We start from the raw sequence: 72,089 nt of genomic DNA, 5'->3' as shown, positions 1-72,089 counted from the left end.
GCCACACAACATGCCACTTTCCCTGTAAACTTACCAACGACGAAGACAAAGTAAGATGTGCAGCAATGAAGAAAGGAAATTGTACAGTTTGTCATCAAAAGTGTGTCTGGCATATGCACAGGAACGACACATTTAGGATAGAAGAAAAGACAGTGACGGTGACAAAAACGTACGAAGGCATCAAAGCAAAATACAAATTTGATGTAAAAGACGATGTATCAGCTGATGCGATGCTACTGGCCATCAAGCGAGTTTTTGTGTCTTTGCTAGAAGAGTTGATCTCTCTGATCTTAACGACTGTTAAATCCAGTAACAGCCTACAAGGAATTCAACAAAAGGTAGAGGAGTTCATCAAGCTTATAATTGACTCTGAAGAACAAGAAAAGACAGCTGGGTACAAAAAGCGGCTGAAGATACTCCGTACTATACAGTACAACACAACACTGTCCGTTGCCGACCCAGACGCTTGGCTGAAAGAAATGGGATTCAAAGACTGGTAGTGAAATATTTTCTGAGGAAAGAATAACTTTCTTGTGAAGAAATGCGTGGTCGTACAGTTACAATTACACTACATTAGTTGTTTTTTTGTTTTAGTTTCCAAGTGTTTTGATAACAATATTGGGTTTTTTTTATGAAAAAGCAGCAACAAAGCCCATCCTGTCTATACAGGTCACTCAACATAATAGGGGATAATGGCCGTACAGGCAGGTTGTCGTTATATATAGTTTTACATCTGAATTTTGTATCACAACGGAAACCGGAACCAGAGACCCTGATAACCAAAACAACACATAAAATAGATATTTTCTGTAGATAAAACTGATGATATATCTTGAAAAAAATTAGTGGTTTCATATATTTAGAGATTTGAGAGATGATCCTAGGCCGAACATTGTTTCTATATATCCTTCGTTACTGTAATTCTATATATGATCTGACCGATAATGTGATAAGTTCGTGAATCTGTTTTATATTTTCCATTTGGATGTTATCCAATGACACGTGTTTGAGTGCCTCTACCTGTGTGTTTTAGCTCCTGAAATCTACCCTTCAGTTTCCCTTGATTTTTCCGACATGATGACTGAACGCTACAGACGAAGTGAAAGATATGGGGTCACCTGCCCGACCTAGTGGATTTTAACTGGGTACTCCGATTTCCTCCCACAGTAAGACCCCTCGCGCGCTTCCGTCCGGGACCAACAAGAGTGATTGATATCAACTGAAAAATTGTTTGAAATTATTGTACAATTTATAAAGTTTGTCTTGATAAGGTTCTATGTCTTTTTGTTTTGTCTGTGGGTTGAAGAAAATTTCTGTAAAATCAACAGTTTTGTTGGGGTTAAGTTTTGTTGATATGGTGTATACTCTTAATTCTCGGATTCATATTTCGGAAAGGGTGTTATATAAACACAATAAGTAAATGTTGGAATAAGTTGTTTCGCAATTGTTGTAAAATTAATGTAAAATTTATTTTTTTATTTTGTAAACATGTTTGTAATTCATATTAATCAGAGGATAAAATCCAGCTAAGCTTAGATTTCTACCATCTCTTGTCATGACGGTCGACTAAGCTATCTATACTTCTTAACGTTATTTTGACCTGCGTAATAAGGGTTTGAAAATGTATTTGAAAAAAAAAACAAAAACAAAAAAACGTATATTATAAAAAATTGATATCTGAATATTTCTTGAATAGATTTTTGAATATGTATTAAAAAGATATTTATCATAAAAAAACTTTCGAATTTTCTTTCTTTGACCGTTAATTTATGTTTATCCGTTTCCATATCTGTTAGAACTACATGTAGTTTGCTGAGTAAAAAATCAGTGAACATTTTTATCAGGCTTATGTTTTGTGATACTAGAACTCTTCTCGTTGTCTTGTTATCTTAATAACTACTCGAGGCACGCCGTCATCTACAGGATACAATGACGTCATCCATTGTAAAATAATCTAAGCTCCTTTATACCGGAAGTAATTAACTTATATTTTAAATTGTCTTAACCTCTAGTGATATACATGTCTAAGTGTCAATATGTTAAAGTTCAGCTCTGGTTTAAATATTATACTTGGAGAGCTAGTCCGCAGCCCCCTCCCCACCTTCAAACCGAACATGCCGGCCAAACGAATACGAATATCACGGTATCTGCCCATTGACGTTGACCAAATGACGGCTGCAAGGCACCAGGAATCCAGGAAGCCACCATACAGGTGACAAAGCCCTAGATCATCTTTAATAATAAAGTAGTATAAATATGGTAAGTGGGTCTTCCACTGTTTTCAAGAGCACGTTAATTCAATACGCCAGACAAAATCACTCAAATGCTTCAACTGAGGCAAATTCAGAAATTTTCCACGGGTATTGTCCATTTTCCAAACCAATGATAAAATTCTGTAATCACAAAAACAAAAAAGGTACATTTCATCAAAGCAGGGAATGTTTGGCAAAGTTCTTATAGTAACATTTCGGATGCAGAATTAATTAAAAAAAACCCACAAAAACAAAACAAAAAAGACAAATTCATGTACCAACCATTCAAATCAATCAAATGACATATAAAAACATCACAGAGTTCTAGCTCATAGATGATAATGTTCAGTTTGAAAATGAAGAATTGAGATTAGAAGTAGCCAAAAAGTTAAAAAAAATGACCTCGAAACAACTTTCTCAGATAAAACTCAAATACATCAATCAACAAACAAATGGTTTAAAGTCTGGAATATAACATTCAAGTTATTCCATACCACCTCAAAACCATCAACAACACTACCAAACATCACGTGCCATAGACCATCAACAACACTACCAAACCTTACGTGTCTTTGACCATCAATAACACTACCAAACCTCACGTGTCATAGGCCATCAACAACACTACCAAACCTCACGTGCCATAGACCATCAACAACATTACCAAACATCACGTGCCATAGACCATCAACAACACTACCAAACCTTACGTGTCTTTGACCATCAATAACACTACCAAACCTTACGTGTCTTTGACCATCAATAACACTACCAAACCTCACGTGTCATAGACCATCAACAACACTACCAAACCTTACGTGTCTTTGACCATCAATAACACTACCAAACCTCACGTGTCATAGGCCATCAACAACACTACCAAACCTCACGTGCCATAGACCATCAACAACATTACCAAACATCACGTGCCATAGACCATCAACAACACTACCAAACCTTACGTGTCTTTGACCATCAATAACACTACCAAACCTTACGTGTCTTTGACCATCAATAACACTACCAAACCTCACGTGTCATAGACCATCAACAACACTACCAAACCTTACGTGTCTTTGACCATCAATAACACTACCAAACCTCACGTGTCATAGGCCATCAACAACACTACCAAACCTCACGTGCCATAGACCATCAACAACATTACCAAACATCACGTGCCATAGACCATCAACAACACTACCAAACCTTACGTGTCTTTGACCATCAATAACACTACCAAACCTCACGTGTCATAGGCCATCAACAACACTACCAAACCTCACGTGCCATAGACCATCAACAACATTACCAAACATCACGTGCCATAGACCAACAACACTACCAAACCTTACGTGTCTTTGACCATCAATAACACTACCAAACCTCACGTGTCATAGGCCATCAACAACACTACCAAACCTCACGTGCCATAGACCATCAACAACATTACCAAACATCACGTGCCATAGACCAACAACACTACCAAACCTCACGTGTCATAGACCATCAACAACACTACCAAAGTTTTCGTGCCATAGACCATCAACGACACTACCAAACCTCACGTGCCATAGATCATCAACGACACTTCCAAACCTCTCGTGCCGTAGACCATCAACAACACTACCAAACCTCACGTGCCATAGACCATCAACAACACTACCTAACCTCACGTGTCATAGACCATCGACAACACTACCAAAGTTCTCGTGCCATAGACCATCAACAACACTACCAAACATCACGTGCTATAGACCATCAACAACATTACCAAACATCACGTGCCATAGACCATCAACAACACTACCAAACCTCACGTGTCATAGACCATCAACAACACTACCAAAGTTCTTGTGCCATAGACCATCAACGACACTACCAAACCTCACGTGCCATAGATCATCAACGACACTACCAAACCTCTCGTGCCGTAGACCATCAACAGCACTACCAAACCTCACGTGCCATAGACCATCAACAACACTACCAAACCTCACGTGTCATAGACCATCATCAACACTACCAAACATCACGTGCCATAGACCATCAACAACATTACCAAACCTCACGTGCCATAGACCAACAACACTACCAAACCTCTCGTGCCATAGACCATCAACAACACTACCAAACCTCTTGTGCCATAGATCATCAACGACACTACCAAACCTCACGTGCCGTAGACCATCAACAGCACTACCAAACCTCACGTGCCATAGACCATCAACAACACTACCAAACCCCACGTGCCATAGATCATCAACGACACTACCAAACATCACGTGTCATAGACCATCAACAATACTACCAAACCTCTCGTGCCGTAGACCATCAACGACACAACCAAACCTCTCGTGTCGTAGACCATCAACAACACTACCAAACCTCACGTGCCATAGACCATCAACAACACTACCAAACCTCACGTGTCATAGACCATCAACAACACTACCAAAGTTCTCGTGCCATAGACCATCAACGACACTACCAATAGACACTACCAAACCTCTCGTGCCGTAGACCATCAACAACACTACCAAAGTTCTTTTGCCATAGACCATCAACGACACTACCAAACCTCACGTGCCATAGATCATCAACGACACTACCAAACCTCTCGTGCCGTAGACCATCAACAACACTACCAAACCTCACGTGTCATAGACCATCAACAACACTACCAAAGTTCTCGTGCCATAGACCATCAACAACACTACCAAGCATCACGTGCCATAGACCATCAACAACATTACCAAACCTCTCGTGCCATAGACCAACAATACTACCAAACCTCTCGTGCCATAGACCATCAACAACACTACCAAACCTCTTGTGCCATAGACCATCAACAATACTACCAAACCTCTCGTGTCATAGGCCATCAACAACACTACCAAACCTCACGTGCCGTAGACCATCAACGACACTACCAAACCTCTCGTGCCGTAGACCATCAACAACACTACCAAACCTCACGTGCCATAGACCATCAACAACACTACCAAACCTCACGTGTCATAGACCATCAACAACACTACCAAAGTTCTCGTGCCGTAGACCATCAACAACACTACCAAACCTCTCGTGCCGTAGACCATCAACATTTTTTCCAAACTTCTCGTGCAATACACCAGCAAAAACACTACCAAATTGATCGTGCCATAGAATCAACATTTGGAGACATTCGATTATTAGATATAAACAGTTTGCGCACCTAGGATTGAGCAGTTATTGCAGTGAAGTCTCTACATGTTGGTGCTATTTCAGTAGATCTCCTCACTGACATCCCTTAACATATTGCATCACCAAATTTACACAGTAGTATCTCGTCATTACGTTCCGCACACGATGAACCTTTCTCAGTATCGGTCAAAGTTGAAAGGTCAAAGAAGTCCAGACTGGACCGCTATGGAATGAAAATCTTCTGTACAAGATATATGTGTTTTATGAAACTCTCATTGGATTTAGTCGATATTTACACCGTAGTTTTACATCATTAAGATTTACATTTTAAAACATGTGGTCAAGGTTAAAAGGTCAAATTTCACGTTTGACTGCTGCTTAGAGAGAGAGAGAGATATTCTATTAGAAGTTGACGTTACATCAAAATGAAACCTTTCGCTTTTTGTTAATTTTTTGTTTTTTACTTTTGCTTTATTAAAAAAAAGAAATACAATTTATTCACAATAACGAATTTTATTTCATTTTAACAGCCATTAAAATAACACAACTAATACAATACTGAACTTATACACTTACAACACAACACAGAGTTTCAACACCTGAGCAATGTCAATTGATTATATATCATTAATTAAAAATCTCTGTAACACATTCACTGTATCGCGGATCTGATTTTAATTAATACGGAATCTATTCTTCTTTTCTTGGCTTTATCGCTGTGTGAACGGTCGTTTTGAGGCGGGGTATCCTTGTAATAGCTGTTGGTTTTCTCACTGAACAACATAGGACCATCCATAGTAATTAGGATATAATGTCTTGTCCACGGATACAAGCACAAACGCACAAACTGGTCCATTCTTGAGAACCACAAACTTCCGCGGAGAGTTTATGTCAACCACGCACCACGGATCTTCAGCCGTGGTTATATAAGCCGTCGTTCTACCAACTGAGCTATAGACATTGCCGACATAAAGACCTGAATAACTGTCTCATTAACATTAATCAACATGTTATGTTCAGAACTGAACATATATAGTATTTAATTAATTAACAACACAAAAATGAAATAATTAATGGTTATAAACAAGCACCTAAATAAAAAAAAATAAACTTAATATTGCACTATAGATCAATACCATAAGATAGGTTGTACAAAGCACTGCACCAATTAAATGTCTTCATATTCCAAATCTTTACATGAAAATGAAACTTCGCTAATATTATCATATAATTATCGCGATAGTATATGCTGCATTTTCTCTATTTTTTTTAACAGTTCACAGTGTGAATATTTCCAAGTTATTGACATAGCGGCCGGTCACATTTGATGGCATTTCAATATATTCACAAGTGCATATATCAGCACACACTGAGCGAAAAAGTCTAAACAACGAAAATTAGTGTCAGAAGAGTGTACATTGAAAACATTATATTTACAATACAGGTGTTGAAATGAAATAAAAAAATATTTTCGTTTTGTATGAAAAACGTTTGATTTTCTTTCGGTTTTAGAATTCGGTTTCACATCCTTCCGGTTTTAGATGGTTTCACATCTTTCCTTACAAATATCAATACCTCTACAATATTATTACATATGGAAAAAAGAATCGGTGATTCAAACAATTGCGAAATTGTCCCAGCGGATAGAAAACAATATAATCAATTATTCCATCCATGAATAGAGCTTAATTCTAGTTACGTTGAGAACTTCCGTTTCCGGTCATATGGTCGACCGGATATGACGCATCATAATGGATCCGTTTATGCGTGCTAAGAGTACTAGCGAGAGAAAAGCCCTTCCCGCAGACATCACATCGATGTGGTCGCTCTCCTGTGAGACACAAAATAAAATCGACTTAGTGATAAAGACAAAGAAAATAATGGGATAAGTGAGCATGTTACATATTCATGACGTCACATTTATTTTCAGTCACGAAAAAACAATAATATTATTGTAATAATTTGATATTTCAAATTTAAATGAGACAACTATGATTTCGCTAAATGGATCGGTAATTTTTCGTTACTTGACTATGCAATAACTAGAATATTACATTTTTCAAGTAAACTTTCTCGTTTTTTAAGTTTCTTATTTAGAGATTCTATTTATCAAATTCATTATAGATATCTATATATATATGCACATTTTAACATTATGTTTATGAATACGTTTGTTGCTCTGTCTTTTTATATATATTCTTCATATTATATCTTTATCCTGATTCTGTATTCTTATTAAATCTACCGGAACCGGAAGTTAAAAACTTACCAGTATGGGTGTAACAGTGGATTTTCATGTCGATCTTTTGATGGAATCCTTTACCGCAATAAGGACAGACAAATGGTTTGTAATTGGTATGAGTGCGCATGTGCGTATGCAAATTGGATGCTCTGTTAAATGCCTTGTTGCACTGTGGACACACGTAAGGTTTGACAGTAGTGTGGGTGAGGCGATGACGTGTTAGGTTTCCAGGTTGACGGAAAGCCCGGCTGCATATCTCACACTTGAAAGGCTTGTCACCAGTATGAATTCTCTGTAAATGAAAGAATTAAACTATATAAATAATAAAGGTTAATGAATCAGAAACCATGCGTATTTAATTAATGATAGAAAAAATCCGACAATTGTATAGCCTTTCAGACAATAATTGAAACCTTCCGTCAAAAAAAACAAAAAACAAAAACGAAAACAAAAATTACTGCAAACCTTTTCTTTTTTATCTTTTTGTAAAACGTATCTCTCAATATTTTTTGTTTTTGTTCCTTTGTTTACTCGTTAGACTCTAAACGCGTCAGAACGTCATATCCGGGTGGGCGTATGTTTTTGCTGTTACAGGCGGTCTCGAGTTAAGGAAAAGAACTACTACATATCACCTTAATTCTGGTCGGTTTATAAATATTTTCACTCTGTCACCAGTGTTTGTCAGTAGCGACACTATCATACTGTCGATTGTAGAGATCAAAACAAGGGTTTTCTGTCACTAATACATGTACAAGATCATACTGTATTTAAGTACGTCTCAAAAATAATCAGTATATGTTACCAATAGATACGTGATATTTAACACAATTTCATTTTATATATTTTTATTTTATTTTTCAATCTCTTTGAATGTTTCTATTTGTTTGATCGATTTTCTATTTTGATTTTACTTTGAAGCAGACAGTTCTGTAATGAGTCAGGAATTGAGATATATTTGTATAACGGATACATGAAAAACGGCACCAATTTTACGTCCTATTGTGAAGTGTAGCCATTTAAAAACACCTTTCAGGCTACACATCGATCGAGAGTTTCCTACGCAGTAAATCATTGTCGGATACGCGGGGTACACAAAGGTACCGGAAGTCAGTTCGCTGGAAATAAAAAGGGCACAGAGAGGAAAGAAAAATAGGACGACAATGTTTCTGATACCGATATGCCCGCAAGTTTAGTTATGTAAGTAGCAAAGAAGATATAATTAAACATTGCATACGTGGATGACAATGTTGTTTACCCTAGGATTTTCAATTATTGGTCAGGCAGATGTGTTTGACACGCGACAGGCGCTTGACCACATTGATTCGCCTTTTGGCATTTCAATTTTCAAGTGCCGAGCAATTACTTTTGTCAACAGTGAGAGAGGGGCTAATTGAAAGAGAAAGTTACAAATGGACATGCATCTATGTAGCGGTGCTACACTGGAACCTGATTAAATGTTGTTCTATTAGAAATGTCAACAAAATGTTATTCTATACGCCTAAACTGTTAGAGGTGATCAAATGTTTTCATCCGTCTGTGTCAATACTATGGACTTGTGTTTCGGATAGGACTGAAAAAGCTAGACGGAAGCCACTTTTACAGTTGTCGATTCTGCCTGTGTTTGTTTATTGACTAAAGATGAATAGGGTACTGTATCGAGTGACGGATGTTCTCTAGATAAATTTATAATGTAAACAAATTCTCGCGGCCATTGATATTCCCTCTGTCAAAACGTTCGTGTCCCAAAGGGATGAGAGAGGCACCCAGTTGTTAAACAATCACTACAGATAGAATTGTAACAATTAAATTCAAACGAAATATTAGTTTTTGCTGAGCTACATTATATCATATAAAAAGATATTCATTTAATACCGGGAAAATAAGAACAAACGATTACGTAAATTTTGATATGTTTGAACTATTTCAAAACGATTAAGGTCGGAATTTTCATCATAAAATTTATTGACTTTTTCTGAATCAACAAAAACTAGACATATTACATTATGTTCAGATAACCTGAAATATTTTAGTTGACAATTTAAATTTTCGGTTTTAAATATCTGATAGCACATATGTGCTTATTTTGAGTTCAATAAATGTATTAATAATACATCTTTGTAGGTATTCGACACCATTCCTGTGTCTAAGGAAAAGTTTTTTTTCTAATAAGAATTTCTTTTGATTCTTATTTTAACACCTTCTACAAATATCTAACAAATCTTTCTTGATCCTACCAGTCCCACGTAGGGTTATCTCCCTTGCTGACACCTCTCCATTAGAATTACCCTCCGTTTTGACACCTCTGTATGAAATCTCTTTCTATTCATTCTATTGTTCCGGTCGCGTGCCTTCGTAAACTTTTACAAAGAGGGTCGATTTCGCACGCGATGTGTCGTAGGGGGAGGTATTATTGATTTTTAAAGAGACTTGAAGGTGTCGGTGCACCTGTCAGCCTTGGTCTACAGGTGGGCACGACGGGACACGTAGAAAATCCCATTTGGGTGAAATAATTATCAAAACAGGTAAATATATAAAGTCTACACAGAACCCAGAGCTGACTAATTAAGGTATTATCCTAATCCTTTTAATGTCTGATGTGTGATAAGTAAAAAGTATATATTTGATATCGTAAATTGTGAAATTCTTCTCGTAAGCAATTACAGTATTCTCTGTAAATAAAGGTATTATATAATCGTAACGTTATTATTTCTTTTTAATTTTCAGATATTTTTATGTCTCTGATGAAAAATGGTTTCCTGTCAGATTCTGTTGTGAAACATTTCTTCAATGTAATTTCAAAATTTTCTTTTGTAGAAGTGTTATTTCGTAACAATATTCAGCTAGCAATGAACACGAACATTGGAATGAATGATAATAATTGGAATAATTATCTCATGATCGGAACAAGTGTAGATTTAATAATCATTTCTATAAACAGATCTCGTGAGTGTTAAGAAACTTTTCTTCCATCAGCATCAAAAACTTTTTCCAGGGGCATTAACAAAAAGAAAAAAATATATATTAATAATGCGAAATCGATTAATTTATGTGACAGCTTAGATTTACCAATAGATTTTGTGGATATACATTTTAGTAAATACTGAGTGGAAGTGGAGGTTCGGGAAAATTACCAAAGTATTCTTACACTAACCAAAGTTTAGCTCGTTAGTGGGAAATTAGCATTTTGTCTTGGAGTCCAAGCTGTCGAGCGGATTTAGTGATTTCCACTATAGGAATTTTCTGTATCTTGACTAATCATTAGCCCACTTTAAAGATTGTTGTTTGAACGATGGCAAGAAAATTAGACAAAATGGTAAAAGACCAAGAGATATTTCAGACTTCTACGGAGGAACAATATTTCTACCATTTTATACTGTCTTCACGTGCAGTAAACACAAAAAGACGAATCTTTAAATGCGTGCGAATATTCTCGCTACCGATTGTTGTTTACAAATACATGATACTTACTTTATGAGTGACTAAAGTGTTGCTCCTGGAGAAAGCCTTCCCGCAGACGTCACATTTGTATTTCTTCACTGGAGCTGGTTTGTCAGGATTCCCTCGCTTACCGCCCAATCCAGTCATTTGAAGGAACGCTGGATGGAACAGCCCAGATGATGGTGGAATGCTACCTAGGAACGGAAGCATTGGTGCAGACGGTCCAAGAGATCCCGGATATGACGTAATTCTGTTAAGTCCCGGAAGTGTCGTCGATCCCGGAAATGGGTGTCCATGTTGTGATGAATGGGACTGGTTTTCTAAGTTCATTCTAGGATGAACAGAAGACAAAGGAGTTTTCGGATCTTGCATTTGAGTATTTCTAAATGGAACATCGGCCGGACTCTGTTCTTTATTGTCAACTGTTGAGACCATTTGTTCTGTTTTGACATTTATCAGGGTTTGTTCTGAACTTTCTTCATCACCGGAAGTGCAATCGTTCATGTTCCGGTCAATGTTAAGGTCAGTATTGCGTTCAGTGACTTTACTGTCAATAGCCTTTCTGTTCAATAACTCATTTTCTCTCTGAAACATCTTCGTCAAATTCATAAAATAATTGGTGAATGGAATCCGCGGATCGACATGGAAAAATGTCTGTTTCTCTGGCGATGTTGAAGCACTTTCTTCTGAGTCGGAATTGTCCATATTTCTTAATGAAGACATATCCGGTTTTTGGTAAAGTCCTACAGATGCTGGGTTCAGGTTCCTTTGTGAAATGGATTCCGACATCCAAGGGGAAAGAAAAAAACCAGGAAAATAACCCATCGATGGTGGAACGCACATCGGCGGAATAGATCCGAAAGACATGGGATAGGACGGTGTCAGTTTCTCGATTTTGTTAAAGGCGGAACTTTCAGAAGGGTTAAGAACTTTAGGTTTCACCGGATACACAGTTCTAGGAACTTCCATTTCTGCATCGGACATTGACAAATTTCTCGGGAATTCTTGCGGTTCCGAACCAACAGACGAAACCGGGCTCAATGATCCGTCCTCCATTCCGGAATCTAAAAAGTAGAAATAATTAGTAATTGACAGAAACATGTGTGATATGTATTTTCCTTTTTCCGGAAAATAAGTTTCCATTTAAGGCATTAGAAGTCTTTTAATACAAAAGTGTCGAGGTACATTAGATAAAGCAAGGGATTAATGAAATAAAGGGTTATTCCTAAGGTGTTGCTCACTTTAGTCTGTTCTTATAGCAGTGCAAGAAGGTACTTGTAATGTAGGGAGGGAATTAATATCTTACAGCTAGATGTAGATTCATAAAATCCCTTGTAATTGTTTAAGATTACTTTGATAAGAATTAACAACACAAATAAATAGTATAAAGATAGGGAAGCTACTGGCGGGAATATAAAAACAGTTATACGAATTAACGAAAGTTATCTCTAGATAACATCAAGTTATAGTTTTTATTGAAAATATGTATAAACTCGAAACACAAGCTGAATGAATATTACAGGAGATGTCTAGAGGATGGCTCTAAGGTGCAAGATTGCTTGATTAATTTTTCATAATTTCATACATGAACTGAATTTTCCGGCTTGCAAACGAGCTGTTTATTCGGAGCACTGCATTAGTTTAGTTACTTTTATCTAAAATGATTGTAATGAATTTTGATAATTTTGAATTACTTTTGTGTTACAACATGTGTATACAACTCGAATTGTGCAGTTTCTCATTTCTCGGTGTTTTCTTAAACTCATATGTAAAAAAAAAAAAAAAAAAGAAAAAAAAATCAGTGTGGATTCTAACCAAATATTGTTATTAATGAAACGAAAACTGTATAAAAAGAATATGAAACAGCGTGCATTTTTTACTGCCCCCGTTTAATGAGGAAAAAATTGGAAATGTTTCTACATGATAAAATATCTAGATAATTTACTAATATTAAGTTATTTATCATTTTCATATCGACATATCATAAACTTGAATAGCTGTGAGACTCAAGTAATGCGGTTTCTGCATCAAGGATGTTGAAATTATCGGATAATTAAAGTCATTGAAATGCGACATTGTGACGCACCTGTTGGTGACTATTAATTATCACTAAGCCATCACGGTATACCTCAGTATCTTTACTTTTATCAACATTATTCAGATATCGCACGAATTTCCCTGAAAATATTTCACATATACTCTATCAAATATTTATTATAAGTAATTACAATACCAACTAGCATTATTGGTGAAAAAAATGAAATGACAAAAAAAAAAAAAAAAAAAACTCGTCGATGCGAAGATTTTTAATCCCTAGTTTTTTATTCCCTATCATACTGTAAGCCAATTATTTAAAACTATTCAAGAGGACAAATTTTACTATAGTGATAACGAAAACAATTGATTCATTTGATATGTTTTGATGGCTACTGTACACTGCTTATATTATGAATGAAGTGGATAAAGTTAATACTAACTTATTACAGATGAATTGATGTCGAAACATTGTTTTCTCTCCTTATAAAATATTTACAATTATATTCTTATAACACCTATGGGGAATTTTGCCGGTACATAAAAATACTAAAAAAGGGAAACAAAAAATAACGGCTTTAATTATCGATTTCAAGATCCAATGGACGATTTTTCGTTTTTGTTTTGTTTTGTATTTTGTTTTTTTTAACTGGGTTTTAAATTATTTATCTGGAATTTTTTTAAGTAAAACATAATACTGTGCTGTTTTAAACTGTTACTAGTTGTCAACTAAGGAATTTAATCAACAAAAATGAATATAATGACAAACAAATAAAAAGACAAATAAACATTAGATAGATGGTATAGTCAAAAAGACCTTCCACTTACCTGTCGAATATCCTTCGGAATTCAGAAAATTGGTTTTCACTGTCGGCATGTCCAGTAGAGGGCGCTAGTGAAAAACAGAGAAGTATGATCCGTTTATAACTAGTACAAATAAATCTAATTAACATCCATACCTGTACAGGTGATCGTTTTATCAAAGCAACCCTAAATAGTACACGATTCCCAACTCCCAATAACGATCGCTGATTGGTCAACTTGTTCTAAGGCCACGCCTTCTTTTGAATATCGATATAATTAAACATTGCAGTCAGCCAATCAGACCATGTTACAAACTGCAAGGTATAGCCAGGGACCTGTGATAGTTTTCTTTATGGATGTGTTATAAAAAGATCATGTGATTGAAAATAAATTCATTTCACTTTTTTCCCTACCTTATATGGATGTTCACTGTTTATATTTTATGTTAGTGTTCAATGAAAATTTTTTACAATTATGAGATTTTTACAAAAAGAAATAAATAGCTCATAGAAAATGATTTTAAATGTTTAACATACAAAATTTAATCGTTTTTGTACGAGGCGCAACAATGTAACAATATTGATGTAAGATTCCTTTGATGAAAAGATGTATATAATTTTAATTCAAACTTATTGACATGGAGTTGTAGTCATAGGCATAGTCACATAGTGAACTTCACCACCTAGGGTACATCAAATGTGATTATTTCGAGGGAACAACACAAAAAACATGAAATATAACTTGCCTTATAGGACGGTATTATAAGAATTCTATGTAGGTAAATTAGAACGTTTTGATGTGATAGTAAGACAGTCAAATTCAGAATTTGTTTTATTTCATAACAATAAGGAAAACAGCATGAACTCCATAACAAAATCAGAAAAGTGATATGACATATTATTTGTAAATGTAAAAACAGAATACATTTAAAAAGTTCTGCAATAACAACAATTTCTATAAATATTATACAATATGTATATAAAAAACGGACATGATAAATAAAGATAAGAAAAAAAATCTCTCGATAATCATACACGCATCAGTATGTTTCAAGTTTCATTTGAGGCGGGTTGTTCTATAACAGCTAGTGACAACCTCACTGAACCACATACAGGAGGCCCATTACATGTTGTCCGAATCAAGTGGGGTTGGATGCCTAGTGACAACCTCACTGAACCACATACAGGAGGCCCATTACATGTTGTCCGAATCAAGTGGGGTTGGATGCCTAGTGACAACCTCACTGAACCACATACAGGAGGCCCATTACATGTTGTCCGAATCAAGTGGGGTTGGATGCCTTGTTCAATGATACTACTACGACAGTACAGGACGGTTCGTGATCTCGACGTCATGAGAAACATGAATTGCCTTGAGTATGGGCGGAACCACAAATCTCGGGTCTTCACACGAACTTACGAAGCACAATTCTTATAATAAACACAGGGGAAGCAAGACTTTGGAACAACCATACAAACTCTATCTATATACATGTTTGTTTCTACTTATTTCCTATCATAAGAGCTAAATTTTTTATTCTATTTAATTTAATATTTCCCCTCTGTTTCAAAGATAAATAATAATAATAATAATAATAGATGACAATGTGCCGTGGTATTTAAAATATTATCTACATATATGTATTCTTCATATAATGTTTTATTATCTTTTAATTTACAAGGAAATACAAGCGCTATTAGAGATAATTTTTTAGATACCTCAGTCTGTGATATTTTATATATAGGCTTTTGTTTCGCCTCAGGCTCGGCGAAATCAATTGTGTGTGTCGCGTGCCGGAGAGAAATTTACACCAACTTGTAAACATATTTTTCTCCCTTTCTACGGGGATAAGTGACCACTGAGTGGCTATTGATTGGAGACGACTGACCACTGTCCGGAGAATGTGTGACCAGACCAACCAACACAATACCTTTGACTACACAATCAATGTCCAATGATAAGGTCATAAATGGAGAATTAACACTTAAACCAAAGACCGGTCAAGTTCAACGAGCTCCAAGATGTTTGCCTAATTTGTTCAGACGGACTTTTACAAATTTACAAATGTAAACAGCTTTGTGACCTCATACTTCATTAAAGTACTGACTTTCTTTGTCATGTTTTTGGTAAGTGCATAACGACTTTTGAATTTTGAAATTCCACGTGTTCTTTATGTTAGTGATTTTAACTTTAAGTGTGTTTTTATCGAGATTTATCTCATGTAGAATTTGTCATCTTCACCTCACAAAAAGTCATTTGTAGATTTGATTAAAATAAACGCTCTGATCTTTCACCTAAAATTACGATTGATCTAAAGTCATACATGTGGGAGACAAACTAGCTGGACATTTTGAAAGAACATATTAAAAATGGTGCCAAATAATTTCTTCTAACGTAAATGTTTATTTGATTTTAAAATTTCTTTTCGGCGAGCGATACGTTACACGACGAAGCAATTTAATGACCATCGCGTACTTTCTTAAAAAAAAAAAAAAAAACAAAACAGAAAAATGGAGAAAACAAAATACGTCGATTTGTATAAACAAATCGTAACAATTGGTGGGTGCTTTAAATTTAAAATTTAAAAAAAATTCACCTACAGTTCAAAGAACATACATGTACTCAAAGATACACAGAGAGAAAGAAAAAAAATTAAGGATAAAGTTTTAAAGTATTTGTCTTGAAATTTGATAGATCCATGTGTGTTAATATATATGAAGTATCTGAGAGAAATATGAAAAAAAAGAAAGAACGAAAGAAAGAAAGAAAGAAAAAACATAAAACGGACAAGAATTTAGTATACCTCCAATATTGTATATCCACTGTCTGGATATCTGTCCATTTTCGTCGTCCGAACGAAGAACTCTCGTCTGTCCATCTTCTATACAACCTCCAGAGTCTCTCTCAAAATACAGAATGCCGTTCGTCACATTTGACTTTTTAAAAAACCTGACTTTTTAATCCGATATAATCAGCCGTTCTTTAAATTTTCTTAAGGGGACCCAGTTGGGAGCATTCATCTAAAATTAAACGAGAATATATTTTATGAGTTAGGTATATATTTAATTTCAGATGTCGGATGTGAATTCAAATGTTAAATGTTAAAACCGAACCTAATTAAAGGAATATAAATTAACATAGTGATTAAGTGAAGTACCTTTTCGGAAACCCTCTACATTGGCCTCTGATAATGTGTATTCCATTTTCCTGGTAGCTTTTTTCTCACATGCACAATGCATTATGGCTTTCGGGACGATTATTGTTTATAAGTCGGTGTAGTTCACAAGCCTTGTGGACATCAAAGACGCCCGCTCTATATACTCTTTTACTTTTGTTTACCTCTTTTGTTTCCAGAGATTTTCGGTCCATTTAAAAAAAAATGCGTCACGGGTTCGTGTGTGAGAGAAAATATATAAGTCTCAATAAACACATGTGTAGATTCAGAGTTGTAGTATGTAGACTTAATCCGGAGGTAAGATGTGTGAGAAAATACTAATGATAAAATGATAATCATGAAATAAACCCCGTATGTATTCTTAATGTCTCATACAGTTTATATATCATTTAGATATGTGTATCGTATCTTGCTTTAAAATACGCGATACAGAAATTTAATACATAAAAACAAAATGATGATCCTTTTACATATTCTTTCTAAGCTTCAAACGGATTTGATTTTTTCCTTTTATAATTTTAGATGTTACATTTATTTGTCGGTGTGTTTATGTGTGAAGAAGGTTCCGTTTTATTTTATCTACTTCTCAATAACAACCAAGATACCAACATGCCAATAGAATTCGCTGAAACTAGGGCAACGTAGAAACAAAAGGAATATCTACACTGGTACTCCCTTGAAAGTACAAGGAGAATAAGATCAGGTGTTCCGGAAGAGTAAGCGTCTTTTGCCTCATCGAAAATACACGGCATGTAAAGGTTTGTCAATCTAAGTACGTAATGCCACGTTCTCAAATGAGAACGAGGACAATAGCATGTACGGTGATACTGTGATGCCTTGTCTTTTGACACGAAGAGAAATATTTAATTGACTGGAAATTGTGGGTGTCAGTGAAAGTAATTGACATTCTATCTATGGTGCAGTATCCGAGATTCTATTGGTATAAACATCTAGGTTCTCTTACAAGATTCATATCTCACACATATATATATATTATCAGAAGCTTCGCATGTTTTTGTATAGTTCTCCTGGTCTATCAGACGTCAAACATTTTAATAAATGATAATTAAAAACACAAATCGCCTTCACCCCAAATAAGTAAACGTTACCAATTTTATGCAAACAAACAAACAGACAGACAAAACGTTTATTGACGGTTTCACTAAGATAGATACTGTGTAGGTAGTAATAAACTGTAAGTATATTATTACAATGCGGTTTCTACAATTAGAAATAACAAACGGATCGGCTACATTACTGAATAACACTCAAGGATCTACCACCTAAACTTCCCTCGTTACGTCGACCTAAAACCACACGGATAACGGATTTACGTGATTTTGGCGCTACATCAAAGACTTACGGCGTTCTCTGATCCGTATCGGAGAGGGACCAGAAAGACGATAATCCACAGGCACGACTTTAAATCGACTGTTTAACTGGATAAAGATTACAGTTAGACTTCTCCACGAGATTACAGTAATACATTGGCAGTATTTAACACTGTTAGGTTTAATCCCATTGATTTCTCAATATTTCTTTGTTCTATCAAAATAGAAATCTATTGTTTAATCGTGGGAAATTAAAATGCTAGGGAGCAGCTAATAAGTTGAAACACCCCAAGGGTAAGTATATGAATAGGAATAATACTAAAGCATTTTATAATGAGAAAATATAAATGATATTTTTAAGACTTTTTTGCGGAAAAAAAGCTGGCCAATCATAGATCCAGCAGTTTTCACAAGAAACAAACCATATCAAGACCATTATTTTAGCATATGATCAATATTTATAGACTTTATACGTTATATTTTGTCCTGTACCACACTCAGCCTTCCCATGGCTATCTGATCCGATGTGTTGGTAGTTTAACATGAATTAAAAAACAATTGACCGGATGTTGATATATACAGGAAACAGAAAATAAACAATATACATTGTACATGTATATACCACATTTCATAACAACCAATCAGATAAATTTTAAATATTACACGTAAAATTATTTTATCTTCCCCAAGATCAAGGCTAAATAAACGTCGTTGTGGTTTAGGGGCCTAAGGTCAAGGCTAAACATCGCTGTGTTTCATTGGCCAAAGGTTAAGGCTAAACATCGTGTTTCAGAGGCCTTAGGTCAAGGCTAAACATCGTTGTGTTTCAGAGGCCTTAGGTCAAGGCTAAACATCGTTGTGTTTCAGGGGCCTAAGGTCAAGGCTAAACATCGTTGTGTTTCAGAGGCCTAAGGTCAAGGCTAAACATCGTTGTGCTTCAGAGGCCTCAGGTCAAGGCTAAACATCGTTGTGTTTCAGAGGCCTAAGGTCAAGGCTAAACATCGTTGTGCTTCAGAGGCCTAAGGTCAAGGCTAAACATCGTTGTGTTTCAGAGGCCTAAGGTCAAGGCTAAACATCGTTGTGCTTCAGAGGCCTAAAGTCAAGGCTAAACATCGTTGTGCTTCAGAGGCCTAAGGTCAAGGCTAAACATCGTTGTGTTTCAGAGGCCTAAGGTTAAGGCTAAACATCGTTGTGCTTCAGAGGCCTAAGGTCAAGGCTAAACATCGTCGTGTTTCAGGGGCCTTAGGTCAAGGCTAAACATCGTTGTGCTTCAGAGGCCTAAGGTCAAGGCTAAACATCGTTGTGTTTCAGGGGCCTTAGGTCAAGGCTAAACATCGTTGTGCTCCAGAGGCCTTAGGTCAAGGCTAAACATCGTTGTGCTTCAGAGGCCTAAGGTCAAGGCTAAACATCGCTGTGTTTCAGAGGCCTAAGGTCAAGGCTAAGTTCACCTGGCTATAAAGAAAATCATCAACTGATTTAATCGAAACTGAAACTAATTTCACCTCACTGTAGGTGTCTTACAGACATTTCCTAGTCTAATGAATTTTTCGTCAATAAATCTATCACTGAAGCAAAAGAAAAAAAGGATTCAACGCTTGGAAAATGAAGCTAAGTTTTATTAAAAAAAACAGCATATTGGAGAAAATTGAAGACAAGCGGAAAGACAAATTGTTTTCTTATTAGAAGAGGCTTGGTTGCATTACGTATTAACATCTATATTACATGTGTACTATGTGTACTTGATTACAGAAAAAAAATCATAATTATTTCAGAAAAATTATGGAAAGAAATTAAGGCCCTTAATATCACTGACGAGTCCTGGAAGGACGAAGGAGTTGTATAATAATATGAAGAATATTTGTTGAAAGGACTGCTGCTGCGACGACGACGACGAGATCTCATGGGTACCCTGTAAATAAGATGAATGATAATGTACATAGGTACATGTAAATGGTTATCAATTAAGAATCAAAACCTGTACGACTGTAAATATTTTGTTATGTTTTTATTTTATAATGAAAATTTGAAAAAATACACTTGTATTTGAAAACTCTTTTTTAAAAAAAAACACGATTTTCTTGATTTTTCATTTGTTTATTTCATTAACTCACGATAGGATTCACAAAATCTGCCTGTTATCCAGTGAGTTCATCCATGTACTTATTTTATACGTATGTCACAAGTGAATATATACCATAGAGCGGTTTTCATTGGCTGTGCCAGTCAGAAATGGATTATGATATCTAGTATCGACAAGGTACAGAGAAACGCCGCGAGTACATCTGTCATAATCTTTGTTATGTGATAAAAAGTTTATTATTTCTTTTGTAATTTCACGAGACTCGCAAAAATATATAAAAAAAAAACTTTGAAGACACATACAAATCTCATATTAAATGAACAATCGATCAAGATCCTTTATACAAGGTTTCAAGTTTAAGTTAACATTGCTCTTTGTAACTTTTCGAAGAAAATTCTAGTAAAATAAGTAAAATACTTCCATTGAGAGTCTTTAGTACATAACATACATAATATTGCTGATTTGCCAAATTAGTACTTGATTTAACAAATCAAGTATGCATAATATCAACATGTTAACATTTTATCAACATGTTAACATAATATCAACATGTTAACATAATATCAACATGTTAACATTTTGAAGTTAACAAATCAATCTTGACATCAAGTTTTCGCGAAACACCAATTTTTTTCAATAGTACATTCCTGTCGAGTGACATTTCTTTAGACCACTCTGGATTTAGTCGCCTCCTAGGTTGAAAAATTTAGGTCCCTAGCCTGGAAGGACGAAACAGCTGTATAATGCAGTTCTATTCAGAATTTGGTTCAGTTGCAGTGAAATTCATTCATGTGTCTTGTACAACCTTCAGAATTGCAAACAATAGACACTGCTGATCAAACATTAGTCCCCGGCGTTTCTGGTACCCATCGAATAATGGCACCATTTTCTAGGATTACCAGATAAATGAAAATTACGAGATTTTGTTCAGTTTTTGGGCTAATGCATCTTACCGTCTACAGTTGTGATACTTCCTGCGATCAGTTTGGATATCCTTCAGGCGCCTCCTAGGTTTCAAACTTTAGGCCCTTTTCATTACTGCAAGTCTCAGGACAAAACAGAACTGTATCATGTAGTTAATCATTTAGTTCAAATTTGTATCGAAAGGTGCTGTTCTTCTGTGGGTCTTTTGGAAAATATTCTTAAAAACCTTAAAAACTTTTTTATATGGATATATTTCATTGAAATGCAGAACGATTCCTAATTTTCTAAGTATGCATAGCTACAGTAGTGGTAGGAATTGGTCTTGTAAAATTTCTTGTTATTTTTTTTACCAAGTTGTCAAGGTATATATTAATTAATTTTGTCCAATCAATGACTTGTTCGTTTGATGATCAATCAGGACTATACAGAATTACTCGAGTAAAGTACTAGCAATCTATTCCGTTTGTATTAGGGATGAGAATCATGTGTGTTTATCTTGTAATTAGCGTTTGTTTGATTTATCTTCTGATGACTACATTGTCTACCGAACAATACCGCCGGGACCCCTCGTCAGTTTACCCTCTCTCTGCGGTTTTCTGTAGTATCTCTGCTTTTCGATTTTACATCGTCCAGTTTTCCCTACAGATCATTTACGGTGGCTATTGTCAGCACAATAAAACTGAACATTACAATAACAGGTAATCATCATACATGTCTACAAAGGCGTGCATCGAACGCACCGCGAGTTGTAATTAACCTTACTATTCCAGTTGTGTTCCATCGTTGTCCAAATTAATAACAATGTTTCATTTTGGAACAAAAGGCGTGATTCGTTTTTCTTAAAAGTATCCCCCTGTTTGTATCATCAATATTTCATTGATGTCTGACCACGAACGCCAGGACAATTCTCACCTGCCTTGTTCGGATTTCACACCTGTATATCCAGGTACTTAATGCAATTAGACCACACACCTGAACGTCCTCCGAGGCGCTACTACTCAGGATTACGGCACCAGTTTGACATCAGCGCACTTATCTAAGGAGCGCATCCAGACCGACTTCTACCAAACTTCGCCTTGATTTTACATACTCAGAAACTAATGTCAAACATTATCAATTTTGTTGACACTGTCCACTTTTCACGTTAAATGGTCAGGACCCACCTCGATATATCACACAACCAAGCATTCGTATTGTACAAAGGTAATTAGAAGATTCAGTTTAGTCTTTTAAGATTTTTATCATAGAAAAAACCGTTAAGTGGAGTTATGTTGCTATTAAAGAAGAAGAACAAGAAGGAGAGGAGGAGGAGGAGAGGAGAAGCGAGAGGAGAGGAGGTCAGAAGGATGAGGAGGAAGAAGAAGTTTAAGTTGAGTTATACTTATCCTGACAGAAAGGCACGTCTTCAATGAGAACCAGATTTAAAAAAGCGAAACCATCAGGCTTGAAATCTGGAAGCAGGAATTTTACTATCTAGAAATGTAAAACTCACCTTGAATTTGGGAAATTGAAATGATCACGATTATGATAGACCTTAATGGAAATTGTCCCATGTTGGATACACATTCTTCAGTGTATTTTTACAGACCTCCGGCGTAAATTATTCCTGATTTTAATAACATCTCAAAGTAAGGCTGTTGGAGGACTCAGTAAATAAAGTCTCCCAAATTGTCGTGTATACAACAAAAATCACTGATTTGTGTAGCTGTAAAGTTCCACAAACTATTCAAATTTGTGACGGTAACCAGAAAATCAATCAAAAATACTTAAAATGCAAACAATTCCAGGTTGTCGTGATCGCTCTCTCCACAAACTACTCAAAAATCACATGTTTATTGCACAATGTCAACATCGCATTTTATTTCTCTTTTCGATCAGGACAAATAACATTTCAATGGTTTCGTCTGCTCCCTTTTTCGCTTTGGTGAACGTCTTTCTTGTTCTTGTTTTGATTTTTTTTGTTGTTTTTTGTTTATGTTAGTTTTTTGTTTGTTTTTTTTGTTTTTGTGTTTTTTGTTTTCTTTTTCTGCTTTTTTTGTTTTTTGTTTTGTTGAAATATTATCATTATTGATAACAGTCCTAAGGAGCAACATTAATTGAATGAAAATTGTTTACACCAGTTCAGGCCGCACATCTATTTTTGCATACCAAGTTAGCGTACACCAAAATAAGATAAGCAGTCATGGATATGCAAGGAGATATAATTCGATACCAGTTGATGCGAAAGTATCGTTACCCTTTTATCTTGATATATTTTTCTGTTTATTATACTGATTACAACTGCCAGACTGGATGATAAATAATAAATGACGCAGTTATCCTTGTTGATTTTCCAAAAAATTGTTCAGTAGATAGAATTAAAATATTGCAAAGTACATGTGTCATGACCTGGTACAACAGACGTTCTAAATCAGAAACAGAATATCGTCATGTCCAAATCAAATATAGACTGTTCATTTGACTTCGAAGTGGGCAGTCACAACGATATTTTTATGTTCAACCCAAATTAAGAATCTGTTACATACCAACTATGTTGGATTGTCTGTATCGCAACACAACCTAGACTCATGTGTTTGAGAATCTGTATACACTCTCCCTGAACAAGTCGTATTTGTACAAATATATTTGATTACTTCAGCCGTGAATAATTTAAAAGAAAACGGCAAGGAGGAGAATGAGATATATGTGAAGTGTGGCTACCATCAATATTTTATCACAATAGCACGCACCGTCACAACTACAACACAAAACGAAAGCGGGTCGACGGTTCCGGAAGAACAATGCTAGTCAGCAGTATATGATAGATAATGTAATAACGCGTTTGTATTACCAGAGATTGTCATATATAAAACAGAGCAGTATGTTATTATATCATTTCCAGGCTTAACATATCGTTGATATTGGACACGTTTATTTAATTAACTCTGATAAACATAACATATTTATGATATATCATATGTAACCCGGGTAAATACTAGCCACCATGTACCGCTCGGCAAGGCAGAGATTCTCTTTAGCTCGATCGGTTGAGCGTCAGACTTGTAAGTCAGGGGTCCTGGTTTCGAATCCAAGCAGAGGCATTGAAATAATGATCTCTGTTCTACTAACCGCCTTGTAGGGACTCGGGAATAATACTTAGTGTTACTATCACAAACATCACTGTAACCCCTGGAAACTAAGATAAGTGATTTCCTTAAGGTTACATATATACAATTAAACTATACAATGATTTTATATTAGGTACATATAAGGAAACATATCTCTGTTAGTAAAAACACAGGCTTTTGTCTACTTCCCATTGTAGATAGATAAGTTTCGAACTTTGGTCCTTTCCTTGTATACTCGCCTCTTGCCGCGTAAGGCAATTTAGATGTCATTTTTTTTCAGATATAAGAAGGATTAAATCCTTCTGATGATAACATGACACAGAAATATGTGAAATTCTTAAGTTCGAGGCAGCTGATAATGAAAGGCCTCAGAAATACGTATTGTCCTGATTAAACGGAGGCCCCAAAAAGCACCTTAACGACAATAGAAGGGAACAGTCGAAATGAAAACTAGTGCCATATCAACGTTATACAAGTGGAAACCATTTAAAAAGCAATACGCACCCCAAAACTGGGGAATTCACAAGTACACCTCAAAAGAGTCACTTCACACAGAAAGTGATAATACCCTTCATAAACACACACCTTCAACATAGCAGACCCTTAGGGAACTTACAGCTCCCATAGGAGAAAAGTAGAACAGCAGATGGACTGTGGTCAGTTTTAGCCATATGCCATCACTTATAGGTCATTGTCTGGCCGAAGTGTGTGAGGTCATCTTTTTATGTGATTTTATTGTTCGTGGACCGGTAATATCAGTGTCAATGGTGTTTATCGGAGATGTTAGTCTTGAAAATAATGATAATCAGAGTAATTAACACATGTAAATGAAAAAATGATACAGAGAGAGAGAGAGTGGGAGAGAGAGAGAGAGAGACTGAGAGAGACAGAGAAGGAGAGGCATTGACAAAAACAATTATTCTGTTTCCCAAACAACATTGAATTAAAAATGAGATATTCATTGAAGTTTATGGGATTTTTTCACTACTTTTAAAAATCATATTCAACCAAATTTAATTTGAATATTTCTATTGTTACAATTTGTCGTACCAAACAAGTTTTACAGAAAATATCTTATCGTTTTTTCATCTTGAATAATATGTTTTTGCACTGTTACGGAATATGGATACGCTGAGTATATTATCGTGTTATACAATAGAAATATCCGTTCAGCCTTTCACCGCCTAATCTGTTAGTAATCGAAGTTCAATCGCGGCACAGCGAGGAGAAATATACAAATATTCCGTAATCATATTGATCCGTGTAATGATCTAGTATATCCCTCTTAATCTTGTCGTGGAATGTCTAGGGATTTTTTTTTGGCATGTGAAATTTGAACGGTTCGTGTCTTCTACAGTATGGGAATACAACACCAAACAAAAGGTATTTACGTATATTCCAAGTCCAACGAGATTAATATTTAATAAATCTTGTAAAGCGCCATTGTTGGGTAAAATCTTTTCCCTTGTGAATATAATTCGGATTGTATTGATAGACATAAGCTAATTGTAAAGGTATTGTTGTTTTAAGTGGATAGTTTAAATGCCTTTCACGTGCGTCGGGCTGCCGATCCAACATGTATTTGTACAGCCTTAGCAAAAGTTTATCGGGGTATCATTAAAAATGTATAAAGTATATAAAAACTTTTCAATATTATCTTAAAATTGATGAAATAAACTATATGGATAACGAACTTTCATTTTACATTAGAGACTTTCAACATTAATAATTAATTAATTAAATTGAATATATAACGTTTATCCGAATTCATTTTAAACAAGTTCGTTTTTAAAATGTCTTCAACGCTTTATTTTTGTTTCTTTATTGTTTATTTTTAATTATTTATTTATTTATTTTTCATATCGTAAAATATTTCATGATTATTTAAGTACTGTATCTAAGGGAATATTTGATTCGCACACAGTACAGGAATTTATTCAATGACGTCAAACTTTTCTTAATATTTTTCCTAAAATTAAAAACTCTATCGACATCGTAATTCATGTCTTTCTCACCAACATGGGCAATAAAAACAGACATGGCTGTTGACGATATATAATATCAGTAACCACGATAAAAGAAATTACATGTTATAATTGTTACTCATTGTTCCTAAAATAACCGGGACACTTAAATATTACTTCTCCTTAGAGTGATTTCTAAATACAAGTAAACCAGTTACATGGTTCTTGAACACTACAAAAGGATCCGTGATAGTAACCTGTGGCTGTCAAAAACATGATTGCCGCCTGTAAACCATGTTCTGATCAGTCCCAACATAGGCTATTTCACGCGATAAACCTACATATGAGAGAAAGGTACATAAAAAAATCTCCAGATATAGAGATGATACACTAAGACCACCAAAATGTATCATTTGTAACTTGTGTGATAAGAGATTTTATGAAACTCGTTTCGCAGTTTTAATTTTTCTGGTCCAGCGTAAAAAAAGACAACTTCTAATACCTATTTAATACAATCTCGCATGAAATGAAAAATCCTCTCATATTGAAGACGTACTTCTGAAGTCGAAACTAAGATTTGATGGCGGAACATGCCTGATTAGAACCCGCTCGTTTAAACAGCAGAGAAGTATCTTGTTCCCGGACATAACTGTATTGACTGTTAGTCCGGAGTGTACCGTTTCGTTGTCGAGTGTTTTCCGGACATATGTGTCGTAGCAGGTTATCTCTTTGACCGAGGTACCCTAGCGGTCGGAGGCGAAGAAACAACGAATGTCAGAACATTTGGTGTCCATTGATGGAAATGTGAAAAAGGTTGAAGTTGGTTCCTAGTTCCGTAACAAACACAACTAGAGTTTGAATATGAGTTCCGTAATAGACAATTCCCTTTACAAAAGCTATGGTAGTCTTGATTTAATTCTGAACAGTTGTGGGTTCGATTCCTGTACCGAATTAAATGGTATCACGCGTATTGGACTTTTCGTTTTGCCAACATATACGTTTTTCTTTATCGTCACTAGGATCTGGTTTCCAACTCCGTTTTTGATTAAACTGGAACAACACGTAGAATCTAGTTTTCTTGAACGGAATTAGGAACTAGAAACACACTTCAGGCTCCTGAAATGTGACAAAAAGAATTAATTTTCTATTAAAAAAACCAGTTGAAATTGTTGAAGAGCAACAGAGAATTCAACCTGAAAGGGATTGCATTTTTTGAAATATGTTTAATGTCTCGTTTGTGATTTAGACACGAAACCACAAGTTCATTGCAATATATCGGGATTAAGTCGCTAAACTACATATTCTCTGTCGACTAATGTGATTCAGTCCCGAGACCAGAAGTTCTGTCCGCTTTCTCTATTAAGACGCTAGACTACACATTCTCTGCTATTGTGATTTATTAAGACGCTAGACTACACATTCTCTGTGTGCTATTGTGGTTTATTAAGACGCTAGACTACACATTCTCTGTGTGCTATTGTGGTTTATTAAGACGCTAGACTACACATTCTCTGCTATTGTGATTTATTAAGACGCTAGACTACACATTCTCTGTCTGCTATTGTGATTTATTAAGACGCTAGACTACACATTCTCTGTCTGCTATTGTGATTTATTAAGACGCTAGACTACACATTCTCTGTCTGCTATTGTGATTTATTAAGACGCTAGACTACACATTCTCTGTCTGCTATTGTGGTTTATTAAGACGCTAGACTACACATTCTCTGCTATTGTGATTTATTAAGACACTAGACTACACATTCTCTGTCTGCTATTGTGGTTTATTAAGACGCTAGACTTCACATTCTCTGTCTGCTATTGTGATTTATTAAGACGCTAGACTACACATTCTCTGTCTGCTATTGTGATTTATTAAGACACTAGACTACACATTCTCTGTCTGCTATTGTGATTTATTAAGACACTAGACTACACATTCTCTGTCTGCTATTGTGATTTATTAAGACGCTAGACTACACATTCTCTGTCTGCTATTGTGATTTATTAAGACACTAGACTTCACATTCTCTGTCTGCTATTGTGGTTTATTAAGACGCTAGACTACACATTCTCTGCTATTGTGATTTATTAAGACACTAGACTACACATTCTCTGTCTGCTATTGTGGTTTATTAAGACACTAGACTTCACATTCTCTGTCTTCTATTGTGATTTATTAAGACACTAGACTACACATTCTCTGCTATTGTGATTTATTAAGACACTAGACTACACATTCTCTGTCTGCTATTGTGATTTATTAAGACGCTAGACTACACATTCTCTGCTATTGTGATTTATTAAGACGCTAGACTTCACATTCTCTGTTTGCTATTGTGATTTATTAAGACGCTAGACTACACATTCTCTGTCTGCTATTGTGATTTATTAAGACACTAGACTACACATTCTCTGTCTGCTATTGTGATTTATTAAGACACTAGACTACACATTCTCTGTCTGCTATTGTGGTTTATTAAGACGCTAGACTACACATTCTCTGTCTGCTATTGTGATTTATTAAGACACTAGACTTCACATTCTCTGTCTGCTATTGTGGTTTATTAAGACGCTAGACTACACATTCTCTGCTATTGTGATTTATTAAGACACTAGACTACACATTCTCTGTCTGCTATTGTGATTTATTAAGACGCTAGACTTCACATTCTCTGTTTGCTATTGTGATTTATTAAGACGCTAGACTACACATTCTCTGCTATTGTGATTTATTAAGACACTAGACTACACATTCTCTGTCTGCTATTGTGATTTATTAAGACGCTAGACTTCACATTCTCTGTTTGCTATTGTGATTTATTAAGACGCTAGACTACACATTCTCTGTCTGCTATTGTGATTTATTAAGACACTAGACTACACATTCTCTGTCTGCTATTGTGATTTATTAAGACACTAGACTACACATTCTCTGTCTGCTATTGTGGTTTTATTAAGACACTAGACTTCACATTCTCTGTCTGCTATTGTGATTTATTAAGACGCTAGACTACACATTCTCTGCTATTGTGATTTATTAAGACACTAGACTACACATTCTCTGTCTGCTATTGTGATTTATTAAGACACTAGACTTCACATTCTCTGTCTGCTATTGTGGTTTATTAAGACGCTAGACTACACATTCTCTGTCTGCTATTGTGATTTATTTAGACACTAGACTACACATTCTCTGCTATTGTGATTTATTAAGACACTAGACAACACATTCTCTGCTATTGTGATTTATTAAGACGCTATACTACACATTCTCTGCTATTGTGATTTATTAAGACACTAGACTACACATTCTCTGTCTGCTATTGTGATTTATTAAGACACTAGACTACACATTCTGTCTGCTATTGTGGTTTATTAAGACGCTAGACTACCCATTCTCTGCTATTGTGATTTATTAAGACACTAGACTACACATTCTCTGTCTGCTATTGTGATTTATTAAGACACTAGACTACACATTCTCTGTCTGCTATTGTGATTTATTAAGACACTAGACTACACATTCTCTGTCTGCTATTGTGATTTATTAAGACACTAGACTACACATTCTCTGTCTGCTATTGTGGTTTATTAAGACGCTAGACTACACATTCTCTGTCTGCTATTGTGATTTATTAAGACACTAGACTTCACATTCTCTGTCTGCTATTGTGGTTTATTAAGACGCTAGACTACACATTCTCTGCTATTGTGATTTATTAAGACACTAGACTACACATTCTCTGTCTGCTATTGTGATTTATTAAGACGCTAGACTTCACATTCTCTGTTTGCTCTGTTTGCTATTGTGATTTATTAAGACACTAGACTACACATTCTCTGTCTGCTATTGTGATTTATTAAGACACTAGACTACACATTCTCTGTCTGCTATTGTGATTTATTAAGACACTAGACTACACATTCTCTGTCTGCTATTGTGATTTATTAAGACACTAGACTACACATTCTGTCTGCTATTGTGATTTATTAAGACACTAGACTTCACATTCTCTGTCTGCTATTGTGGTTTATTAAGACACAAGACTACACATTCTCTGTCTACTATTGTGATTTATTAAGACACTAGACTACACATTCTCTGTCTGCTATTGTGATTTATTAAGACGCTATACAACACATTCTCTGCTATTGTGATTTATTAAGACACTAGACTACACATTCTGTCTGCTATTGTGATTTATTAAGACACTAGACTACACATTCTGTCTGCTATTGTGGTTTATTAAGACGCTAGACTACACATTCTCTGCTATTGTGATTTATTAAGACACTAGACTACACATTCTCTGTCTGCTATTGTGATTTATTAAGACACTAGACTACACATTCTCTGTCTGCTATTGTGATTTATTAAGACACTAGACTACACATTCTCTGTCTGCTATTGTGATTTATTAAGACACTAGACTACACATTCTCTGTCTGCTATTGTGATTTATTAAGACACTAGACTACACATTCTCTGCTATTGTGATTTATTAAGACGCTATACTATATATTCTATCTGCTTTTGTGATTTAGACCCGATACCATAAATTCTGTCCGCTTTCTCTATTGAAACGCTAGCCTTCAGATTCTTTGGTATTTTATGATTTAGACACGGGACCCCGAATTCTTCGTCTGCTTCTATCGTATAAACTATCTTGATTTCTTACAAACCCGAGACTATACAGCCCTTTTTTCTATGATTATGGTATTGCATGTGCTGTGAAGTTGAGCGTATCTAATGTTTATAAGTATACACAGGATTACCATAATTGTTATCTTTATCTATATGTCGAGAGTTGTCGATGAAACAGAAGACGCTGATCTCTCCGGAACACCTAGCTTCATTCTTGTACTGTTTCAGAAGTCTCCTTTTTAACATTTTTTCTGTTCATATCCCGTCATTTCGCTAAACAATGTACATGAAACCATTAATTCTCTGTATCAGAAGCAAACATTCTTTGTCAGCTAGTTTTGTATATTGATTAAGAGAAGATATCAAAAAGTCACCGTAAGTAATTTCAGTCTCATGTGTGATAAAGACCACAAATTCGTCTGCTGTTGATTCCACATTCCGACTGCTGTTGTAGTCTCAAATATATCAATGACTTTTTGATAATAAATAACACAAACCACCAGGCAGAGTGATAATGATTTAATGTAGTTTTCATCAAAACAAACGTTTTACTGACTACATAGTTACGTTAATGCTAACAATGACAGTTTCACTTCACTCACACTTACTGAAATTTACCCACACTTCGAGTACGATGTAGTTTGTAAATTCACAAAAATGATTAAGAATACAAATATATTTATACAACTGATATCCTTACGGATTAATTTGTGAAATCAAACTCAACATGCTATATCCAAACAGTAAAGTCTATTAGATAACTGAACATTAGTATCTGGTCAAACATGATCAGTTTATATCAAAATAGAACTTCTCAGAAATTTCTGCATCAAATCATGACATTTCATTAAGTATTTCTTTGTTTCCCCACTTTGCAAATAAATTCTGATTCGAAACAGTTTATCCTGATACAGCCAGGCTATTTCAGAGGCAAGAACGACTTTAAATGACGAAAAAAGTTAGGAATTAAAAAAAGAAAACTATTTTTCTTTTACCTAGCACCAAACTGGTTCACGATGTCAATATACCAAATGTACGAACATTAATTACTTTTCAAAGTAAGTACACAAAAATAAATCGCAAAAATGGTTATTATAAAAGCGCATACACAAATAATTCATTAATACAACTTTATATATACCGAAAACAATATGTTTCACAAAATCATCTGGGACTTTGATTAAAATTCCAAATCATTTTCATACTGAATTTTGTGAAAAGTTAAACTGTGATGTTAATACTTATTTATGTTAACTGCTGTATCAAATGTGTAATATCGTCTACTGTAATATCAGAAATTTCTTTGTGATCATACTGTAACTAGCTGACATTCTGTTCCAGTTATTAAACCATGTTAATCCTTCACAGTTGACTGGGCACAGATAACAATCACATATCACTTTCAGGATTATTTCAAAATTATCAAAATTGATTACATGGACTCTCTCACAAAACCACTTCTGAAGGATGAACTAAATCTGTACTAATAATAAAACTTGTTATAACTTCATCATGAGAAACTAAATTAAATGCACTTATTAGATGCCCTATGTTTAGTAGAATAGTTCTAGCCGCCAGGAATATCACATTCAACGACTCACAGATACAGACTATCATATTCTTCACAAGATCTGAAATTTAGAAAAGCTATTTTGTTGTCCTTACACTACCGACGGTTATTTTGTTGTGTTTACACTACCGACGGTTATTTTGTTGTGTTTACACAACAGACGGTTATTTTGTTGTGTTTACACTACCGACGGCTATTTTGTTGTGTTTACACAACAGACGGTTATTTTGTTGTCTTTACACTACCGACGGTTATTTTGTTGTGTTTACACAACAGACGATTATTTTGTTGTCTTTACACTACAGACGGTTATGTTGTTGTCTTTACACTACAGGCGGTTATTTTGTTGTCTTTACACTACCGACGGCTATTTTGTTGTCTTTACACAACAGACGGCTATTTTGTTGTCTTTACACTACAGGCGGTTATGTTGTTGTCTTTACCGACGGTTATTTTGTTGTGTTTACACAACAGACGATTATTTTGTTGTCTTTACACTACAGACGGTTATTTTGTTGTCTTTACACTACCGACGGCTATTTTGTTGTCTTTACACTACAGACGGTTATGTTGTTGTCTTTACACTACCGACGGTTATTTTGTTGTGTTTACACAACAGACGATTATTTTGTTGTCTTTACACTACAGACGGTACTTTACACTACCGACGGTTATTTTGTTGTCTTTACACAACAGACGGCTATTTTGTTGTCTTTACACTACAGACGGTTATGTTGTTGTCTTTACACTACAGACGGTTATTTTGTTGTCTTTACACTACCGACGGTTATTTTGTTGTCTTTACACAACAGACGGCTATTTTGTTGTCTTTACACTACAGACGGTTATTTTGTTGTCTTTACACATTTTGTTGTCTTTACACAGACGGCTATTTTGTTGTCTTTACACTACAGGCGGTTATTTTGTTGTCTTTACACTACCGACGGCTATTTTGTTGTCTTTACACAACAGACGGCTATTTTGTTGTCTTTACACTACAGGCGGTTATTTTGTTGTCTTTACACTACCGACGGCTATTTTGTTGTCTTTACACTACCGACGGCTATTTTGTTGTCTTTACACAACAGACGGCTATTTTGTTGTCTTTATATTGCTGAGCATAAACATATACTGGACAAGTTTCTCTTTAACTTTCAACTTCTATAACAAAACTGGTGATATCTTTCCACAGTATAGAACAACCACTTTGTATAAACATCCACAGTGTATGCGTCTACAAAAGTTGACCATTTTGATTGACACACTGTACTAAACACAGAGTGATGACAACATAAACTTGTTTTACTCAAGACAAATACATGAAACCATCAGTAGAAAACATCAAACTTGACATCAGTGTCACAAGCAGTCATGTCTAGATGTAGCAATGCTTTCTTACAGTAGACTCAATAATGAAATGATAGGAGAATGAAATCATGGTGGCATGGTCCAGTTGTCATTAGCAAGAATGATTCAAGTCCTGAAAGCAATAGCATCGCGTAAGTGAATGAATAGGTCTACATTTAATCCTCACTTGACCTGATAGCTGAAGGACTGTTTACGTCAATGATTATACTCAATCACATTTATAACCTTATAATTCAGTCACTAAACCTATATATCAAACTATCACACCGGTGTAACATATAAGCGTTATTGTAATGATGGGTCATGAATTTCTACACTCCCATTTTGTATTGTGACGTAACAAACTCCCATTTAGTATTGTGACGTAACAAACTCCCATTTTGTATTGTGACGTAACAAACTCCCATTTAGTATTGTGACGTATCAAACTCCCATTTAGTATTGTGACCTAACAAACTCCCATTTTGTATTGTGACGTAACAAACTCCCATTTAGTATTGTGACGTAACAAACTCCCATTTAGTATTGTGACGTAACAAACTCCCATTTAGTATTGTGACGTGACAAACTCCCTATTTAGTATTGTGACGTGACAAACTCCCATTTAGTATTGTGACGTAACAAACTCTCATTTTGTATTGTGACGTAACAAACTCCCATTTAGTATTGTGACGTAACAAACTCCCATTTTGTATTGTGACGTAACAAACTCCCATTTTGTATTGTGATGTAACAAACTCCCATTTAGTATTGTGACCTAACAAACTCCCATTTTGTATTGTGATGTAACAAACTCCCATTTTGTATTGTGACGTAACAAACTCTCATTTTGTATTGTGACGTAACAAACTCCCATTTTGTATTGTGACGTAACAAACTCCCATTTTGTATTGTGACGTAACAAACTCCCATTTTGTATTGTGACGTAACAAACTCCCATTTTGTATTGTGACGTAACAAACTCCCATTTTGTATTGTGACGTAACAAACTCCCATTTTGTATTGTGACGTATCAAACTCCCATTTAGTATTGTGACGTAACAAACTCCCATTTAGTATTGTGACGTAACAAACTCCCATTTAGTATTGTGACGTGACAAACTCCCATTTAGTATTGTGACGTGACAAACTCCCATTTAGTATTGTGATTCCCATTTTGTATTGTGACGTAACAAACTCCCATTTAGTATTGTGACGTAACAAACTCCCATTTTGTATTGTGACGTAACAAACTCCCATTTTGTATTGTGACGTAACAAACTCCCATTTTGTATTGTGACGTAACAAACTCCCATTTTGTATTGTGACGTAACAAACTCCCATTTTGTATTGTGACGTGTATTGTGACAAACTCCCATTTAGTATTGTGACGTAACAAACTCCCATTTAGTATTGTGACGTAACAAACTCCCATTTTGTATTGTGACGTAACAAACTCTCATTTAGTATTGTGACGTAACAAACTCCCATTTTGTATTGTGACGTAACAAACTCCCATTTTGTATTGTGACGTATCAAACTCCCATTTTGTATTGTGACGTAACAAACTTCCATTTTGTATTGACTTATACCAGAATTATCTATTGTGTGGTAAAATGGATTTTAATAAGTAATTTACGTAAAATATTCATAAATTTACATATTAAATAGAAACTCAGAAGATCCTGTATATTTCTATATGGTATAATGTATTTGTTCTTCAAATATTGATTAAATTACAGAGACCCTGTCCACTGAATAAGGTTACACATCTTACTCTGTCTTATCTATCAGTGGCAAAATCCAATTTTTAATCTATTACAAAAAAAAACATGCTAAAATGATTTCATACATCAGAAAATTTCCTGATATTTCACGACGATCATCATATAAAAAAAATGTTAAAATATTCCGTGAAAATGTAAGTTAGAAGGGAAAACATCATTTAAAAAAAGTGGAAAACAAAAAATTTCACATAAATCAAAAGTGAAAATAAAAACATTGTTGGCACTTGGTATAGAGGCCCTAATATATGCTGGCCATTTTTGTAGAGTGAATTATAGCATCAAACTCCAGGATCACGAAACGATCATAGGTGAAAAACTGTCTGAAATTTTTAATATGCCAATCACAAATAATGTCACAAAATAACTTCGTTTATGATTGATTTATGTAAAATTAATGTATATTCATGACCTTGGAGCCTGGACTTTTGTACTTGTGACAGCGATGTTTAAAGAATTACCTCTACCTATAATTGTACAACATAAAAATAACACAAGGTAAAACTGTTATAAATGAAAAAGTCATAAATATTCGGTTTAAATAGCAGGAAAACTACACAAATAGCATGCACGTAACTTTAAAAAAATCCTATCAAAAATGTGAAAAATGCTGAAATAGATAAAATGTTTCATAAAAGGTACAAATAGCTTTGAATCAGACAAATGTCTCTGTACAGAAATACAAGCACAAACCTTGACTTCAGATTAAATTCTGCCGTTACAACGTGTGGTTAGATGTATAATCATTGAACTGCTGTGTTGATGATGTCATCCCTCCTTAGCAGTTCTACTTCTACACAGCATGAACATGTATTGTGAGGAGAGAAAGGTAGCTCAAGACTACCTGGCAAAGACATCAAAGTAGAGCTTGGGAGTGTAGCAATGATGGTGAAACATGGTTCAGGACAGTACAGGTTTGATGTAGTCTAAAGCTTGGCTTTGAGGCTGGCAAAAGATTGTTCAGCATAACAGAGGTTTAATATAGTCTTAATAATTCAGCCTAGAGAGAACTTGAAAAGTTATTAAGACTGCCGCGGAATGAAGAAGGTAACAAAATCGTATTTAATCCCAAAATATGCTTTTATTTCATGTTTCCTAATCTAAAAATGGAATTTTTTTTTCTTGAAATAGTATAACAAATATTGGTTTCCATGTTAAGACACTGTGTCATTCAGTGTAATAAATAAATACAGAATTGTCTCATGTTAAAACATGATAGGGGAATGCACAAATAACAGGAGTGTTAAATAATAATACCTTCTCTCTTATAAAGCAGAATTAACAAAACTGATCTGGATTTCTGGATCCAGGTAATTCAATGTTGCACATGCATGTCATTAGTTAAGTATCAATTACCACTAAATATCAAAATTCAGTGCAACAATAAAGTCACAGGGTCCAAGAAATACGGTATCATGAAATCATCATATTTGTCAAAGACAGATAACAGTAGGTCTGTGTGATTATGAAATCATCATATTTGTCAAAGACAGACAACAGAAGGTCGATGTGATTATGAAATCATCATATTTGTCAAAGACAGACAACAGTAGGTCGATGTGATTATGAAATCATCATATTTGTCAAAGACAGATAACAGTAGGTCTGTGTGATTATGAAATCATCATATTTGTCAAAGACAGATAACAGTAGGTCGATGTGATTATGAAATCATCATATTTGTCAAAGACAGATAACATTAGGTCGATGTGATTATGAAATCATCATATTTGTCAAAGACAGACAACAGTAGGTCGATGTGATTATGAAATCATCATACTAGTATTTGTCAAAGACAGATAACAGTAGGTCAATGTGATTTGTTCTTAAAGAGCAGACTATTTATCAGCTACAGATGACAGACCTAAAACATGGCACCATTTACTTGGATGATACTATCAGTGGCAGCATACCCAGTGTGTGCGGGATTAATGAAAATTTGTAGAAACTGTGGAGTACAAGGTAACATACTTGTATAATATTTACATCTAACTAAGTATGTAGCCTCTGACAGCAAAGGAAACAGATCTACTTGAATGGATGTGCACAGATTAAAAATACCCAAAAATAAAATATCACCCATATCATAATTCTTGGATTTCAGGATCTGGGTAACAAAGATACATATATATTCAAAATATCCACAGGACTGTAAAACATACAGTGTCTAAATTTGAAACATATAATTTTTAAAAAGCAGTCCCCTGCAACCCTCCCGCCTCAGGAATGCTCTTTAGAACTTCAAAGTTTTACAAAAGTTAATCATTGTTGTGAATTTCTAATGACCAATAACATCGTTCTGTTTCTGTCAACTTAGCTTTGAAGTACCCAGTATACTAAAAATGTAACACAAATAAAGTTAATCTATTACACTGCATATTTCCATTTGTGTACTCGAGAATGTTTTTATTGCAACATTACAAGTCTAAAATCCCTTTTTGAAACTATTGAGATTTGTAAAATTCTAGGTTACCTGAAAGATGTTGGTCTTTATAATAGACAATGATGTACCATTTTAATCTTTTGTGTTGATATACCCATTTAAGATTTTAAACATTTGTCTTTTACAATCTGGTTTGTTTAATGTGATTTCCTTTTGGATCGCTGTGTGTTCTACCGTTTGATGGCCCTAATGACTTATGTGTTGATGGGTCATTAAGAATGTAATAAAAATATTGTTGATATTTGATATATTATTTCATTTATCTATATTTTTATTTATAAAATGGTAAAACTATGTAATCTACTAACTGTAATGGCAGTATGCTATCTGAATCAATTTTCCATTTGTTTACTAAATCAGTGCTCCGGGTCAAACATCTTGCTGATGGAGATCTATCACTATGATTTGAATCATCAACTTTAGCTGAAATTCTATCATTTTAACACTGGACACATTACATGAAACTCATCAAAATTTTCAGATGATACAATACGAAAATAAATTCCATGTACTGTGTGATTATGCTACAAGTAGGCACATACAGCTGTTATTACTAGGCAATGAAAACACATATAAGATCCTACAAAGCACCAAACTTAAAAAAAAAAGATAAAAAAATTGTACATAAAAGTATATCACAGGAGTTCTCAATTGTTTAAAGTGATCAGATTTGGTGAAAAATTCATACCACATGTATCTACAAACATAAATATTACCAGGACAAATACATATAAACTACGATGATGAACAGGAAATAACAACCCTTTCAAAAAATTTACAGTTGATTACTGTGACAAATACAAATTAACCAGCTTTAAAATACAAACGGACAACCCCCACAAATATATTACCAAACAATTATGAATTAATTATGTGGACAAATATAAATGGATTACCCTGGGTAATGTCTTTGATCTCACAAGCTATCAGTAACTTGTAAATACCTCTTTTTACTGGCCTCAGAGAGTTCACTCTCTATAACTTACTCACTTTAACAATCTTAATACTAATACATCCCAGACTTTTGGAAACATCAATTAATCTTGTTTATTCACAGTTGCATCATGGGATGTTTTTTTCCCCTTAAAACCTTATCAGAGTGTGGCCCTGACATTAGATTCCACTTGAGGAGGTCGTGGTCAGGCTCCTCCTGAAAGAGGTGTAGCACTGACAACAGGTTTCTCCTGAAAGGGTGTAGCCCTGACAACAAGCTTTTCCTGAAAGTGGTGTAGGCCTGACAATGAGCTTCTCCTAAAGAGGGTGTAGCCCTGACAACAGACTCCTGAAGAGGGTGTAGGCCTGACAATGAGCTTCTCCTGAAGAGGGTGTAGCCCTGACAACAGACTCCTCCTGAAGAGGGTGTAGCCCTGACAACAGACTCCTCCTGAAGAGGGTGTAGCCCTGACAACAGACTCCTCCTGAAGAGGGTGTAGCCCTGACAACAGGCTCCTCCTTAAAGGGTGTAGCCCTGACAACAGGCTCCTCCTTAAAGGGTGTCACACTGACAACAGACTCCTCCTGAAGAGGGTGTAGTCCTGACAACAGGTTCCTCCTGAAGAGGGTGTAGCCCTGACAACAGGCTCCTCCTGAAGAGGGTGTAGTCCTGACAACAGGTTTCTCCTGAAAGGGTGTAGCCCTGACAACAGGCTCCTCCTGAAAGGGGTGTAGCCCTGACAACAAGCTTTTCCTGAAAGTGGTGTAGGCCTGACAATGAGCTTCTCCTGAAGAGGATGTAGCCCTGACAACAGACTCCTCCTGAAGAGGGTGTAGCCCTGACAACAGACTCCTCCTGAAGAGGGTGTAGCCCTGACAACAGGCTCCTCCTTAAAGGGTGTAGCCCTGACAACAGGCTCCTCCTTAAAGGGTGTCACACTGACAACAGACTCCTCCTGAAGAGGGTGTAGTCCTGACAACAGGTTCCTCCTGAAGAGGGTGTAGCCCTGACAACAGGCTCCTCCTGAAGAGGGTGTAGCCCTGACAACAGACTCCTCCTGAAAGGGTGTAGCCCTGACAACAGGCTCCTCCTGAAGAGGGTGTAGTCCTGACAACAGGTTCCTCCTGAAAGGGTGTCACACTGACAACAGACTCCTCCTGAAGAGGGTGTAGTCCTGACAACAGGTTCCTCCTGAAAGGGTGTAGCCTTGACAACAGACTCCTCCTGAAGAGGGTGTAGCCCTGACAACAGGCTCCTCCTGAAGAGGGTGTAGCCCTGACAACAGACTCGTCCTGAAGAGGGCCTGGTCTTGACAACAATTTCCTCTTGAAGAAAGCTGGCCATGACAGCAGGCTCTATATCAAGTGAGTGTAACCATGACATCAGACTCTTCTTAACAGGATTTCTTGAACAGAACATCAGTGGAAGTGCTACACTAGTATCATACATATTTTCAAATTGTTTTTCAATATGACAAATTTGAAATGAGGATATCTGAGAAATCAAGTAAATGAACATTCATTCTTCTTACAATCATGTATCTAATATGTGATATTAAGCATCATGTGCTATTATCAGAAAAAAAATACTATAAATATCTCAATGGTATTATATAACTTAAATATCTCTATTCAAAAGGCAAATCAATCTTCTTGTTACCTTATCAAGGCTAGTTCTTAAAATGAAGACGGCATAAAAATCCTGTATTTTTTTCTTTTTTGAAACTACGACAAATTGTGATATTGATGGGAGCAAATGGTAGATTATGATATAAAACAAACTAATTAAAATACTTGAAGAGCTGATAGGCGAATTAGGAAATTGTAATATGAACAAATTCACATTCAATAACTAGAGATTTTGCATTTAGCCAAAATCAAAATTGGTATTCAAATCTGAAATGGACTCAGACAGGGGTTAATCATCGATACAAATTAGTATACAGAAGGTCATTAAATATCTTTGTAATTAACGACAAAAATCATAAATACTTTGTAGGTAACATTGGTTTTTTCATGATGAGGTGTATTTGGCACGTTTTTGTCATGTTTCCCTCACTACAGGTAACTTTTGGTGCACTCTAAACATACTTAATTTGTCAAATAAAATTTTAGTGCAATATCACTATTTATTAAATTTGTGCCAGGATGAATAAACAACTGACAGAAACTGTAATTATTGCAAACATATGTTAGCAGAAAAACCTTCAGCGAAAAAGTGCGAGAATACAATTATTACAAAACCATGTAGATTTTGAGTAAGGAATAGTATAAAAATAGATATTTATGTTGTCTCCCTGCCTAATACATGGATATGTACACCAATTCAGATTAATTCTAAATGCAACATTTCTATAGTTTGGTATCACTACATCGCTCTCAACATAATAGCCCACCAAACATTAAAATTTATTTCTTAACATAAAAAGTGACATCATAACACACCATTTATTCAGGATTCTTTCTACAGCAAAACCTATTGGCAAGACATGGGTGTACTATTGTACTATTGCCTTTAGAAAAATCTGATTTTGCCCTACTTGTTTTATGACGCCACCATGACATTAGCTTTCTATACGAAGTACAACAATAAAAACTAGCTTGTGAATTTGTCCTATATATATATATAGAGCATCAGCAGCATTACATCAAAATGTGACAATACAATTCTCTATACATCAAGCAACAGTCACATTAACAAGCCTACAATATGGTGTTAATTATGTATAAGTTTTATCACCAAATCACAATGTTTAGTTTTTTATATGGCGTCTCTTTTCCACTCAAACACAGACTTGGCAAGACAGACTTCTTCAAATACTGAACTAAATCCTTTTTTTAATTATCAGAGAACATGGCATTATTTTAAAAATACTTTCCATATTCAAGATGTTCTTTATCGATATCATCAACGATGATGTCCTTTCATCCTAGAATAACTCTGATAGTCTCAGCAGTACAAACGTATGCCAGCTTCTATATACAGTAAAAATAACAAAGACAAATCCACGATTTTCTTCACCAACTTCTCCTCTACAACAAGTGCATAAACTCCATATGCATATGAAGACATGTCTACAATTCAATGGTTTTTCTCACACTAAAACACAAACTACATACTACATCTTGGCATGAAAATTGGGACATTCTTCATGGAATTATTTTTTCAACCATTTTCCATCAGAACAATGTTGAATGCTTTAATTTCCTGGCATCATAATATTAATAGATGAGGAATCAAGCATGGCAGCTTTCCTTACACCAAAACTGCTTTCCTGGTACAAAAGAGTTCTTCACCATGATCACTGTATATTAGGCATCACAACATTGACTGTCACTGACAAGTCAAACCATAATGGCTTTAATGTTCCTCATTGTTGCAGTTTTACATGCTCACAACTATAAATGATGACTTCTCCTCTTATCAAATCACTGAAGCATTCACTTCCAGTGTGAACATGAATTTGTCTTTGTATGTACAGCCTTTCGAAGAAATCCTATAAATCCTTCTATTTTGAATATTTATTTTTCATCTTTTCATCTCTTTCATTGCTATAGTGTTTCTTCGACTATGAAGTTTTTGCAAGAGACTATCCACTCACACATTTTACTTCCAGGATCAGCTGAAATCTGTTTTTCCACTGTCAATGTAGTCCTCAAGTTCCTCATCGTTAAAATCATAATCAAAATTATCCCTGTTTCTTCTTTCCTTCACTAAACAACAAATAGAAAAATATCCATGTACAAAGCTTTTATTATCAAACTGTGGTGTTGTTTAAGGATATGACATGGAAATTGATGATGATGATGATGACGATGGTATGGTGATGATGATATCACAAATTTAAAGAAAAAAAAAGAAATTAAAGAAACAGTATATGGTCTGTTTGTCCCAGTGTATTTTTTGTGGCTGGAGGAAAATTGTGCACAAACAGACTTTTGTCAAATCATCAATTTTTGATGGGGTTTTGTTATTTCATTGATTCTGTGTGTGCTTTCCCTGAATTCATATGGCTGGAATGGTTTTAAATAAGTAGGATAAATAAATTTCCATGGAACGTAAAAGAGATGTAAATTGACCTAGATTTTAGTAATGGTGGATTTTGTGATCAAGATTTGTAATTCCAGTAAATTGTAATCAGATTTAATTTGACATGACGTTTCAGCACAAACAGAAAACAATTTATCCATGAGACTGAGTAAGCGAAAAAAAAGAATGCACTTTCTTGAAAAACCACAAAAAGTTTAGGACCAAACAAGACACATTATTTACAGTAAAGTTATTTTCAAGGCGTCTTTTTTAAAAAAGATAAAAATATCAAATCCTCTAAACAACTACCTTGAACATGTCATCATCGTTAATTAAAGAATGGCCACTACAGTGATGACAAGGTGCTTGACAGATATAACGAAAATGAAGGATTGAAGACAACAGACTTTAGAACAAAAGTATTACAAAGGACAAAAGTTCAGACCTACCATTATAACAGGTGGAAATTTACATACACTAGTGTATAAAGGCACTACATGAAACCTGACATTCACCTGTATATACGGACAGTCACTTATACATAACACTACTATCAATTAAATACATTATGTATATTGTAAAATGTTATATAAAAGCATGATAAAGTTGATAAATTTATCTGTTATTTTGCATATAACCAGAGACGTATATAACACAGAGATAGGAAACTAGCCTAGTGTTATATAAGTCTCTGATATAACATACCTGTTAAGGGGTCAAAACTAGAAAACGTGAGAGAGGCAGTTTGGTGAGAATCTTTTCCACTAACTTGAGACTGTTAGTCATGTTACTCAAATTCAATCAAGTTTGTGTTAAAACATCTATAATATTACATCCTTATGTACTGTAATCAACATCATTTACTTAATGAAAATAATAAACTTCATTCCTATCAAAAATCTTAAGTCTGGGATCACAATTTTACAAAGTCAATTGCTAAATACTGAACTAAATTGAAGTAAACTGGAGACTTGACAGGCACAATGTACTTACGTGTGCCAGCCTTGTCACATTCTCGGTGTCCTTTACACGCCCTCATTTCGTTAAGCTGGTCATGGAGTTGTTGAAGAACACCATAATTTACATCATGGATAGCATTAACCTCCTGTAAGACAATGGTTTCATTGTTGTAAATAGTTCTATCAAATGTTTAATATTGCTAGTTAAATGGCAAGTGTTGCTATTCATTAATGGCCAAGGTTTGTGTTTATCAATTTTGAAAAATATACACATATATATATGACACTGTATATATATTTAATAACAATAACAAAAAAATTAAAATTACGGTTTTGTTAAAAATGATCATTTCTCAAGATTGATTCTCAGTTAAAACAATTATTCTTATACATTCATTTATGTTTTGATCAATAACAACTGAATTATAATTCTGTATATGCAGTAAGATATCCTGAATCATATCCCCCCCCTCCCACTTTTTAATACGAGACTTATAAGAGGGATGGACAATGATTTTATCAACAGTTATATTTCATCTACTTAAAGTTGTAACTGTACCTGGAAAGGGTCTGATAACAGATCATAATAGCTGATAAAGTTGTTGATAAACTCGCAGTACAGCAGGTCATGTGTCTGATTAATTGTTCTCAGACACCAGTAGGTGTTGTTGTTGGAGTTAGTGCAGTAGCAGAAAGGTCCATCTGGAAAAGAGACATGTTTTTATACTTTGACCTTAATTTCCATTAAACAGAAATGAAAGTGTAATTTGGTTTACTTTGTACAAATCTATATCATTTTATGTCTGAAAAAAATTCAAGCTTTTGTATAGATTTAAGGAGATTACTATGCAAACAAAAAATCTCCATTTGGTTTTTTTTTTTTTTTTTATTTTTGGAAAAGGTTCTTAACTAATAGCATTGAGATAACCATTCCAATTGTTTGTAAAACCTATAGCTGAACTTTACCACAGGGATCTTAGCGCCCATCATTCTTTGATCTTTAACACTCTTTCCCATCTTTTCTGTTCTCTTCCCTGTTTTTAGTCTAAATTATATGAAATTTGAACATTCCTCTTAAAAATAGCAACATTAGGTCTCAATGTTTAACTAACAATTTAAAGATTGCCACCTGTCAGTCATTTTGTTTTTCTGATCAGTCCCAAAATAAGAATGGCATGATCAGGGACCAAAGGCAATCTACAAATGAAATTTGAGGAAGATCCAATCAGTCCTTCTCTTGAAATAGTAATGACAAACTTTCATTGTCAAAATCCATGATGGCTGCCTATCAGCCATTTTTTAAAAATTTCTTTTCTGATCTATCTAAAACTCAGATGAACACAAGCAGATTCTATAAAAGAAATTTGAGAACAATCCACCCCGTACTACAGGAGAAGCAATCACAATATTGTTTATTTATGGACAGATGACAGACAACAGATGTAAGGTGATTTCAATAACCCCAGCACCATCTACTGATGGTGAGCTTATACGAATATCAATGGTTTTAAATAGTCCCTAAACTAGTGTATCACATTTCATCTGCTTGGAGAATTACTTAGAACTATAAGAAGATTTAACATGTAGAATTATGATCAGTGCAGTTTTTTTAATTCACAAATAATTGAGAAGATATAACATGATGATAGCAGGTAAACCAAGGGACACAACTCACTTAGAGGCAATGAAAACATCATGGTTGTTGGACACAAAGTCCAACATAAGCAGGTTTATGAGGTTGGTAAGAAAATTTAATTGAAATTGGTTCTCAACAAATTCAATGAGGATGGATGCAGAGGTATACAGAAAAAAAATATATGATTAAACTTTCTTGATGTTTTTGATAATAAAATTTACAGTTGCTTAGTCAATATGTTAAAAAGTATCATATAAATAGATTTCCTATTCCATATAGTTGCTGATGGCCAACACTGGCAGTTAGAGTAGGGATAAAACAAATGTCTTCAGACTAGGTAAATACAGCACAATATAGGAAGCAAGGCATATTGTGAACAGCTCATCAGATCCCACAGGATGCTAAATAATATCAAATAAATAAGGTAATATGCCAAAGTTTTGCCATTTGGCCAAGTCATGTGTTAATTCATCCTTTCATAAATAAGATTAAAACCACAATCTTGTTACCATGGGTAAAGAAGGCAAAATTTTAGCAATATTTAAATATGTATATACGTGTGAGTCACTTGTCAGCATATTAATAAGTTTGCTCACATGCATTACTAAAAAGAGTTAAGAATTCAAGACTTTGTGCACACATGTAGTATCAGCAAGAAGACTTTGCAACTAAAATTAAGATTCAAGAAGCGAAAAAGCAAGTATTGAACAGTATATACATACAGCTGAAGGGAGATAACTCCAAAACAATAAGATTTTCCATGTATAATACATGGCTTCAGAAGCCAAAAAGTTAATATTATTGTTTCACACAAACATTTGTGATACTCATCCCAAACAGATATGAACTTTAACCTTACATTTTTGTAGTTACAGACATTTTTGAATTTGTAAAACACATTCAAGAATGTTAACTCCCTTACTGTAGGTGTAGTGATTTGCTAGATTCAAATTTCCAAAGGATTTGAGGTAAAGCTGAAGCAAATGCCTTTTTGATATAGCTGTAATATGGTTTATATTACTCTTTAATCTGAATCTAAAACTTACAACATCAATAATATTGAATACATTGAAGTTGAAGTGACTATGAATTTAAAACCAGTAAGCTCTAACTAGCGACAGCCTTAAACAGGTCAGTGGTGAAATGTGAGAGGTAAAAGGTCAGGGATTGAAGGCCTGGCTTACTAGTCCAGAGGGGAGCAGTTTTCCAATGGGAGTTGTCCATGAGGGCACAGTCCATTTCTCCCCGCTTGCAGGCAGGGTGTTTCTTGCGGCGGATTTTTTCATACGGCGGTAGATTCCACTTTGCTGCTATTAGGGTATAATAACAAAGGAAGCTGTGTTCAACACCCAGAAAGGGGAGAGAACTCAAACCTTACTTAAATGTATGGTAGCGCACCATAGAAAGGAAACCACAATGAGTTATTTCCTTAACAGCAATGTTTGATTTAGAAGTATAAAAGTGGATTATGAAACTATTCTAGCCTGCTTACAATGATGCAGACTTTAACTACAGTGTATAATATCCTGGATGTGGCAATTTAAACCCTTTCCCTTCAGATGGTAGGCTCCCACACAGTCTAACATATCTCTCATTTTCTCAACAGGAAATGGAGCAAAATGCAAAACAAACATCAGGACTATCATAAATACCAATACTTATAGCTTATTTTTACTTTCACATGTGATCATATTATCTTTTTAATGCACATCCAACTCCATTGTAATTATTTATATTGCTCTTCAAAAATGAGAGATAATGATTACAACTTAATTAATGGATTTTGATAAAAAAAATTCCTTACCCATTATAAACGGCAATGGATTTTTTTTATCAAAAAGTTCAAAATCACTCAAAGGATCAGGGTTCAAAGTTCAACATAAAGACACTGTAATTACCTCTATGTGATGAGGTAATTACAGTGTGAATCACATCTGACCACTTTCAATTAGTTATCCAGAAACATTAAGCAAAACTTTGTAAATAAAACTTTGCAGCATTATAAAGGCACAAATGTGAAAATTTAAAAACATAAGCCTAAACCCAAAATTGCACTTAAATGCCAAACACAAACAGAAAGCAGAAAATACTGGAGTTATGTCCCTTTGATTCATTGAATTTTTCTTCTTAATTTCACCCTTATTCCATTTGGGTCACCTTGAATATCTAATGAGCTCTCCACTAGGTGACCTTGATATCATGGGACATAGATCTTACAAGTCCAAAGGGGTGGAGTTTTCCAGTGAGTGTCGTCCATAAGGTAACACTCCATTCGACCTCGCTTGCAAGCAGGATGGTTCATTCGGCGCATTTTTGTGTTAGGTGGCAGATTCCATGTGCGTGCTAATATAAATGTTGACAAAACCAAAGGAGAAAAAATCTTTTGGGTTAGAGAGGTTTCAACAAAGGGAAATAACTCTGTGCATAAAAATGTGGCAGAATATTTTCCAATTTTGTTTGTGGTCATTCATAGCATTTCTATCATATTCTTTCTAAAAATTGCCTCAGCTTCAGTTGCATGTGATGATATTGCAAACATTTGTCAACATTATATCTGAATTTGAGAAATTTCATCCCTTGATCTACCTGTTCAGTGTAAAATGTGCATGTGTCAGGAATGAAAAGATGTTATGTTGACAGACAATGCTGTGCACAACTGCAGTTAAGGTTATAAGAAACCCTGGATTTGTCTCGATGAGTAAAATGGGAGCTTCATTTACAGTTGAGATAATACCAGCAGTTAAAAAGGACAATATCTCAACTCCATTTGTCTGTTAGTTTGGGATAAATACTCTGTTGAGAACAATAAGAAGCTATACAAAGTCCTTGTAGCCGATTAATAGCAACTATTTTTCAGCTTTTTGGTTCTAAGATTATGGGATAGGCAATTTTCAGAAAGAACATGGTATAACGCTAATGTATGAAATTCTTCAATATTACTGAGGAACAAAGATACAATGTGGAAAACTCGATAAGAAGTTTGCCTTCTATCCGAAACAACATAAATACATATGTAATATGATGTAGTGCTTTCATATAATTCTTTGAAAATTGATTATCAGAATATACTGTAATAGTTTGCAGTTAGCGGACAAGGACAGCGAAAATGCCACAAGGGAAAAATGTAGAATTTAGAAAAAAATAGAGAAAAAAATTACCAAGTTCTAACGTTAACAATGGTATTTTTATTGAAAACTTTGTAAGACAAAATTACACAAAAATTCTAACATCTATCCCCTCAAAAATTTGTGGTTAATAGAGCTAAAAGTGCATTTCTTCTAATTACTTTGTTACAAATATAAACAGTGCAACTATTCTAAATATCGAAACAAGAGAAAATTATTTCTTTTCCCATCACGATAGCTGACTTTCATTTGACAGCATTTTTTCCCCAGACAAGTTAGATCCTTCTCAGTTAGAATGACAAATCTCTTAACAAGGTGATGACATACTTCCAGTGTTAAATACATACATGGTGAAGTCACCGATGTTTTATATTTAGTCTAAGTTCCCTAAATATATGAACTTTGGAAGCAGGTCACTCTTGTATTTACCCACAGCAAGACCATGTCTGATAATGAGCCCACCCACATCCTGCTGTTCAGTAATATCAGTCTATTGTCAAATGAAATTGGTCCACTAGTAGGACTAATGGCAAAATAAATATGACAGAATAATTTAATCTAAAAAAAGAAAGAAAAAAAGATGAAACATACAAAAATGATTTTAGGATGAAAAGCAATATTTACAATCTAAGGCTTCAACAAAGGTCATTTTAGATTTCTGATTTTAAGAAATTACTGAAGGCTATTCAACATTTATTTGACAGGAGCCAAATGTAAATATAACCAATATATTCATTGCTTGCTATGGCTAATCATTTGTGCTGTAATAAGCCCATTGTATATCTAGATATATATAAATGGACTGCTGTCCATAAGAAAAATAAGAAGAGTTAATCTAAAAAAAAGTAAGATTTTCCAATAGCATTAGATTGGCCTTTTTTGAGATATTAACAGATTTTACAACATCCAAACACTGATGACGAACAACAAAATAAAAAAAAAAGAAAAGAATGAAAAACGAGGAGAAGGCAGATCAACAAATGGAGTGTGTAAACATGTCTATTCAGGAATCAGAAATTAATTTTTAAATCTAGTTATTAAGTAACAAATCTTAGTACAAAGCAGATAATTTGTTGTACATTGTTATTAAAGTGTAGTAGGCATTTATGACCCTTAATGAATTAGAGTTACTTCCCCTGGATAAATGTACATAACTTTAGGACAGCTACTTACAGTCCCACAGTGGTGGTGTTCTCCAGTGTGTGTGGTCATGAGTGAAGCAGTTCATGTCAGGTTTATTGCAATCCTTGTTTTTTCTCCTTTTTCTTAATTTCCTTCTTTTTCTTTCTTTCCGTTTATCTTTCCTGCGTTGTCTTTTATCTCGAATGGAGTCCCTGTTGCAGTTCAAATTAAGTACAAGTAGAAAGGTTCATTAAGACAAACAATTATTTCATGGTCTTGAGACGAAGACTTTTGAAATTTTAATCAATTTGAACCCTTTTGGTCCTGACCCTCACCTTAAGTCATAGAAACATGTCTGTAAAATTTCCTTAACAGATTTCAGAAAAGAAGTAGAAAATGTCAATTTCTTATGGATGACACCTGACAAAAGGCACATGCAATAGGTCTGATACTTAACACATCAAATTGAGAGATTTGAAAAATAAAAAATTATAAGAAATGAATCCATATACGAGGTGATAAATAATTACCTTATTTATATCATATATCAGGAAATTAAATTTCTTAACACTCTACCAAAGATAATTTCTGAGAAAAACAGGAGCGTCTGTACAGTAATGGTACAGATACTTACGTCAAATCATCATCACAGTCACAGTCAGGATCAAGAAGGACAGAAGTATCATAACCATCAGCAGTGTCAAGGTAACCAGGACCACTCGCATCATCATCAAACTGAGACAAGTAGGAGTCTTTAGGCTTGGCAATCTTCAGGTGTCTACGATAAGTCTGGAAATAATTAACTTTTTAGTAAAGTGGTTCACAAGCGTTAATCATGGGTAAAAAAATCAATTTGAAAATTTGCTTGGATTAACAGTAGCTGCCAGTAAATCAAACTCTTCTTCATAATAACTACTTGTTTTGTTTGCTGGTTTAAGACCTCTTGAAAAAGGAGGGAGTCATTTTGAGGCAGAGGTTCCATGCTGCAGATGGCGATTACTTCACTGAACAACACACAAGAGGACCACAACCATGTTAGCACCAATTTGTCAGTTTCTCAGTCACCTGAGAAACACAAACTGGACAATTTAGATCTTCAACTGAGGTTGCAAAGTTCTTAGCTCTACCAACTGACCTATCCCACTCCCTTTCCTTCCTCTCTACACAGAAAAATGGTTTAACTCATTTGTCTATTGTGAAAACTTATCCTATTAACTTTAAAAATTTAGAACAAGAGTCCATAGGGCCTGTATCACTCCTGCCTAGGGAGACCAAGATCCATTGTTTATACAAAATTGAGTCCCATTCACCCAAGGATGCACTCAACCAGATTTGGAAAAAATCAAATTATTCCTACAGGTGGAATAAGATTTTTAAAAATTGCTCTATCCCTTATTGAGCCATACCCCTCCTGCCCCTGGATGTTGAGACAAATGTTTATACAAAATTGATTCCCTTTCTCGAAAGAATGCTACAGACCAAATTTGAACAAAATTTGATTATTTCTGCAGGAGGAGTAGGATTTTAAAGAATTTTTTTCCCCATTTCTCCTATCTAATCCTGCCCCTCCTGCCCCAGGGTGCCAAGACCCACTGTTTCCACGAAATTGATTTCCTTTTACCCAAGAATGCTTCAGACCAAATTTGGGCAAAATCCAATGTCCCAGTTGTTCATGACTAGTAGTGATTACAAGGAAAAGTTGACAGATGGATGATAAACGCTACAATATGCCATATGCCAATATGCCTGAAGGGACAAGTGAGTTAAAAACCACAAAAAAAATTTTTGAACATCAATAGAGCGAAATGCCAATAGTCTGCAGAAAAGCAACCATCTTCCAAACAATTTTTTACACAAACACAAATGTGTGTAATATCTGTGATCATTCGAAGGCTCCCTACCCTCAGGTCCTCGAGCATCTTGCGGTACTCCTGTATCATCTCATCCAGCTGCCCTTTATGATCCTTCCAGGCATTCACATCATTATACAGCTCTTGGTCACACACTATAGTGTTGTTTGGCAACTGGCGACAACGATGTTCAAAACGTTCCATCTCTGAAATTGGAACAATCTTACATCATTGACTGTTGACACAACCATCCTGATTTATATCACCAGGTAAAATTACTTCTTAAAGGTAAGAGATTATATAATGTGTGAAATTCACATGAATGTAAAATTCATATTAACGCAAAAATTTATGTGAAATTCTTATTCATGTAAATTTGTGTGAAATTTATATTAACATAAATTTGAGATGAGCATTTATCATTTTTTCAAAATCATATGAGTTCACAGTGACAAATAAGATGTCATACTATTTATGTAGATGGCCTTCACATTGAACAATAGATGCAATCTGAAATCCATTTAATATGTAAGTAATTATGAGGGAAGTATTTAACATATTTGCCCCAATTCACATTGAAAGAAGTTTTCTACATTTGAACAAACTTAACTGCTAGTACTTGATCAAAGCATATTATTACATGTAAATGATCCTGGATCTCAAATTATCCTTATATGGAAGGTGTGTAATATTTGAACTTACTGTAAATACATACATTTTAGCAGTTATTTTATTTTAGCAATTTTTTCGACTTCAAAATCATTGTCCTAAATTCTGACTGTGCAAACTGATGATTCTAAATACTGTTGATAAAGTAATTAGTGTGGATATATCATTGGCAAAAATGTGATTATAATTATATAACTATTACTCTCCTCCTATGACCTTGACAATGACCTTTCACAAATCCCTTAGCATGCAACTGGTCTGCGAACATGACAGCCCAAGGTGTACTGTGAGAAGGATGTCATTAATCAAAGGTGTCTATAAATAAATGAACATTTGTTGATACAGAGGTTTGACGTCGAGTCAGAAGAATGATCATACATACGTGGATACTGTTCATTAAAGTCATCGGAAAATGTGTCCATGAGGTCAAACGGCAGCTGTCGTTTGCGTCTGCTGATGAATTTTGGAGTGAAGTCTGTAAATGTACCAAATTGATTTCCAAAAATTATGAAAAGTAAAGATCAAACATTTTTCAAGATTTTTAAGCTTGAGACAAACAAAATGTCATTTTCATAAATCTTGATAAATGATCAAGGAAGCAAATTTGACAAATTGAACAAGACCACACAAAAAACAAAGCCACCTTCAATGATACTGATAGATTGATTAGTCTATATATAATCAGGGATTTGATATATAATAGTAAGATAAAGTATAAAGCAGAAGAGATACCAGCAGAAAGTCTCTACTATAATGGTGATTTATGGTTAGAGAAATGCCAAATGAGAAAAATTATGAAGATAAAATAAAAAAATCCATTATATTACCTTTATTAACATGATTCATGAGAAACTGTTCCTGATTTCGACGTTCCTGTGCATTCATCCTTGAGGGACATCTGCATGATTTCCTTGGTATATTGGAATATGGGCTGTCACCTTGGATATTCTGACTCAATGTTAAATCCCTTGAACGACACTTCTGTAACCGTGGTAACTTACGCCCTACCTCTTGGATACACTGATATCTCTGTAGATACAAAGAACTTTGAGTAAAAGATCAAATATTACCAGAAGTAAAAAGGAAACGGACAAAAAAATTGCAGTCAGGGAAAAAACTTTAAGCAATATTTCAGGCATGCAAGTCCCGACAGCAGATTTTAAGAATGATCAAGTTTGAGTAATATTGCAAAGCATCAGAACACATAAAAATATTATTTTCACAAAATGAGAAGTAACCTTATACTGAACAAAATGTGTACTGGCATGCTGGACGCCATGTCTAAAGCTTTGAGGACATCCCTGTGGACACCTATTCCCAGTAATCAGTTTGTTTACTTATATATCACATTGTTATTGATGTTTATAAACTAGAAAAGATCTCTCAGACATGATAGTCCACACTCCAATACATACAGGTATCATTGTTTCATGACTATGCAGAAGTTATGAAATGTGACCTTTGACCCTTTCACCTTGACAAATTGCTATTTAAATATGATTTGGTCCAGAACTTGATGTTATGATAATATGGAGTTAATTTGATTAAAATATGTAAAGAGGATCTCAAAATATGATAATAATGTTAACAATGCTATATGTGACAATTGTGAAATCTGCCTCCCCTCCCCCATTCTCCACCGCACCATCAACGGGGGAATGAAGACGAAAATGATGTAAATAACAAAACATCAAGTACACATCACCTAGATTTCTTAACATCACAACTTTGAATTCCTAATATTTTCAAGGGACAAATTTAAGATCAATTTCTGTAAATCGACATCTTATGGGTACTCAGACATCCATTTCCTTCAGTTATGTGTTCCTTCAACTGTAACGTACAACAGCATTACTTATACCTGTCCAACTTTACAAGGTGGCTTGTTTTTTGCCTTAGAGCACTGTTTGAGGATGCGGCGTTGTTTACGTGTGGCATACTGTAGTATGTGAGGCGGGATATTGTCCATGTTACTGAGGTTGTCTAGAAACAGCTGGTTCTGTTCCTTCATCAAGATCTTCTGTTTATTTTTGGTGATTTTGCTGTAAACAAAATAATAATACTAATATGCTATAGAATCATGGGGAATATATTTGGTCAGTTCACAAAATTATGGTAAATACCACTTGTTTGGGTACATATTGTTCTAGTTGTTTTTTCTCAGTACTATTTATCAGGGACGTATAATACTGTATTATACATCCCTGTATTTATCAACAAAACTGATTCACTTTTATGGAAAACTACAAAATTAGATTATCACACAGTCTGATAGAAGATATTGCCAAATCTGGTTTAGACAATATATACATGAATTATTGCTCTTGATAATCTGTCCAGATTAAATGTTGCTCAAAGTTTTCAGCACATTTCACACAGAAACTTCATAGCATCTCATCCCTCATACATGCTGGCAAAATAAGAAGATCCTGGAGTCTTTTAGAAGTTTCAAAGAAGTGTTTTCAATTCATGTCATATTTGTAGTCCTAATTAACCATTGATCCTTCTCAGCACTCCGAGTTAACCTTTGACCTGAACATGCTCTACTATAAAAAGATTTGCTCTGCAGGTCTATACAACATAATTATTAAAACATCAAAACTCAAGATAATATGAATTTCAGGTAATGTTCTCTGATAATACAAATGTATTTGAGTCTTGACCTTGAAATATCTTATAGATTTAAAATATTTAGGAAAACTGATATGATTTCATTTCGTTATGAAAATATCATGACCCCATGCCTTCTCGGACTTGAAAAGAGGCTCCTTAAGATTTTATTTTACATATTTGGCCTCTTTGGTCTTGAAATTAGGTCAAGGTCATTCATCTGAGGAAAGTTTATGGCATTCTGTCTGAGATAACTACATACACTGGGCAGATATCAGAACATGGCTAATTAAGAAGCTGCTTGAATTTTAAAAGTTGATGAATGCACAACAAATGTAGATTATCCTTCATTAGTTTATGTCATGTGAGCTAAAAATGAGTAAATTGCAAAGTTAAGTAACCAATTAAAAGCTATCTTTATAACAGGGAGACGTAAATGAGTTTGAATGTCTATCAAATTATTCTACTTACCCTCTCTCAAGTAAGATTGTATCCCGCCAGGGTTTCCTCATTTGGACAAAGTCTTTATCGTCCACACTGAAACAAAACACAAATTCCTTACTATCTAAATCACAATTTCACTTATTCTTCATTCTTCAAAATACAATTCTTACTGGAGAAATGGCTTAGAGGAAATTCATTTAACTTTCTCAAAAGTATGAAAATTAATATGAATTTATAAACTTTTTTCTTTCAGAATTTCTCTTCATAGTATCATTTATTTCAGATATAATTTTTCAGCTTCCAGTTAATTTTAACACAAAGGTGGTGGATATATTTTTCTGTTCAAAACAAATTTCTGTTGAAATGACACAATCAGTTTTCAATATAACTGGGATGAAAATATAGTTACAGAAATATTGTATGTACTAGATAACTCAAGTATCTTCAGTGTATACCTAATTTTCATAAATTTAGCAATCCTTTCAAGACCACAAAAATTTAAAAAATACAAATTTGCCCGTGTTTATTGCTCACATATTTGTATGTTAATTCATTCACCTGGTCCTATGTTTTTTACAGGTACATTTGTGCATGCTTTAAATCTGAGCCTTTACTTTGAGTAAGTAATCATACAGCTTAGATCAATTTCTCAACTATCATTGAGAAAGTTCAAATGAGACAAAGAGGTCTTTTTATCACGTTTAAAACGCCATTGTAATGTTGGGAGATACAAATTTTCACAGGAATATTTTTGTGTATTTTAATACTTCCTATAATTTTCTTGAAACGTAGAAATTGAGAAAGAAATGAATTTAGAATAATTGCACGTGATACATTCAGCAGATTTCCACAACACACATCAGCAAAATAATCTGACATACAGCATATCCTACAGTGATACTTGTGATATAGTGACCTGGTTACTACCTTGTAGAATCTTTGGAGGTCTTAAGAAGTTTGAGGATTGACCGTCCATCCATGTGGTCAGGAATTGGAACTCCAGCCATGTCCAGTATGGTAGGTGCTAAATCAACATTCATCACAACATTGGATATCCTAAAAAAGACATCAAAACATTCTAACACTGAATCAGCTTAAAACAAGGGACATAACTCTACCTGCACTTGTATATAAGTGGAAAAACCAGAGCAGATAATAAGTTGATGGACATATGGCATTTACATAATCATACAGTGTTCAACTGTATGAAATAAATTCCTACAAAATCTACAACTACGTACTCAACAGATTGAAATAATGGACAGATGTGGGTAACACCTCATGATACATACAGAATCAGAAGGCAACGGGTATAACAAATTTAACCTTCCCATAAAGTACCTGGATCTGGGTTTGATTCCTGGTCCTCGGATGTAAAGTGGAACTCTGATATCGAAGTCGTAAGGCAAACCTTTGCCTTTGATAACACCATATTGACCCAAGTGGTAGCCGTGGTCAGATGTATAGATGATGTATGTATTGTCCAGTTCCCCCAGCATCCATAGTTCTGTGTACACCTGTCACGATCAACAAAACAATTCATAGTATTTCCCTATGAGAACCGGTAGGCCTTGTTCCAGTATACATGAATTTGTTTCTATTCGATGCAAATTCTAAAGAAATTACATACAGTAATCAATGGATATTTCAATTTTAAATAAAAAAACTCCCGGTAAAGTATTAATAACTGTGATTTAGAAAAAAAGAAAGAAAGAAAAAAAAAGAAAAAATGCTTCATCACTATAATACTATAATTTAAAGAAAATTACTAGAAAAAGTGTTTCTTGTGTTTTTGTGTTCAAGTATCCTTAATAAATTCCATTCTAGAATTTTAATCGATACCAGGTATTTTTTGAAAAATTAGACAAAAAATCAAATTCAACTTAATCATCATTGTAACAGCCACTAGAAACAGAAATTATTCTAGCAATCTGTCAGAAATTGATAGTGTCTAGATGTCTGAAGCAACAATAAAGTATGTACATTATGCTGTGTATTGATACCTTCTCCACCAAGTCATCTACTGACTGGAGAGTCTGTAGCCGCTTCTGTTGTAGGACATCAGTAAACTTCTGATGAATCGGTTCCATCTGTTTGGTGATCTTTAAAAGGTACTGTTTGTCAAGATTAGGTGCCACATTCCAAGTAGGTGTCCTGTGAACAAAGAGGAGCTATATTAGATGATCACGACACCCTACAGGCAAAGACAAAATGACTATCATACCTTGACAAAAATTGCTACGAGAACACGCTAGTCACATGATTCAGATGTATATAAAAATACTTTACACCATCTTCAAGGGGAGATAATTTCCTGGTGAAATAAATCTTAGATGGACATTTTACCATACATAAATTTCTGTGAGTACATGCATGTGAAAAAATTTCAAAGGCTTCAGATGTATGGAATATAGCTTAAAACCATGACAATGACTTAAATGGATTTTTTTTTATGAAATTGAACTGTTAAGTAGCTTACCTATGTAAAGTATTGTTGAAGAAGAGATGCTGATATTGTGGGGCAGAGTCTTCAGGGCCATGTGGTGCCGGGGCACCAAGAACCATTAGTACAGGCCTGGAACATGGAGACATCAGTGTTTAATGTTCAACGTTAATATTATATACCATAATAAAATTCATTGTGAAATCAGTAAATCTAGATGTGGGATAGACATATACATCAACGAAATAATGGAACACTGTATAATATCTTAGTGAATTTAATCTTGCTTTTTTATTCTCGATCAATAAAGAAAATATCAAAATTTGTTATTCAGCAAATGTTTTTACAGTGAGTCAAAATCTCAAAAAATATCTGTTTTGTCAGTTGTATACAGGGATACTTAAGTTATCTCCCTTGAAATACGCCGAAACAGGACAATCAGGAAACAACAACCTAATGAAACTAATCAAATATTTTTAACTAAAACTAATTTAACATGAAAATATAAGCAGAACTTGAAATATGAGCTATGAGTTACCTTCTTTTAAAGTACTCTTTGCTCTGTTTTAGGAAGGTAACACTGTCGTTGGCTATGAGATCTGTCAAGTAGTCACTATAGTAATTGTCTCCGTGCTCCATTTTGTTACCATTGAAGTTGATGGAATAGTTGTAGTAACGAGAGTTGCGGACCAGTCCAACCCACTCCCGCCATCCAGGGGGTATGTACGAACCATTATATTTGTTCAGGTACTTTCCGAAGTAACCTAAAAACAGTGCAACAAGTCTGAATATTAACATTGTACAAAATAATATCAGTTGTATATTACTGTCTATCAGCACAGCTTTTATATACTGCTACAGACCATTTAAAATTTATTTCATAAATCAGAGCATGTATTTTTTTATGGGGCTCAAATTTTGTGATTTTACGTAACTTTCTTTTTTGTTGGCACTTGATTTCAGAGTTAAATCTTGCTCACAGAGAGTAGTAGTGATATAATCAATGTTAACTTTTATCTAATTATCATTTTATTGAAATGAAAGTTCATGAATTTAGAGTACCTATGAATTCAATGAAAATAAATCCCCCACAAGAAATAATGATTTCACAGTAACATCAGCTAATTGTTTTTAACATCAGCTGAAAAAACACAACAAGGGCCATGGCGGCATGATATTTTATTCCAAAATCCTAAAAGGTAGTCATACCACAGTATGTACAGATGTACAAAGGAGGGCAAACTTATAGATTGACTAGTATAATGGGGGGTACCAAGGGCCATAACTCTGTATCAAAGACTAGACATCTCCACAAAAAAAGGACATACTGCCAGATGGACTGAGCAAACCTAATGTCTGGCTGGCATGATGGGGCACTAAGGGCCACAACTCTGTAACAAAGACTAGACATCTCCACAAAAAAAGGACACACTGCCAGATGGACTGAGCAAACCAAATGTCTGGCTGGCATGATGGGGGCACTAAGGGCCACAACTCTGTAACAAAGACTAGACATCTCCACAAAAAAAGGACACACTGCCAGATGGACTGAGCAAACCTAATGTCTGGCTGGCATGATGGGGCAATAAGGGCCACAACTCTGTAACAAAGACTAGACATCTCCACAAAAAAAGGACACACTGCCAGATGGACTGAGCAAACCTAGTGTCTGGCTGGCATGATGGGGCAATAAGGGCCACAACTCTGTAACAAAGACTAGACATATCCAGAAAAAAGGACATACTGCCAGATGGACTGAGCAAACCTAATGTCTGGCTGGCATGATGGGGGCACTAAGGGCCACAACTCTATCAAAGACTAGACATCTCCACAAAAAAAGGACATACTGCCAGATGGATTGAGCAAACCTAATGTCTGGCTGGCATGATGGGGCACTAAGGGCCACAACTCTGTAACAAAGACTAGACATCTCCACAAAAAAAGGACACACTGCCAGATGGACTGAGCAAACCTAATGTCTGGCTGGCATGATGGGGGCACTAAGGGCCACAACTCTGTAACAAAGACTAGACATCTCCACAAAAAAAGGACATACTGCCAGATGGACTGAGCAAACCTAATGTCTGGCTGGCATGATGGGGCACTAAGGGCCACAACTCTGTAACAAAGACTAGACATCTCCACAAAAAAAGGACACACTGCCAGATGGACTGAGCAAACCAAATGTCTGGCTGGCATGATGGGGGCACTAAGGGCCACAACTCTGTAACAAAGACTAGACATCTCCACAAAAAAAGGACACACTGCCAGATGGACTGAGCAAACCTAATGTCTGGCTGGCATGATGGGGCAATAAGGGCCACAACTCTGTAACAAAGACTAGACATCTCCACAAAAAAAGGACACACTGCCAGATGGACTGAGCAAACCTAGTGTCTGGCTGGCATGATGGGGCAATAAGGGCCACAACTCTGTAACAAAGACTAGACATATCCAGAAAAAAGGACATACTGCCAGATGGACTGAGCAAACCTAATGTCTGGCTGGCATGATGGGGGCACTAAGGGCCACAACTCTATCAAAGACTAGACATCTCCACAAAAAAAGGACATACTGCCAGATGGATTGAGCAAACCTAATGTCTGGCTGGCATGATGGGGCACTAAGGGCCACAACTCTGTAACAAAGACTAGACATCTCCACAAAAAAAGGACACACTGCCAGATGGACTGAGCAAACCTAATGTCTGGCTGGCATGATGGGGGCACTAAGGGCCACAACTCTGTAACAAAGACTAGACATCTCCACAAAAAAAGGACACACTGCCAGATGGACTGAGCAAACCTAATGTCTGGCTGGCATGATGGGGCAATAAGGGCCACAACTCTGTAACAAAGACTAGACATCTCCACAAAAAAAGGACACACTGCCAGATGGACTGAGCAAACCTAGTGTCTGGCTGGCATGATGGGGCAATAAGGGCCACAACTCTGTAACAAAGACTAGACATCTCCACAAAAAAAGGACACACTGCCAGATGGACTGAGCAAACCTAGTGTCTGGCTGGCATGATGGGGCAATAAGGGCCACAACTCTGTAACAAAGACTAGACATATCCAGAAAAAAGGACATACTGCCAGATGGACTGAGCAAACCTAATGTCTGGCTGGCATGATGGGGGCACTAAGGGCCACAACTCTGTATCAAAGACTAGACATCTCCACAAAAAAAGGACATACTGCCAGATGGATTGAGCAAACCTAATGTCTGGCTGGCATGATGGGGCACTAAGGGCCACAACTCTGTAACAAAGACTAGACATCTCCACAAAAAAAGGACACACTGCCAGATGGACTGAGCAAACCTAATGTCTGGCTGGCATGATGGGGGCACTAAGGGCCACAACTCTGTAACAAAGACTAGACATCTCCACAAAAAAAGGACACACTGCCAGATGGACTGAGCAAACCTAATGTCTGGCTGGCATGATGGGGCAATAAGGGCCACAACTCTGTAACAAAGACTAGACATCTCCACAAAAAAAGGACACACTGCCAGATGGACTGAGCAAACCTAGTGTCTGACTGGCATAATGGGGCAATAAGGGCCACAACTCTGTAACAAAGACTAGACATATCCAGAAAAAAGGACACTCTGCCCGATGTACATAGAGATGGAGTACAAACCTAAGCCTGGCTGGTGTTATTACTTCAGTTGTTATATCTCGTAGTACACTACCTGTACGATATCCTGCGTTATTGAGATAAGTGGCGAAGGTGTTAGGTTCGTGATTTTGTATCCAGTATTCCCCAGAACAGTTCTCATTGTTGGTATATACATGATGGTTATGAGGGTATAATCCTGTAAGGAATGATGATCGTGATGGACAACACATCGGTGACGACACAAAGGAATTATTAAATTCCAGGCCCTGGTCACGCATGATTCGAAGTGTCTTAGGCATGACTTCCATTGACCCTGAAAATCAAGACAGAAGTGGAAGTCAAATTTTTGAAACAAAAGAATCTTGACATTTTTGTATGATCCAAGAAAACAGTTTTGCGTAACAGAATTTTATGCATTTTTGAAGTAACACTTTCACATTACAATAGTTCTTGCCTTAAGATATATAACTGCATGAACCTAAAGTAATTATCAGTCTTAATCATGTAACATTTGATTTCAATTGAGAATGATTTATCATAAGTGAGTATAATTCGTAAGTCATAATCAATGTAATGTTTGATTTCATTGAGTATTTACCCAGTAATATAGTTTTATTCATTAGTCATGATCACTGCAGTGTTTGTAATAAGTAAATATTTACCCAGCAGTACATCTTGATCATCAGCCATAATCACTATGATGTTTGGTTTTGTTTGTTTGTTTTTCCTTCGATTAGGTCGACGTGGAGTAGAATCAACCCCTGCTGTCGCACACCAAGCTAAAATCCCAAAAATGAGCAACAGGTAGGAAACATGAAGCGAGGAAGACATACTGATTCGACTCTTGGTAGACTTGTCTTTGTTGTTAATTCACCATCTGAAAAAACAAAGTACAAAATATGTATAACATAGTAACTTAATTAATTGATTGAATTAATTGAATTCATAATTTTATCAAAAATATACGGCTTCCTTTGTATAGAGAAAATAACACCAGATTTATTGTATTACCAGAACATGGTCCTGATGCCTTTCTGAAAAAAATGAATGTATGGGATCAACAGCATCAAATCAAAGCCTCCTTGTTACCCACAAATATATATAACATCACTGAGTGTGTATGTACAACATTACAAAGGATGTACTTCATGACAGAACAATTTGTAAACAAGGGGATAGTCTACAAGCTATCTGTTAAGTGTGTTAATATGTATCTGTCAAGTGTGTAACTTATTTTATCCGTCAAGTATCTTACAACATATCTGGTAAGTGTGTTACAATTTATCTGTTGTTTCTGTCTAGTGTGTTACAATTTATCTGTTGTTTCTGTCTCGTGTGTTACAATTTATCTGTTGTATCTGTCTCGTGTGTTGCAATTTATCTGTTGTATCTGTCTAGTATGTTACAATTTATCTGTTGTTTATGTCTCGTGAGTTTCAATTTATCTGTTGTTTCTGTCTGGTGTGTTACAATTTATCTGTTGTTTCTGTCTGGTGTGTTACAATTTATCTGTTGTTTCTGTCTAGTGTGTTACAATTTATCTGTTGTTTCTGTCTAGTATGTTACAATTTATCTGTTGTTTCTGTCTAGTATGTTACAATTTATCTGTTGTTTCTGTCTAGTGTGTTACAATTTATCAGTTGTATCTGTCAAGTGTGTTACAATTTATCAGTTGTATCTGTCTAGTGTGTATTTTCGGAGATTTAAACTTAATTTTATAATTGTTTATTTTTAATTTGTTCATATAAGAACAGCTAGAGTAATATTAAATTGAAATTCACCAACAGAATATTTACATAAATATATATATATATATATACACAGACTGAATGTAGGTGGCACAATACTTCCTAACCATGTCTGTGATCCTCAGATATCTGATCACCTCACTTCAAAATGACACTGACTGTTCACGGGGTAATAAATGCTGCATACATAGCAAGACATATTTCCAAGATCAGAGGGAGCAACAGCTTAATGTAAGACAACGAAATAGCAGCTAATGGTAATTCTGATAAACATTGATAGACACAGTGGACGTACCTGTTAGTACTCAAGTCACAGGCTGTAATGCTGATTATTTACGGTACAGGAACAATACATGAGTGGCTATTTACTCTAAGCCACACACATTCAAAAAGATCAAAGGGATCGATTTTCTGTAATATATCATTACATCACTGCTGTGATGATTGTATATACAACACAAATCTACACTAGTATCATATTTCTCACGTTTAAACGTATGCTATTATATATAAAATTTAATTCACAGTGAAGCTAGACAACATACCTGCATGTGATGCCTATCAATCTCATTCAAAACCTGACCTACAACCTCCAATGACCTTTGACATTATGAATATCTTTATAGATGCAAATTGATCAAATAATCTTCATTGAACTCCAGGAGATAATTTGATCGCAATGATATAACATACACATAAATGATTTCCAAATAAGTGTCCTTTATTTTCAAAAATGTCTTTTATAATTAACAGGGTAGTGGGGGAGCTTGTTCTAACCTATAGGATCCTATATCATATTATTTTAAACAGTTTTCTTGTAAACAACGGATATAATTATGGTCAAACATGATCAAGGGTTTTCAATACAGAAACATGACTGTGATGCTGGACAATGGAAGACGAGAGAGAGCCATGAGTTAACCTCTAAATTTTGTTGGAATTCTAGACCCATAATTTTGAATTTTGTAACGATTAAAAATCTTTTTTTTTTTTTTTTAGGGATAAAATTTCCATCTTGATGGGTGTGTGTAGGGATGCAAAAATAACAATCTTCCCATTACCTCTTGTTATAAATATATATAAAAAAGTTATCAAACTGGATAACACAAAACTGGTAGTTATAAAAAGTAGTCATATCAAAAAACAATTAGTAAACACTATTTGACTTCAAAATTGAAATAAACTGAGAAATCTTGAAAGGCTTGAATCATAGTGTTACACACCTAGAAAGAATCAATGATCTACCTTTATCAGTGAAGTGTAGAAACACGGCAGGCTAAATCAGTCGGAATAACAAGAAACTAGGACTAAGTAGAGAGAAGTAAAACAAGAAATAGTAGAAATAGCAGTGGGGTAGGTGTGTATCAGTGTAAACAACCTTAGACCCAAGTGAACCCAGATTACCAATGTTAAAAGTCATTTTAGTAACGGTGAACAGGTGTGATGTGTTTGAGTTCTGGCATCCATACCCTCGGTCTTCTGTGAATAAATGTCTGACACTCCGTAAAAGAAATTTGTCAGTAGCTGGGTATAAACAGAAATAACAAATTAACGAAGGAAAAACATACATGTTTTAAGGTCGGACTAGTTCAGAGAACACCTGGCCCAAATTAGAGATCTCATTAAAGCTGAAATTGCTTTCAGTGGACATACTGGGTGGTCACTGTATACTGCAATTAAAATTTACCATGACCAAACAGCTAAATGTTTTGACTCATTCCTGTAAAGGAATGATATTAAGAATGACAGTGTAATTTAGCAGGTTTTATGATATTGAGATTTTATGGGTTTGTCAAGACGTTTGTGAAAGGAAATCTATTTAAATGCTGCTTGTTTTTCTGCTCAATCTCAGCTTCATTTATAAGTGACAGTCAACAGAGAAGGTATGATGTCAGTCAATAGAGAAGGTAGAATGTCAGTCAATAGAGAAGGTATGATGTCAGTCAATAGAGAAGGTAGAATGTCAGTCAATAGAGAAGGTAGAATGTCAGTCAATAGAGAAGGTAGAATGTCAGTCAATAGAGAAGGTATGAGTCAATGTCAGAAGGTATGATGTCAATAGAGAAGGTATGAATGTCAGTCAATAGAGAAGGTAGAATGTCAGTCAATAGAGAAGGTAGAATGTCAGTCAATAGAGAAGGTAGAATGTCAGTCAATAGAGAAAGTATGATGTCAGTCAATAGAGAAGGTAGAATGTCAGTCAATAGAGAAGGTAGAATGTCAGTCAATAGAGAAGGTAGAATGTCAGTCAATAGAGAAGGTAGAAAGGTGTCAGTCAATAGAGAATGATGTCAGTCAGGTATGAAGTCAATAGAGAAAGGTATGATGTCAGTCAATAGAGAAGGTAGAATGTCAGTCAATAGAGAAGGTAGAAGAAGGTGTCAGTCAATAGAGAAGGTATGATGTCATTCAATAGAGAAGCTATGTCAGTCAATAGAGAAGGTATGATGTCAGTCAATAGAGAAGGTATGATGTCAGTCAATAGAGAAGGTATGATGTCAGTCAATAGAGAAGGTATGATGTCAGTCAATAGAGAAGGTATGATGTCAGTCAATAGAGAAGGTAGAATGTCAGTCAATAGAGAAGGTATGATGTCAGTCAATAGAGAAGGTATAATGTCAGTCAATAGAGAAGGTATTATGTCAGTCAATAGAGAAGGTATGATGTCAGTCAATAGAGAAGGTATGATGTCAGTCAATAGAGAAGGTAGAATGTCAGTCAATAGAGAAGGTAGAATGTCAGTCAACAGAGAAGGTAGAATGTCAGTCAATAGAGAAGGTAGAATGTCAGTCAATAGAGAAGGTAGAATGTCAGTCAATAGAGAAGGTAGAATGTCAGTCAATAGAGAAGGTAGACTGTCAGTCAATAGAGTAGGTAGGTAGTCAATAGTGAAGGTATCCTGTCAGTCAATAGAGAAGGTATGATGTCAGTCAATAGAGAAGGTATGATGTCAGTCAATAGAGAAGGTATGATGTCAGTCAATAGAGAAGGTATGATGTCAGTCAATAGAGAAGGTAGAATGTCAGTCAATAGAGAAGGTAGAATGTCAGTCAATAGAGAAGGTATGATGTCAGTCAATAGAGAAGGTAGAATGTCAGTCAATAGAGAAGGTAGAATGTCAGTCAATAGAGAAGGTATGATGTCAGTCAAGAGAAGGTAGATGTAGAGGAGAAGGTATGATGTCAGTCAATAGAGAAGGTATGATGTCAGTCAATAGAGAAGGTAGAATGTCAGTCAATAGAGAAGGTATGATGTCAGTCAATAGAGATGGTAGAATGTCAGTCAATAGAGAAGGTATGATGTCAGTCAATAGAGAAGGTAGAATGTCAGTCAATAGAGAAGGTATGATGTCAATAGTCAATAGAGAAGGTATGAATCAGTCAGTCAAATAGAGAAGGTAGAATGTCAATAGAGAAGGTCAAATAGAGAAGGTAATGTCAGTCAATAGAGAAGGTATGATGTCAGTCAATAGAGAAGGTAGAATGTCAGTCAATAGAGAAGGTATGATGTCAGTCAATAGAGAAGGTATGATGTCAGTCAATAGAGAAGGTATGATGTCAGTCAATAGAGAAGGTAGAATGTCAGTCAATAGAGAAGGTAGAATGTCAGTCAATAGAGAAGGTATGATGTCAGTCAATAGAGAAGGTAGAATGTCAGTCAATAGAGAAGGTATACTGTCAGTCAATAGAGAAGGTATGATGTCAGTCAATAGAGAAGGTAGAATGTCAGTCAATAGAGAAGGTATGATGTCAGTGTCAGTCAATAGAGAAGGTAGAATGTCAGTCAATAGAGAAGGTATACTGTCAGTCAATAGAGAAGGTATGATGTCAGTCAATAGAGAAGGTAGAATGTCAGTCAATAGAGAAGGTAGAATGTCAGTCAATAGAGAAGGTATGATGTCAGTCAATAGAGAAGGTAGAATGTCAGTCAATAGAGAAGGTATGATGTATGAGTCAAATAGAGAAGGTAGTCAGTCAATAGAGAAGGTAGAATGTCAGTCAATAAGAGAAGGTATGATGTCAGTCAATAGAGAAGGTATGTCAGTCAATCAGTCAATAGAGAAGGTATGATGTCAGTCAATAGAGAAGGTATGATGTCAGTCAATAGAGAAGGTATGATGTCAGTCAATAGAGAAGGTATGATGTCAGTCAATAGAGAAGGTATGATGTAGTAATAGTGTGTCAGTCAATAAGAAGGAGAATGTCAGTAGTGTTATGGATGTCTGTAGATGATGTAATAGAGAGAAGGATGAGGTAGAGAAGGTGTGTCAGTCAATAGGAATGTATGATGTCTGTATGATGTCATAGTGGTATGATGTCAGTCAATAGAGAAGGAGAGGTCAAGAGAAGGTGTTATTAATAGAGATGTCTGTGGTCATAGAGAAGGTATGATGTCAGTCAATAGAGAAGGTAGAATGTCAGTCAAGAGAAGGTTGATGTAGGATGTCAGTGTGGTATAGTATGATGTCAGGAGAGAGTCAGTCAATAGAGATGTATGATGTCAGTCAATAGAGAAGGTAGAATGTAGTCATAGAGAAGGTATGATGTCAGTCAATAGAGAAGGTAGAGGTATGATTAGAGAAGGTGTGTCAGTCAATAGAGAAGGTAGGTCAGTCAATAGAGAAGGTAGTCAGAGAGAGAAGTGTGTCATCAATAGAGATGTCTGAGAAGGTGTCAGTCAATAGAGAAGGTAGGTAGAGAAGTCAGTCAATATTATGTCAGTCATGTCTGAGAAGGTGTCAAGAGTCAAAAGAAAGGTATGATGTCAGTCAATAGAGAAGGTATGATGTCAGTATGATGTAGAGAAGGTTGTCAGTCAATAGAGAAGGTATGAGTCAGTTGTGTTATTAGGATGTCTGTGATGTTAATAGTTGTGTCAGTCAATAGAGAAGGTAGAGTCAGTCAAGTGTGTCAGTAGATAGAGAAGGGAGACGTAGTGTTATAAGGATGTCTGTGTTATTGTTGTGGGAGGGAGACGTTGTGGATTATTGTGTTATTAGGATGTCTGTGGTATAGTTGTGGGAGGGAGAGGTAGTGTTATTAGGATGTCTGTGGTATAGTTGTGGGAGGGAGAGGAAGTGCTATTAGGATGTCTGTGGTATAGTTGTGGGGAGAGAGATGTAGTGTTATTAGGATGTCTGTGGTATAGCTGTGGGAGGGAGATGTAGTGTTATTAGGATGTCTGTGGTATAGCAGTGGGAGGGAGAGGTAGTGTTATTAGGATGTCTGTGGTGTAGTTGTGGGAGGGAGAGGTAGTGATATTAAGATGTCTGTGGTATAGTTGTAGGAGGGAGATGTAGTGTTATTAGGATGTCTGTGTATAGGGAGAGGTAGTGTTATTAGCAGTTGTGGGAGAGAGGTAGTGTTATTAGGATGTGTGTGTGTGTGTGTGTGTGTGTGTGTGTGTGTGTGTGTGTGTGTGTGTGTGTGTGTGTGTGTGTGTGTGTGTGTGTGTGTGTGTGTGTGTGTCTGTGGATTGTCTGTGGGAGGGAGGTAGTGTTATTAGAATGTCTGTGGTATAGTTGTGGGAGGGAGAGGTAGTGTTATTAGGATGTGTGGTATATTTGTGGGGGAGAGGTAGTGTTATTAGGATGTCTGTGGTATAGTTGTTGGAAGGAGAGGAAGTGTTTGTCATTAGGGTCTGTGGTATAGTTGTGGGAGGGAGATGTAGAGAGGTGTAGTTGTGGGAGGGAGAGGTAGTGATATTAAAGATGTTGTGGTATATTTCTGGAGGGAGAGGTAGTGTTATTAGGATGTCTGTGGTATAGTTGTTGCAGGAGAGGAGTTATTAAGATTGGTATAGTTGTGGGATTAGGGTTATTAGGATCTGTGGTATAGTTTAGTGTTATTAGGATGTCTGGAGAGGAGAGGGAGAGGTTGTGTTATTAGGATGTGTGTGTTGTGGGAGGGAGAGGAAGTGTTATTAGGATGTGTGTGGTAGAGTTGTAGGAGGGAGAGGTTGTGTTATTAGGATGTCTGTGGTATTGTTGTGGGATGATTAGGATGTCTGTTTGTATGCTATTAGACCTGTGGTATAGTTGTGGGGAGAGAGATGTAGTGTTATTAGGATGTCTGTGGTATAGCTGTGGGAGGGAGATGTAGTGTTATTAGGATGTCTGTGGTATAGCAGTGGGAAGGGAGTGTTATTAGGATGTCTGTGGTGTAGTTGTGGGGAGGGAGAGGTGGTGAATATAAAGAAGTGTCTGTTAGGACACTGGTTGTGGGAGTGGAAGACGATATAGGAATGATTATCAGGTGTTATCTAGAAGTACTAGTTATCACTTGATGTGGTAGTCTCCCAGTACATGCCCCATTTACAATAACACAAACCTTATACCCTCGGAATTCTTACAACACACCGATCACAGAGCTTAAAAATGAAGAAAATTTCAAATGTGTATTCAAAGAATTCAATCTTCATACAAAAACCTTTCTTGTGATTCATGTAACAAGCAAATCACATCAAATCTGAATTCTGAACCAGAAAGGTGTATAAAACCCCCAGTAAAAACTATCCTGTAACAGTAGAGAATACAAATTACCGATTTGAATGGGACCTTTATTTTTTTGCTCAGGTCAGGATGTCTTCGTGCATGTTTCACACATTTACGGCATCAAGTATCCTTCGTTAGGATTCTGTACTATAGCACTAGCATACAGATTCAATATCATTGTGAAATCATAGTCATCCCCAAATTTACTTACATTCACTTACACTGTCATTTAGTGAAAAACTGAAAAATTAAAAAGAGTACCAAATCCTAAAGTCAGGTTGGCTGACAAAATATTCTTCAGCTGGTTGGTTTTAGCTGTAAAAGAAAGTAGAATTGGACTGCATGCAGGAGTTTTTCTTAGTTGTTAACAATTTTTTCATAGACCTCCGAGACAGAAACAATGAGTGTAACCCCTGGAGTAATGTGGATGGTTATAGAGGTGTAGGCAATGAGTGTAACCCCTGGAGTATTGTGGATGGTTATAGAGGTGTAGAGAGTAATGAGTGTAACCCCTGGAGTAATGTGGATGGTTATAGAGGTGTAGAGAACAACCATGATTGTAACTCCTGGAGTAATGTGGATGGTTATAGAGGTGTAGAGAGCAATGAGTGTAACCCCTGGAGTATTGTGGATGGTTATAGAGGTGTAGAGAGTAATGAGTGTAACCCCTGGAGTAATGTGGATGGTTATAGAGGTGTAGAGAGCTATGGGTGTAACTCCTGGAGTATTGTGGATGGTTATAGAGGTGTAGAGAGCTATGAGTGTAACCCCTGGAGTAATGTGGATGGTTATAGAGGTGTAGAGAGGTATGAGTGTAACCCCTGGAGTAATGTGGATGGTTATAGAGGTGTAGAGAGCTATGAGTGTAACCCCTGGAGTAATGTGGATGGTTATAGAGGTGTAGAGAACAAAAATGAGTTTAACTCCTGGAGTATTGTGGATGGTTATAGAGGTGTAGAGAGCAATGAGTGCAACCCCTGGAGTAATGTGGATGGTTATAGAGGTGCAGAGAGCAACAATGAATGTAACCTCTGGAGTAATGTGGATGGTTATAGAGGTGTAGAGAGCAATGAGTGTAACACCTGGAGTAATGTGGATGGTTATAGAGGTGTAGAGAGTAATGAGTGTAACCCCTGGAGTAATGTGGATGGTTATAGAAGTGTAGAGAACAACAATAAGTGTAACCCCTGGAGTATTGTGGATGGTTATAGAGGTGTAGAGAGCTATGAGTGTAACCCCTGGAGTAATGTGGATGGTTATAGAGGTGTAGAGAGGTATGAGTGTAACCCCTGGAGTAATGTGGATGGTTATAGAGGTGTAGAGAGCTATGAGTGTAACCCCTGGAGTAATGTGGATGGTTATAGAGGTGTAGAGAACAAAAATGAGTTTAACTCCTGGAGTATTGTGGATGGTTATAGAGGTGTAGAGAGCAATGAGTGCAACCCCTGGAGTAATGTGGATGGTTATAGAGGTGCAGAATGTAACCTCTGGAGTAATGTGGATGGTTATAGAGGTGTACAAATGAGTGTAACACCTGGAGTAATGAATGTAACCTCTGGAGTAATGTGGATGGTTATAGAGGTGTAGAGAGCAATGAGTGTAACACCTGGAGTAATGTGGATGGTTATAGAGGTGTAGAGAGAAATGAGTGTAACACCTGGAGTAATGTGGATGGTTATAGAAGTGTAGAGAACAACAATAAGTGTAACACCTGGAGTAATGTGGATGGTTATAGAGGTGTAGAGAGCAATGAGTAATGTGGAATAGGAGTGCTGAGTGTAACCTGGAGTAATGTGGATGGTTATAGAGGTATAGAGAGCTATGAGTGTAACTCCTGAGAGTGGAATAATGTAGAGAGCTATGAGTATAACACCTGGAGTAATGTGGATGGTTATAGAGGTGTAGAGAGCAACAATGAGTGTAACCCCTGGAGTAATGTGGATGGTTATAGAGGTGCAGAGAGGTATGAGTGTAACTCCTGGAGTAATGTGGTTGGTTATAGAGGTGTACAGAGCAACAATGAGTGTAACCCCTGGAGTAATGTGGATGGTTATAGAGGTGTAGAGAGCAAC

General features: G+C 35.5%; 3 protein-coding genes and 1 long non-coding RNA gene across 4 annotated transcripts in view; 2 read left to right on the top strand and 2 right to left on the bottom strand.

The window, feature by feature from the left end:
* LOC132563017 (uncharacterized) overlaps window positions 1-500 on the top strand; it is a 4,322-nt gene extending 3,822 nt beyond the window's left edge. The window contains exon 4 of the mRNA XM_060227780.1: window positions 1-500. This exon is cut by the window's left edge and continues 784 nt beyond it. Coding sequence (XP_060083763.1) covers window positions 1-500 — 500 coding nt within the window.
* Window positions 501-692: 192 nt separating this feature from the next.
* LOC132563016 (putative mediator of RNA polymerase II transcription subunit 26) lies at window positions 693-4,749 on the top strand. The gene is made up of 2 exons (XM_060227779.1): window positions 693-708; window positions 3,653-4,749. The coding sequence occupies exons 1-2, from the start codon at window positions 693-695 to the stop codon at window positions 4,747-4,749; spliced, it is 1,113 nt and encodes a 370-aa protein (XP_060083762.1).
* Window positions 4,750-31,689: 26,940 nt separating this feature from the next.
* On the bottom strand, window positions 31,690-33,192 carry LOC132563015 (uncharacterized). Its single transcript, XR_009554784.1, has 2 exons — window positions 32,889-33,192; window positions 31,690-32,816 (listed from the first exon to the last, which is right to left on the bottom strand). It is a non-coding gene; the product is annotated as an uncharacterized LOC132563015 (long non-coding RNA).
* A 9,689-nt stretch (window positions 33,193-42,881) lies between these two features.
* On the bottom strand, window positions 42,882-62,531 carry LOC132563014 (extracellular sulfatase Sulf-1-like). The gene is given in 17 exon segments (XM_060227778.1): window positions 42,882-42,976; window positions 44,286-44,397; window positions 44,811-44,953; window positions 50,186-50,346; window positions 50,769-50,923; window positions 52,036-52,190; window positions 53,036-53,128; window positions 53,481-53,682; window positions 54,515-54,695; window positions 55,735-55,786; window positions 56,609-56,763; window positions 57,049-57,224; window positions 57,711-57,861; window positions 58,187-58,282; window positions 58,689-58,914; window positions 61,850-62,089; window positions 62,439-62,531. Coding segments are annotated over 17 exon segments (2,421 nt in total). The 5' UTR covers window positions 62,467-62,531.
* Window positions 62,532-72,089: the final 9,558 nt, after the last annotated feature.

This window comes from Ylistrum balloti, unplaced genomic scaffold (assembly GCF_031769215.1).
Source record: "Ylistrum balloti isolate Yb309-2 unplaced genomic scaffold, AGI_CSIRO_Ybal_v1 Utg371558, whole genome shotgun sequence".
NCBI lineage: Eukaryota > Metazoa > Mollusca > Bivalvia > Pectinida > Pectinidae > Ylistrum > Ylistrum balloti.
This window is presented reverse-complemented; position numbering and strand designations above follow the sequence as displayed.